General features: G+C 32.6%; 1 protein-coding gene and 1 long non-coding RNA gene across 3 annotated transcripts; both read left to right on the top strand.

Moving 5' to 3' along the window:
- The first annotated feature begins 18236 nt into the window (after positions 1-18236).
- On the top strand, positions 18237-42062 carry LOC144999609 (uncharacterized). 2 transcript variants are annotated; one of them, XR_013660930.1, is made up of 4 exons: positions 18237-18429; positions 18648-18737; positions 35830-35898; positions 36710-36789. It is a non-coding gene; the product is annotated as an uncharacterized LOC144999609 (long non-coding RNA). The 2 variants fall into 2 exon arrangements; XR_013660929.1 differs by lacking the exons at positions 35830-35898; positions 36710-36789 and adding an exon at positions 41978-42062.
- Positions 42063-67437: 25375 nt separating this feature from the next.
- On the top strand, positions 67438-69564 carry LOC145001192 (STAY-GREEN-like protein). The gene is made up of 5 exons (XM_078960549.1): positions 67438-67781; positions 68013-68189; positions 68548-68706; positions 68980-69126; positions 69245-69564. Exons 1-5 carry the CDS (start codon positions 67626-67628, stop codon positions 69362-69364), a joined length of 759 nt encoding a protein of 252 aa, XP_078816675.1. The 5' UTR covers positions 67438-67625; the 3' UTR covers positions 69365-69564.
- The last annotated feature ends 2525 nt before the right edge of the window (positions 69565-72089 follow it).

Genomic DNA, 72089 nt, shown 5'->3' with positions numbered 1-72089 from the left:
TATATATATATATATATATATATGGCTTGGATATAATGTTAATGGACAACTATTGTGTGGACGTGTAGATAAATGCTATTTTATGAAATTTACTAAGAGAATATGTTGTTTAGTAATGTGAATACGTTCAATCTCACATAACTATTGTTATTTTAATAGATTCTCACCAATTCTAATTCATTTTTTTCTCATGCATCGTTTTTTATTCATTTTAATTCTTACAGAATACGATTCAATAAACATTCTGATAACATTCTGATAGAATGAAAATAATTTTAAAAAACTGTATAATAACCTTATAGACGACTTAATTAATGAAAATGCTTAATAATTATAATAATTATATAAGATTGAACGTATTCATATTATCAAACAACATATTTTCTTTGTCATTCTCACAGAATAGCATTATCTACACGTCACACAATAGATGTCAATCCATATTTCAATCTAGCTATATATATATATATATATATATATATATATATATATATATATATATATACATATACTAGGCAAATGCCCGCGTGTTGCGCAAAAACACCTATATAGTTGAAGCATTTACGAATATATGTTTTTTAAATATAACAATAACGTTGTTGTTAAAATTAATATAATATATATTTTGAATTATATGATAATATATACATCTATTTTAACTGCATAATCTCAATCGTTTAAATGATTTCTACCCGTGAGGTACACATAAAAAAATTGAATATAATATATGGTTTAATGGTATTTAAAGTTGTTATTGTTAATTAGTTTTTTAAAATTTGTTTGCTTAAAGTTTTAATTTCTATTATTATAATTATTTAAAACACCAAACATTATTTTTTGAATTTAAAGGTAATAATATAATCATTTATATAGAGTTATTTTTAAGTATTTTTATTGTAAGTTATTTTAAGCTATTTATTTGAAAACTTTTAACGATTATAAAAATATATTTAGGAAATATTTTAGTTAAATTGAGATTACAATTTAGTTTTTGTATTTATCACTACAATTTATCACTTTTAACTATTTAGAATTCAAGTTAACCATGTAATTTTGTATTTAAATTAATAATTTAAGTATTTTATACAAATTGCTCCAAACTTGTATCTTTCAGCCCTTGTGGCCATGGAGGTTCACCTGCAGTGACTCCAGGGCATGAGGCAAAGCTTTATATTTGCAGCGGGGGATTAGTCGGTGCGTGAAAGCTGGCCCGGAAACCCTCGTTAGGGAAGTTCCCTTTCCAAAAAAAAATGATAATGGTTTACATCCAACAATATATTAAAACTAATAAATTAAGTATAATATGTTAAAAGTTAAAAAACATTACTTTATAAGTAGAAGTAATATGTTATTTTAATATTGAAATTTAGTTTATATATGATTACACTTTAGGTTTGATGGTTATTTAACCTTATTAATCAACTTATAATTATTATTATAAAGAAATTAAAAAGTAATGAGACTTCCAAATAAATATGATGAAGGAAAAATACATAGGAGTTTCAAATGCATGAGGTTCAATGAAAAATACTAGTTTTATAATATATATATATATATATATATATATATATATATATATATATATATATATATATATATATATATATATATATATATATATATATATGTATATTAAATAATCAAAAAAATAAGATAACCATAGTGAATCTAATATGATTGTGTGGTGACAAGGTCATGGTGATTTTGCACCCACTACGGTTAATGATAAGTATTCCAAAATGTTTTAATATATATAATCCTTTTTATTTTAATCATATTTTATTCAATCCTTTCGATTATAATTTTATTTTAAATAATTTTTATTTTTTACTACTTAATTGTTCCTATTAAATACATAATAACTTCTAAAAAATATAAATTTTATAACCACAATATAATATTTTCAATATGGGTTTTTCTTAGGCTTTTTGGAGTACTTACAGCAAGCACCATGTGTGGTTCACATGGCTGTGGTAAGAATGTGAACATTGCCCTATTTCATTGTGGTGGATTGTGGTCACACCATTTAAATAATTAATTTTTTATTTAAAATAATCAAAACTATAAGAGAACTATAATGATGTAGAATTGTGAGTATACCGAACTATATGGTTGTGTGCAGAGGTGGTAGTGATGTGTTACCCATAATATTAATGAAGAGTACTTTAGAATGTCTTAATACATATGATGCCTTCTATTTTAGTCATATTTTATTTTATCATTTTAATTATAGTTTTGTTTTAATTATTTTATTTATTTATTTACTATTTATTTGCTTCTATTAAATACTTAGTAACTTCTCATTTATAAAATATAATTTTTCAAACAAAAATATAATTTTTTTTTATGTTTTTTCTTAGGTCTTATGCAGTACTTTCAACGATCATCATTAGTGTTATTGTGACGAGAATATGAACAAAGTCATGTGTTAATTAGGTGGATTGTGGTCACCACCTCAATTAACCACACTTAATCATATTCTCTCTCTCTCTCTCTCTCTCTCTCTCTATATATATATATATATATATATATATATATAGAGAGAGAGAGAGAGAGAGAGAGATGGAGAGCTAGGTTTAAATGTGGATTGATATTTATTGTGCAGACGTGTGGACAATACTATTCTGTGAGAATGACAAAGAAAATATGTTGTATGATAATATGAATATGTTCACTCTTACATAACTATTGTCATTATCACATATTCTCACTAATTAAATCGTCTATAAGGTTATTATAGACTTTTTTTTTATTATTTTCATTTTGTCAGAATGTTTATTGAGTCATTAAAAACGAAAATGAATGAAAAACGATGTGTGAGAACAAAAATAAATAAGAATTGGTGAGAATGCATGAAAATGATGATAGTTGTGTAACGTTGAACATTTTCACATTACTAAACAACCTATTTTTTTAGTAATTTTCATATAATAACATTGTCCACACGTCCGTACAATAGTTGACCATCCACATTAAAACATATCCCTATATATATATATATATATATATATATATATATATATATATATATATATATATATATATATATATATATATATATATATAGGGCTAGTTTCATGTGTTTCTTACATTTATTGTGTGCTAGAATGCACTAATAGAAATTTAGTAAAATTAAATAATTATTTAATTAAATAAAGATGGACATTAAATGATTTCCATAATTGTATGTATATTAAATGATATCCATAATTATAATTATCTTTTTATGGAAAATAATTAAATTCGTGATTAATGTTAGAAATAAAATTCATTCAGAATAAGTTGTATAGAATATAAAAAACGAGAGTGCATTCTACTAGAATACACTCTCATTATGTTAGAATATACTCTTATTATTCTAGAATCAACTTCCATTCTGCTAGAATACACTCTCGTTCTCCATGTTCCAGACAACTTTGTTGTATTTTGAGTGAGTGGGTTATGAAACAAAATACGAGCTCATACATGAAAACCTAGATGCGAATTTATTCTGAAAAAATATTAGTATTGATATTAATGATGAATTTAATTAGTTTCCATAAAAAAAATTATAATTATGGATATCATTTAACATACATATAATTATAGAAATCATTTAATATCTATATTTATTTGATTAAATAATAATTTAAATTTTACCAAATTCTTATTGGTGCTTTCTAGCACACAATAGATGTGACAAACATTTGAACCTAACTCTTTTTTTTTTTTTCTCTCTCTCTCTCTCTATATATATATATATATACACACACACACACACACACCTCTCCTTACATTTTAAATATTAATTTTTATTTAAATAATAAAAATATAAGAGAAATATAATGATATAGAATGGTGAGTATACCAACCTCATGTAGGTGTATGTAGTGATAAGGTGGCATATAACATCTTGTTTCGGAAAGTTTCTTATTTTCAAGATTGTGGACAATGAATGAATTAACTAAAGGTCATGGGCTTCAAGAGAATGGGGTTTAGTCCTTATTGGATGATGACAATGTTGGTTGAGTGATTAAAGCCTTGGTTTGTGTCTTGGAGTCAAAGAATATGATAGTTTAATTTTATTTACTTCTTTTTATAGTTTATTTTAGCATATTTCATTCATATTTTAGCTACTTTTCATGCATATTTTCCTTTTTATTATTTTATGACTATTTTGGGTACTTTCTAGTTTTGTGAGCATAATTGCAAATTTTAAGGAGACTAGCGGAGCGAGATCTTTAAGAGGCATATGGACTTGGAAGAAAATAAGGATTATGGGATTGATGGCTAGTAGAGATGATGCATGAAGTGGACTTGTTGATTATTTGAAGGCTTGGATAAGATGAGATTTGAATTTGCAAGAAAATGGAAGAATATTTGTACAGCTGGGGATTATTAATCATGCGAGTACACGAGCTATGGGTGATTTATAGGGGTCAAATTGGGCTTAAAATAAAGAAAACTTGAAGAAAGATGGGATAGGAGCTGAATGGACTCAAACGGGGCTAGTAGGCTAAGTTGTGGAGCCTAAAACTCAAAGAAGCCCACATTAGACACAACCCACGCAAGCCACCCTTGCACAGCTGTGCGGCTGTGCATAGACGTGTAGGGGAATTTTTGGAATTCCATATTGAGAGCTATTTGAGGGAGGTTGGTGTGCATCTATTTCACACTTCTATAAATCCAGAAGTTAAACGATTCTCTAGAGATTTTGGAGCACTTTGAAGGCCAAGAACACCTCAAGAACATCATCTTTTTGCTCTTGCTTCTTGCTAGATGTTTGATATAATCTACTCTTACTTTGTTTTCTTGAGTTTAGCCATTTTAGGCTAAGATAATTTTGGGTGACTATGGTGAAATCATTTAAATGTTGGTTGAATGTTGAAGAACTCCATAAACTTGTTCTTAAATCTTTATGAGAATGTTTTATGTTTTAACATCTTCTTACTACTCGCATATTTTTATTCATGATTATTAAATGTATTTGTAGTGATTAGTTGGCTAATTTCTTGATTAAGTAAAGGATCCTCAAATTAGCAAGCAACAAGTGGTTCTTGTGTTAGTTTTCACTTCACACAATCACAAAAAACATTTATCTCCAAGATGGAAATGAAATAATTTGACTCCTCTTCGATTTGGTGACTTTTTGGTTCTTAATGCTAGTTAATCTTCACTAATTACATGCTTAATGGAAATTGTGACATTAACTAAGGAAATTGTTATGAGCTTCTCTAACTATTTAACAACTAAGAAAAGTCTATGTAATCTCAAACTTCTTGTATTAGTGTAGTCAAATTAAAGATTTAAAACAAGTATTGCACCATTGGATTCTAATGATATGTTCACCAATTGTTCAAGTGAGGAAACCTTACGTCAACCATCTTTCTCTTATTGATTTTACATCAAACTCTTGTTTTTGTTGAATTGTCTATTTAAATCTTACTTTAATTCTAGTTTTATTTCAAGTATTTCAAAAGACCAAAACCCCAATTTTTATTTTTATTGTCATTTTACAATTATTTTTGCAAAGAGATTTTCATAGAGTTATAAAATTGAACCAATATCCATGGATATGATCTCTTTACCACTATACATTATTTTAGTGTACAAGATTTAGGATTATTAATTTTGTTGGTCTTGACAAACACCAGGATAAAATGGGAAAAGTGATGTTTTAGACTTCTTTCATGAATTATGGTTTTTAGTTCAACATGTGTTAAGCCAAAATTAACTAGATAGAAGTATGGGGCTTGTCAACGCCTTTCCGTGGATATAAAGATCGCCAAAAACGGAGTTAAAACGAAGAAGCTATGATTGTTTGAAGTTCGAGTGAAATTGGGTGAAAACCCATTCTTACAAGGTGAGAAGTATTTCTCACGACGTGAGAAGTGCTCACGAGGCGAGAGTATATTCTCACAACAAGAGAACTGTGCAACCCAAAGCCCACGAAATTTTTAGGGTTTTCAATGTATTTAAAGGTAAGGATTCATGTTTTAGGGTATTTTCTTAGCCTCCATCATATCTAGAACCTCTTGGGAGAAACCCTGGCCTCCATTTTCAAAATTTAAGCCCCCCATCTCATCTCTTATCTAATTTATGGAGTTTTTGGTGGTTTTTGATCAATGTTTTCATGCAAGATTGATCCTTGAAACTTGTCAATTGAAGATCTCAACTTTCATCTACCTTCTAGACCTTTGTAAGTAATAAAGTTTCAAGATTTATTGTATTTGATCTTTGGATCTAAGTGTATTTGGTGTTTTGGTCCATTTTAAAGATTTTTGAGTGAGAGTTGGGAATAAAGTTTGCAACTTTATTACTCTTCAAGGTCCAAGAGCATTGTATGTTTCAGATCTAGAATCCAACACCTTTTGATCAAGTTTAGAATGTTTTCTTGGACCTCATGGACTAGGAAGTTTTAATCTTTTGCCTTCCCTTTCAGCCATGCTTTTTATATTGGTCATTTAAACCATTTTGGTGTATTAAATTTTAGATCTTGAAAGCTTGAGACATTATTACGTATAAAGTTGGAAAATTTATACATCTAAACATTATGTTGATTCTAGTTGGAGACTTGGACTTAATGGATTTAGCTGATAAAGATTCATTATTGGTCATTTTGAGACTTAAAGACTAGATCTTAGTTGTTTGGATCACTGATAACCCATATAATGATAGGGAACCAACTCCCAACCCAACCCTAGGGGTTGTGACTTCCTTTCTACACGTATGGGTCTTGAGCTTTCAGTAGTACAAGCCCATACTACCTTCCACACCTACCCATATTTCAGTAGTACGGCTAACGATGGCATGAAACGGCGAAAACATCGGTGGTGATGCGTCGGCAGGAAGAAGAAGAATGAAGGACGGAGGAACAGCAACGAATCCGACCCTTCGTCGGCCCCTAGTGATCGTTCAGGTTGCTCACAGCATCACTGACGACGAACTACGATGGTGGCGGTCATTAGCAAGCAGCGGCGGATGACGGTGCCCTCACTTTCACGTCGGAAATGACCGCAGCGACGCCAGCGAGGCAGCAAGCAACGTTGGAGGTCGTTACAATGGAAGTAGTGGTTGAAAGGTGGAGAGTGTGAGAGTGGTGAAGATGACGGCTGCATATGGTCCCTAGGGTTAGGATTCTCTTTGGCATAAATACCCGTCCCCCTTCACATCTTTTCCATAATGACGGTTCCAGTCCCTCCTCCATGAAATCTTTCCAAAAGAGGTCTATAAATTACCATTAAAACCCTGCCCCTTGAATTTCCTTTACAAATTAAGCCCTAGTTTTACTAAACAACCCCTCCCTCAACAAATACTTTTCAAATTAGTCCATAATTTACTCTTTATCCCCTAGAGATTCAAATATTTTCATTTGGCTTCCCGAAACCAACACCCCACTAATTATTATTTAATTTTGTACTATATTAATATACAATAATAATAAAACTACTTCTTAGGTTTCGGTTTTATTATTTAATTATTATATTTTAAATGGGATGTTACAGATAAGGTGTCTAAGTCCATAATTATTATTGGTATGTACTTGACCCGAGAGTAGCATGGTCCATTTGGGTTGCATTTCACCAGAACAATTTGACTGGATGGACTTTTGAGAAGAGGTTAGTTATGATTTATTAATATATTATAAGTTCTAATATATTAATATGAAATCATATTATTTAATTAGTATTGATCAAGAATTAATTTGGAACTAATTTAGTAATCAAAAGAGACTAATTAAATGTACGGGGATTGGTTTGGTAAATCAATGATTCTTATAGTGTGGGCCAATGGTAATTTAGCATGGGCTATAAGTACATGGATAGTCCATGGAGGTTTAACCCATGGATCCTAATTAAAATGAAAGGTCACGTCCATTAGGGATTACATGGATGTAACCCTAGACTTTTCCACACTATATAAGAAGCCCCTTAGCTCCTAAAATCGGCACTAGTGGTTTAAGGAAGATCATAAGAGCCGATTTTTCTGTAAGTTACTCTCCCTCAAGTCCTCTATTGTTGGTGGTGTTTTGTGAAACATTTGAGGCATCACATTTGGGGTGTTAGGCTCTTAAAGATCCGAGTTAACAAGCTACAAGAAAAGGTAAGTCATCTAACTGGTTTTTGTTATTCAAGTACCCATGCTTTGTATGCTAGTTAGGATAATGCTTTGGAAAATCAAATTGTATGTATAATTAGAAAAAAATAGATCCAAAGCATTTAGGGTTGCATGCGCACCATAAGGTTGTTAGAGTGCTCAAAACCGAACAGTTGGATCTTACAGTTCTCGTTACAGTTGAGTATTTCAAGTTATTGGATTTTTTGTTGGCGGTTATGGATTTCCGAGTTGAATTCTCTGTATAGTTGCCTTCATTTCTAAGGGGTTAGAGATAGCTTGTGTAATATGTTGGCATTAACTACATAGATTCTACTAAGATGAATTTCGATGATGAAATCCAGTTTAAGTGGGGGAGAGTTGTAATATCCTGTTACGAGAAATTTCTTATTTTTGGGATTGTGGACAATGAATGGATTAAGTAAAGGTCTTGTGCTTCAAGGGAATATGGTTTGGACCTTATTGGAAGAATAAAATGTTGGTTAAGGGATTAAAGCCTTGGTTTGTGTCTTGAAGTCAACAGGTAAAATGGGAAAGTGATGTTTTAGACTTCTTTCATGAATTATGGTTTTCAGTTCAACATGTGTTAAGCTAAAATTAACTAGATAGAAATATGGTGCTCGTCAATACCTTTCCATGGATATAAACATCGCCAAAAACGGAGTTGAAACGAAGAAGTTATGACTGTTTGAAGTTAGAGTGAAACCGGGTGAAAACACGTTCTCATGAGGCGAGAATATATTCTCATGAAATGAGAACTATACAACCCAAAGCCCACTAAAATTTCAGGTTTTTCAAAGTATTTAAAGATAAGAATTCATGTTTTAGGGTATTTTCTTAGCCTCCATCATATCCAAAACCTCTTGGCAGAAACCTTAGCCTCCATTTTCAAGATTCGAGCCTCCCCTCTCCTCTCATATCTAATTTTTAGAGTTTTTGGTGGTTTTCGAGCAATGTTTTCATGCAAGATTGATCCTTGAAGCTTTTCAATTGAAGATCTCAACTTTCATCTACCTTCTAGACCTTTGTAAGTTATGAAGTTCCAAGCTTTATTGCATTTCATCTTTGGATCTAAGTGTATTTGGTGTTTTGGTCCATTTTAATGAGTTTTGAGTAAGAGTTGGAATAAAGTTTGCATCTTTACTAATCTCCAAGGTGCTAAGATAATTGTATGTTTCAGATCTAGACTCCAACACATTTTGATCAAGTTTAGAACGTTTTCTTAGACCTCATAGACTAGAAATGTTTTTATATTTTTTCCTTCCCTTTCAGCTATGTAAGTTATTTTGGCAATTTAGGCCATTTGGTGTATTAAAGTTTATATCTTGAAAGTTTCAGACATTATTATGGATAAAGTTGGAAACTTTATCCATATAAACATTATTTTGATTCAGAACTGAAGGATGGAGACTTGGACTTAATGGATTTAGCTAAGAAAGATGCATTATTGGTCCTTCTGAGACTTAAATACTAGATCTTGGTTGTTTAGATCATCCTAAATGATAAAGCTAGAAAGTTTATCCATTATGAAGCTATTTAGGAACTAGATTTGAGGTTATAAGCCTTGTCTAAAGAGATTAAGCACTTAATGAATATCTTTTCCTTCTGAGTAGAAGACACGATGTGACATAGGATGTGTCACGATGTGACGGTGTCCAGATTCAAGATCATTTGTCATTGCATTCTCACGACATGAGCACGGAATGGTCATGACGTGATGTTGACTTTGTGTAAGCTAACCATTGACCTTGTGGACTTTAACCATTGACTTTTTGACATGTTTGACTTTTTGTCAAAATTTGGTAGAATGGAGTATTTGACTAAGGATTGGTCTCGGTTTGGTTTTAGGAAGTTTAGGTGAGCAGTTCTGATGTTGAGGTAGCTGTTGGGCTTCTATTGAATAGTTCAGGTGAGTTTGCTCACTATACTATAGGACACTAGGGATTGTATGTGCTTGTAGTTTTGTGACTCCTACTGTATGTGTTGTATGCCTATATGCCTGTTTGATATATATGTGTGGGTTGAAGTAGACCCAGAGGTGAAATAGACCCGGTACAACCTTGTGCTGACATATGAGTTGAAATAGACTCGGTGGGTGAAATAGACCCATTACATCTTTGTGTTGACATATGAGTTGAAATAGACTCGGGGGTGAAATAAATCCGAGGGTGAAATAAACCTAGTACAGCCTTGAGCTGACGTATATGTGTGGTAAGCGGTATTTTGGGTAACCCACTAAGCTTTGTGCTTACGGTTTATGTTTAAAATGTTTTCAAGTACTTCTTGTTTCAAAAGGAACGGTCCAGCTTGATCGCACTGCATCCCGTGGAGATTATTCCGCAAGGATTGTTTATGATTTACTCTGATGTTTTGAGAATACTTTTACTCTTATCATCTTTTGGAATAAAGAATGAATGGTTTTGACTTAATAAAAATGAAAATTTTTCCTTGGTATTTTTGGGCATTACATGGCCGTAATGTGACACCCACTACATTTGTGGTTGATTGTAACAACCCGAAGTCTTCCATCGTCGAAAACCCGTTCTACCCATAAAAATTCGCCGTTTGTCAATTCGTTCCGTTTTCGTTTTGAGTTAAATTATTTAAACTTATATGTTTATTATAATCTAATGAGTGTCCAAACCCCTTTGGAATTCATGAAATTAGCCCAAAATGTTTATTTCAAAAGTTTAGAAACGTCCCAGCCGGGTTATAGAAACTCAATCGGGTGCGACCTAAAGCCCCGTTTAATACCGGTATCGAGTAGAATTCCACCGTATCCAAGTTTTAGGACCTATTTAAATGTGTTTAAACATCCATTTGAAGCTTTTTCTTCCTCTCTCTACTCTCTCTCTCTAACCTCTCTCCTAAATTCAAGTTTAAGGGTCCAAATCATCAATTTAAGGCTCCAAATCTTTAAGGTACCTTCCCTAACTTGTTATGAAACCTCTCTAGCCTTCAAATTCGAGTTTAAACCATGGATTAGGACCATTATCATGAGTTTACGGCCCTAGAATAGTCCTAGGCCGTAAACCCATCTAAATGGGGTTTTTGGAGCAACAAAACCCTTCCAAACCACAACTGAACCTTAGATATGGCTAGATGACTTTATGGAATGAACCTAGAATGCACTGAACCATAATTTAGAGCCTTGTTCATGTGTTTATGGCCCAAGAACAGTGCTAGGCCATAAACACGTATAAATGGGGTTTTTATGCCCTTAAACACTTCCAAAACACCAACAAGGCTTAGATACGACTTGTTGAATTATGGTTTTGGCCTTGGGACACCTTGAACATAAATTTTGAGGAGTAAAAGGGATTTTACGGCCAAGGCACATGCTTGGGCCGTAAACTCCATGTTCTTGGGGAGTAAACTCCTATAAAGGTGTTAAAATGCCACTTTAACACACCTAAAGCCTTGGATAAATTCTAGAAGTGTTTACAAACAAGTATTGAACCTTAAAACACATTATTTTCCCCATCTAAGGAGTTCACGGCCATGAGGTGGTTCATGGGTCGTAAACTCCAAAAACCTTGTCCAAAGTCCCTCAAAAATCCATACAAGGCTAGGAAAAATCATTAGAATCACATATGATTGATTTAGGACCAAAAACATTAAGGATTCTATGTATGGGGGATTTTACGGCTGTAAAATCCATGTTTACAGCCGTAAACTCCAATAAATGGTCCCTATGTGAAGTTAGTGCATTCCAAGGCCTTAGATTTAATCCTAGCAAATTTTCCCTAGTCATATGAAGCCATTTAACAACCAAAAACACCCCACCATGAGTTTACGGCCGTAAACTCATGGGGAATGGGTGTTATGGGCCAAAAACTCTTGTATGAGTTTACTCTTGGGGAATAAACTCAAATTCCAAGTCCCTAGTGCCATTACACGTCCGTAAATGTCACCCGGGTCCCTCCAAACGCTTGCAATGAGGTGTTTCCGCAACTAGAAGTGTTTGTCCCTAACAAATAAATAAACTAAGTCCTAATTAGATACAAATGTGTATCTTTTCATTATACATAGGAATCTCGTACGTTTGCAAGCCCCGAACCAACGTTTAGCATCCGAAATCGTCACATTTCTCGTCCGGTGAGTTCATACCCCTACCCTTTTTCAATGGTTTTTCAATGTTTTCAGGGGGGGGGGGGGGGGGAATACAAGCAAACTACAATTGTTTTCAATACATAACATTGATGTATTCCAAATAATATCTGGCAAACTTATAAATACTTTTACCCCTTATGTATTATGCTGAGCATAAGGGGTGATTTATCAACTACAACTATATGAATTTCAGTTAAGGAAATAACCAAACTAATCAAATTATTATGGGAATAATTTGGGGTTCTTTAGTTCTTGTTTCATCATATACCGATATGTATACAAAGTTATTAGATAAACTATGTCCGGTTCAATTTATCTCCGTTTCATTTTGAGTGTATTGCCAGATGATTTCATTGTATATAGTTGTATTCACTGTATTATATTTCATGATCTTTTGTATGTTTGATATCATATGAGAACCCTGTGAATAGTTTAGTACTACCTTGTGAGTTCGTCACTACCCTTTATGGATGATCAGTAAATCCTCCCCAGAAGTGTAACCAGAGTCTCCTGGAGGGAGAGCGAGGAATTTGTGAATAGATCTATTCGGGACTGACAATCCCACACCTTAACTGCTAGCTACAGTTAGGCGGGCACGCCTGGGGTGACAAATTTCTGGATGTCATCCGACGTCTGACAAGCATCAAGGAGGTCTCTTTGTTGTATCAGCATGGTTACCCGACTCACAATACATATTAATATAAGTTTATTCACAGTATCGCTTTGGGTTCGGTTTGACTATGTTTCGATTCCATATCTACCTTCTATCTGTAGTTTCCATGTCTAGTATGGGATGATGGTCCCATGGTTCTCAGTCTATTGGTATTATATCTAATGCAGGATAATAATCCCATGATTTCAACCTATATCTTGTACGGGATGGTAGTCCCATGGTTTTGAAACTATATCTAATACGAGATGATAATCTCATGGTTTTGAATCTATATCTAGTACGAGACGGAAGTCCCATGGTTTTCAATCTATATTTAAATGAATATCAAACTATACCATATCTAGTATGGGACGGTAGTCCCATGGTTTCCAATCTATATTTCCATGAATACTAAACTACATTGTACCTAGTACGGGACGGTAGTCCCATGGTTTCCAATCTATATTTCCATGAATACTAAACTAGATTGTACCTAGTACGGGACGGTAGTTCCAAGGTTTTCAAATTATATTTTTATGTATATCAAACTATCTTGTATTTAGTACGGGATGTGAGTCCCATGGTTTTCAAACTACTTTCCATCTATAGATCGCACATTCCAAACTAATTCATATCTAGTTCAGGATAGTAATCGCATGATCCTCAATATATAGTTTTATGTATTAAACTATACTCTGTAATATACAACCGGTCTTTACATAAGAAAATATGGGATTTTCTTGGATAATAATCTCTTTGGTAAACCAACTTTACATAAGAAAATATGGGATTTTCTTGGATAACAACCTCTTTGATAAACTAAAGGAAATTGGTACATTTTCAGAAAACAAACATCTTATGAACTCACCAGCTTTATGCTGATTTTCAAACCGCTTGTATTCTCAGGTCAGCGATAGACAGGTACCCAACAATCCTTTTTGGAGAAGACGGAGCATACTGAAGACATCGTCTTTACTTTTGTTAATATGATGCATATGTATATCACTTTTATAACTTTACTTTTGAAACAAATGTAAATTCTATATGTAATGTAATGGTTGTTTACTTTACTTACTATGTGCATTGGATTTGATACTTAACGTGGAGTCCGCCCCGGAAATGTTTCCGCCTTCGGTTTTCGGGGTGTGACATTGATGATGAGTAATATGGAATGCCTTAGTACATCCAACTCCTTCTATTTAATCATATTTTATATTTTTTTCATTTTAATTATAAATATGTTTTAAATATTTTTTTTTTATTTCTTCACTATTTAATTGTTCGTATTAAGTATTTAATATCTTCTCCTATATAAAATATAAATTCTATAATAATATTATAATATTTTCAATATTTTTATTTTATTTTTACAATCATAACATAATATTTGTTGTATTTTATTTTATAAACAAAGAACTGATATAGTTGTATTTATATGTACGTATTAAAATACGATTTGTGGGTTTTTTTAAAATTAGACTATAGGATTTTTAAAAAAATTTCTTATAGATGAGGATAAATTAGTTATATATATATATATATATATATATATATATATATATATATATATATATATATATATATATATATATAACTATTTAATTAACTTTAACCCATTAGAACGGTCATTTATTTATGTTAGAGGGCTTTAGGGTTTAGGCTCAAAGTCGAGGGTTTAGAGTTTATCTATATATTCGTATATAATCTTCATTTGAAAATCAAGCAATAATATCAAAGCAATCTACATTATAACATTGTATCATAGATTCATGTTAAACTTTGTTGACAACAACTACCATTTGTCGCCAACAACCACCTCTGACGACCTTTTTTAGTCGTCTTCGGAGGTGCATTCTCTCTCTTTTTTCTTTGCCCCTCTTTTTTAATTGATTATCGGTCAATATTATGCATCTCTGCCACTTCCTTCCTTCTCTTCTAAAAATCGTTCCATTTTTTTCTCCATTTCATACTCACATGGCCACATTACAGCCACAAGAAATAGCTTCATGTACATTCTAGTTTCCAGCCTTTTCCACTCCCAAGAACACCTATTCGACTATTTCACAAGAAATACTCACATGGCAATGACGTCGTCGAAGTTGTAGCTATTGCCTTCATTTTTGTCTCATGCTCATGTTCTCTATTCTCTATGTTTTCATTTTCTTTGTTTTTCAATTTGATTGTCCTCCCCATCAAACGTTTTTTTTTTTTTTTTTTGGGGGGGGGGGGGGGGGGGTGTAGAGGGATTTAGGGTTTAGGCCCAAAGCCTTTAAGATTTAGAGTTTATCTATATATTTGTATGTAATCTTTATTCGAGAATCAAGCAATAATATCAAGGTAATCTATAACATAACAATTAGATATCAATATTAGTAGAATGATGAAGTGGGACTTATTTTAAGTGATAAAGTAGTGTTCCATTGAAGATGCTCTTAAGAGATAGTCGGGTTCCATAAGTTCCACACAACTTAACTAGAGAATTAAGTACGAATTTTATAAAGTGTTCAATGTCAGATGACAAATATCGGTGTTGTGACTCTTGTTTTCTAAGCTTCTTTGTCATCTTAACGAAAAATGCCATTTAATCTAGTTATGGGTGAGAGCATCCATGTGCTCGACTGAGGAGTGCATTGATGTCACTAAAATTCTTCTCTATTGTTTTGTGATCTTATAAGACTTATATTAATACCTTTTTGTTTAGGTGGGGAAAGATGTGAACGCTATATTGTAAAGGGTGTCTACTTCTTTGTTTCTCACCCTTGAGATATGCTTTATTTGGAATGTTTAAAGTACCTAAAAGCTCATTGGATAGATATTTTCGAATATGTGAATTCTGTACATTATATGAACTATTCACTTGGTTTGGAATCATTGTATGACATCAAATGGTTTGTTTTCAGGTGTCATGCTAGCTTTAGTCTTGCTAGTAAGGCCTCATACTAGACTTTAGTATTGGAATCTTGGGAATCAAACTAGATGGCATGTGTTATTATTTCTCTGCTAGGACCCGATAGCATAGTCCACATACATGCCTTGTTATTACTTATGGTTTCATTTTTAAACAATATCCAATTATTTTCTCATGTCGCTTCTGATGTTACATGGTATATCGGGTCAGTAGTATAGGTTTATGTATCAAGTAGTTGCGTAGTGTGTTAGGATTCTTCTTCATGCGAAAAATCAACTAAAACTATTATGACTACATATCCTTTGATGCATGTTCCTGAAAGGAATTTTATATCATAATTGTCAAGTTTAGTTGTCCACTTGACCATTCTCCCAAATCTTTTTGGCTTTAGTAATACTGGAAAGAAATATTGACCTTTTAGCTACCTAAAAAGGTAAATATTTTTATGTGGCGTGTGGGTTTGGATAGCCTTTCTAAAAAAGGATAACCTTCCGCTTAGAGGGATTGATTTACACACTTCTCTTTATCCTATTTACCATCTTCATACGAATTAGGTGGATCATGATTTTATTCACTGTAAGATGGCCAAGACTCTTTTGGAGAATATTTGTAGATGGTGCGATGTTCCTACGACACATTTGATTAGTGTTCGATATCTTTAATCTTAGATGGATTCTTTTCATTTTAGCAGGCCGAAAAAATTTAAATTCAATGCTATTATTTCTGTCACTTGATACTGCGTATGGAAGTTCATAATTGTGACGGTTTTTTGTTAAAGTAAGTCGAGGAAACATGTTTATTTGATAGTGTAGTCGCTTTTTCTTATAATTTGATAGCGCATAAAAAGAATAAACTAAAGTATGTATGGTAATCGTGTCTCAAAATTTTGTTACATATTTCTTGATGTATTCTTTTAGCTCTCTGGCTCCTTGCAAGATTTTTTTTATTAATAAATCTAGGAGTAAATTACACGAATGGTCCTTATGGTTTAGGGTAATATATGTTTGATCTCTAACTTATTATTTTTTTTTTAACTCTGAAGATCCATATTGTTTGTTTTTGTTATGCATTTTGTCCATGTCTTACGTAAAAAACTATTTTGTTATTGATTTTTTTAATTTATTTAAATAAACACACCCCCAATTCCACCCCCTCATCTTACCTTATATATCGTACCATTTTTACCTATTTAAATATTAGTCTTTTTAGGTAAGACAGAACCAACCGCATAATAAAAACAAACAATAGCGACCATATGCGTAACAAAAATAAATACTAAATAGGTTCCGAGTTATAAAATAAGTTATAGACCAATCACGCAAATTATCCCAAATCATAGAGACCATTCGTGTAATTTACTCTAAATATAGCTGTTAAAAAAAATTGCTTGAATACAAGCTAAATTATGTATGCGTAGTTCATTAACTTTTATCGACACATAAGATTTGTATTACAGAAATAATAATATATCATATTTTTAAGATTCGTTGTAAATATCCATGGCTCGTAAAGCAATTTTTCATATGATCATAGTCACTATATGGTGGCATTATTTCCTTGCAATTATTTTTTTAAAGGAGAATGAAAATATTTTATATGTTTAAAAGTTTTGTATTTCATAAATAAAAATATTAACTTATTATTTTTTTATAACATTAAACATAGATGTATAAGTTATTATTCTAAAACACAACATAAACATTATAAAGATATAAAATATAAATGTATTTGTCTAATTTATTATATAAATATATTTTGTTTTTTATGAAAAATATGATACATTATTATTTATGAAATACAAACCTTTAAATATATAAAATATTTTTATCTCCTTTTAAAAAAATTAATTGAATGTAATTAATGTCATATTATTCATATGTTTAACTATTTTAACATAATTAATTATTAGCTAACAGATGTTTTTTTAATTTTGCTTTGAAAAGTTTAAGTATTAATTAAGGAATATATTCAAATTTTGATAAAACTAGGTAACATTTTTATAATTTAAATATAAAATGTCTATGTCGAACCAATATAAGATTTAATGTACGTAAAGCTAAAAATATTTTATGTTTTGATTTCATAATATAAGTACAATAAAACTTATATTAGTTTGATATAAACTTTTGGCAATTAGATTTTTAAAAATCATTTAGTTTTTTCAAATTTTGAATATATATTTATATTTTATAGTTTTATAATATTAAGGGGTTTTTTTGCAAAATATTTGTGAACTTAAGGTTTTTTTTTTCGCAAAAATAACTTATGGTAACCTGGAAATCTGCTATTAAAGCTAAAAGAGAAAAATCGACAAAAAATGACAAGTTTGCGGCATAAACAAACCAAAAATCTGTTGAAAGGTAAAACCGATATTTTTTTGCAAAACTTAAGGTTTTTTTTAACATTCTCATTGGGATATGATAAAGGAAAGATACATGCGTAACTAGGAATGATTTGGGTTGATCTCATCCTACATTCACGATGATGCCATTTTGAATTTGGGGGTAATCTCTTCAGGAATCCACAAACATCTTGGAGTTTATAGAGGGAAACGGTTCTCTGCTAGCGTTCGTCCCACCAAATCCCACCAAAGTCCTAATAATCATGACATTTGAGAAATCAAGGCGGAACAAAGAGGGCAAAGTCTGGCGGTCAATTCCAGGTAACATATTATCACGAAGTCTTCGCTTATTTATCGCATAGCCCATATTCGTTGATATTATTTCTCTGCTCATCGGTACCTTTCTCTAAACTGATTTGAATAACAATGTATAAGGTTTGTTGTTTGGTAATTGATTTGCATATGTAGTTGTGGTTTAAACTTTAAAATTGAATCTCTACTATGATTATACAATCGAGTTATAAAATACCTTTTTACAGTCACAAAGAGCATAATGTCACAAAGAGGTGGAAGAGGTAGACGAGGTAGACAAGATGAACATTCTCCTCCATACAACACATCAAGTTCAGGTAATATTTTATCCCATTTTCCTCAAATGATCTTTAGTACATTAAATATTAAATATATATGTTTCTATGGTGGATGTTTTGGTGGTTCAGGAGCTCTCAAACAGAGAAAAGATACAATCAATAAACACGATAAAACATCTTTCTTTTTTATGGTTTGGACGTAGGAACAAAAAATTGAATATTAGTTAGATTTTTTATTAAAAAACTTAATTAAGGTTTTGCTTTTATAATTGTTGTTTCCATCTTCCTAGCTCCTTGCTAGTGTGATGCTTTAAATATATGGAAATTAAGCCGTTTAAAAGGAAAAGTAAACCGTAACATGATGGTCGATGCAAATATTATAAGCAAGAATAAATAATTGGAAGCTAAAAGATGATTTATATCAATGTTAAATGATTAAAACTTTTGAATACTCTATAAATAATCGTATGCAACATTATTAAAAGATGGTATGGAATCTTTAGCACCGATTTCAATAGAAAAAGCAAATATTATTAAATAAAGTATGAAGATAGAGGATTTTGGGGAGATAGTGGTTCCAAGTTTTGTCAAAATTCGAAGCAGTCTGTGTGGTGGGGTAGACTTGATTATGACATTGAAGATATACCATATTCACATCGGTTGTTATCCGGTGGGGAACACTTGGTTGTGACATTAGAAAACTCTATATAATTTTATATTTTGATTAGAAAACTCTATATAATTTTATATTTTGATTATTACATGTGAGAACAGTAAATTATACATATTGATTAAAATAAAATATTTAATATAAACGATTAAATGTAAATTTTATTTGAATTTGAAATATAAAATAAATGAAAATTATGAAAAAAAAAAACATACGAGAAATAAATAAATTAATATTATATGTTTAGTTGTCGTATCCGTGTAATGGGTTAATTGTAACAAAAATTAAATACAAATGTTTAAAGTATAAATTTATTTGAAATTGAAATTGAAGTTGAAATTAAATTTTAATTTTTAAATTAATAGTTATTATGATAAGTTTAATTGGAAACTAAATTAATGATATATTAGAAAATGAAAAATGAAGTAATGACAAGTGAAAAATAAATATATCTCAAAATTATGACATATTTACACGTGATCAATTGAATAAGAGAATGACATGTGGTAGAATCATTCTTATTTATTAGAATAAGATTGTCACATTAACTTTATAAATTTGGTAATGTTTTCACCAAAGATGTACTTTTTTTGTTCTACAAATTTGTTTATATAGTTAAATTAATTTTATTTTGAAACTTTTATATATGGTATGTAATATTGTAACTTCAAACGAATTACATCACCATTGACATCAGTTAAATTGCTTATTAAACCATCTATATGTTGGAAAATAACTCATTAGTGTGGTCTTAAGAATATTTTGCTTTGATTTAGGCTCTTCAATCACAACTTAATTCGACAAAGTTAAATGATCACAAGTTATCGCATCACTATTTTGACAGGGTTATTTTCTTTCCTGTGTGAATATCAGCGTCATGTAATCGCATCACTATTCTGACAAGGTCATTTCCTTTACAAAACATAACTAAAAACAGAGTCTCCCAAGATCAACAACCTGAAACAAAAGATGTGTACGACCACGCGTTCGGTTGCCATGGTCCTCTGAAGTACGTGAAACAAAACTAAAATTGTAAGCCAATGCTTAGTAAGTTCCCACAAAGTACCACCACATAAACATAACAAACAACAACATGCATGCATAGCCTTCAACATGAATGGACCGCCTCACTGGGCCTTCAGCCTATCTAGACCGTTCGCCGGGCCTTCGGTCTGACTGGACCGCCTTGCAGACCTTCAGTGTATCCAGACCGCCTTAGGTGTCTTGGCCTTCAGCACAAAGTAGGACCGCCTCAACCCAACAAACCATAACATATCAATATATACCATGACAGTCAATAGCTAGCATATACAAGTAGTCATACAAATCTAACAAATCACCACAACATAGCAATATCCTATATACTAGGATACAGATTTAACAGATCACTACAACATAGCAACATCCTATATAGCAGGATACAGATCTAACAGATCAGTACAAAATAGCAACATACGGTACACTAGGATATCAATACAATGGGCTGGCCTTGGCGCCATCAACCAGTATGTACAGTAAGGAAAACACACATCGCAGTCTGAATGAAGTCTGAATAACTCCCAGATTCGAGAATTGGCTCAAGCCAAATCCTAAATATCCAAACATTTCCCATTAATAATATTTTCCCAAAAATACCCTTGGAAAAACTTGGTCAAAATCAAGAAGTCAACTTAGTCGAGTCTACCCAGTCGAGTCAACTCAGGACTCGTACGCAGGGCGTACTTCGAATGTACGTGGGGTGTACTCAAGCTTTGACCGCAGTAGGGGTGGTTGACCACGTACGTGCTGCGTACTCCAGGTTACATAGGGCGTACGTTCAGACTTTCCAATTCCTCAACAAGAGCTTAAAGCATTAAGCTCTCACGTCCAACTTTCAGATCCAAGGCGAAAACACCACTATGTAACATCCATAAATTCATAAAAATTTAAAACTTTTTCATGAATCCAAAACCGATTACTTATTACAAAATGTTTCCAAAATAGTTTCATATTAGAGTATCCCAGAAATCAAAATCATAAAATGTGAGGAAGTGCATGATCAAGCCTTTGCCTTCCCAAGATCATCCGAAGCACCTAAAACAAAATCCAAAACTGTAAGCCCGAAGCTTAGTGTGTTCCCTCAAAATATCAACATCATACAAACCATAACAATATCACAACAAACACCACGCATATAGAGTCTAAATTATGACTGGATCGCCCTCACTGGGTCTTCAGTCTGTCTGTCCCACTCTCAGAACCTTCAGCATGTATGGTCCGCCCTATCGGGCCTTCGGCCTAACAGGTCGCTAAACATAACATCATCCTATATACCAAGATACAGATCTAACAGATTACTAAGCATATCATCATGCAATAACCAGGATAACAATCCAAAAAGGGCCGACATTGGTCCCTTCGACCCTGTTAGTATAGTGAGGAAAACTCACCTCACAAGTATGTTGAACCAATAAATTGAATCCCAACTCACAGCTCCAAACTCAACTGCCTATAACCAACATATGACTGATTCCATTAGAATCCCAAATTACCAAAATACCCTCAGAAGTCAAACTTGGTCAACCATGGCCAAAGTCAACAATCAACAGTGAAGGTCAATAGTCCATGTCAACCTAACTCGTCGAGTTCCTTCATATCTCAGAAGGTTGTTAAAAACACGAGACAAATCGCCAAGTTACCAGAGTAACTCGTCGAGTTCTTCAGTATTCAGAAGACCGGGGAAACCTTAATCAACTCACCGAGTCATCTCACCCACTCACTGAGTTCACTCAGTATCCAGAAGGTGGGTAAACAATATCTAACTCGTCGAGTTGACTAAGTAACTCATGGATTTTTCCCGTCTTAACGTGTTCAGCCCTTTCCAGTCGACTCCAAGGCCCCAAACAATAAATCTAGTCTCTTAGGACTAAGATACCATGTAAAGTTGCTAACTTTATGTGAATGCAAGGCCTTAAAGGGATCAAAACACTAAAACTAAGCTTAATAAGAGGTTTAGGGCATGAAAGTTGTCCAAAGCTTGAGTCTTTAGGCCTAAGGAGGACTAAAGGGGTTTAGATCTACAGACATGTCCTCATGACATGCCCAAATCTGATAATAACTCCAATATGTACCAAAAAGGGCCATTTTCTTTCATGAGAGGAGATCTAAGCAATGAAAGGTCAAGTTAGTAGCTTTATACCTCAAGATGGTTGCTACAACAATGCAAAAATCGGATCTACAACCCCTTCCTTTAGGTGTGCACTCACCACTTCAAGCCTCTTCAAGAAATACACCAAACACACACTGTTTAGCCTTACACACTCTTAAAATGGAAGGTTAGCTCAATTAGGGTTTCTATGGACTATAAAGTGATAAGGGAGGTCGGTAAGGGGACTTAAGGTCCTTTAAATAGGGTGCAAACCCTAAAAATCAGGGTTTTCATGTGCAACCTCAACTCATCGAGTTGGGGTCCTCCAACTCATCGAGTAGGTTCCATAAGCCACGCGGCCTGATCAGTTTCTACACGACGCGTTGGGGGCTCCAACTCGTCGAGTAGGTCTTAAATGATGTATAAAAATTCTTAAAATTCATACATGGGAGTCAGATGTTACAATTCTCCCCCACTTGAACTAGACTCCGTCCTCGAAGTCTGTTGCGGTGAACAACTCCGGATAATGCTCCCGCATCTCGGCCTCTGGATCCCAAGTCCACTCAGATCCCCTCCGATGCTTGCATTATACCTTTACCGAAGGTACCTCCTTGTTCCTTAGAACCTTCACTTTCCTCTCCAAAACGACCATTGGCCTCTCCACATAATTCAGGCGCTCATCGACTTGAATATCATCTAATGACACCACTGCCTCCTCATCTAGTATGCACTTCCGCAATTGTGTGACATGAAAAGTGTTGTGAATCTGACTAAGCTTCTCCGAAAGATTCAGTTTATATGCCACCTTGCCAACCCTGGCAATAACCCGAAAGGGTCCAATGTATCAGGGACCCAAATTCCCCCTCTTTCTGAAGCGAATCAGACCCTTCCATGGTGAGATCTTCATTAGTACCATGTCACCAACCTGAAACTCCAAATCAGATCGGCACCAGTCGGCGTAACTCTTCTGCCGACTCTGAGCAGTCTGCAGCCGCTACCTAATCTGCTGAATCCTCTCGATAGTCTGCAGAACTACCTATGTCCGACTTATCACCCTGTGACCAATCTCACTCCAACAGATTGGGGTGTGACATCTCCGTCCATATAACAGCTCAAATGGTGGAGCACCAATACTGGAATGAAAGTTGTTGTTGTAGGAGAACTCTGCAAGAGGTAGGTAGGAGTCCCAGCTCCCACCAAAGTCAATAACGCAGGCTCGCAACATATCCTCGAGGGTCTGTATGGTCTGCTCACTCTGGCCGTTTGTCTTCGGATGATAAGTTGTATTGAAATGCAGTTGCATGCCCAGTTCCTTGCAGAACTTCTGCTAGAAACGGGAAGTGAATCGAGCATCACAGTTTGAGACAATGGAGACTGGTACATCGTGGCGAACAACGATCTTGCGGATATACATATCGGCCATCTTCTCGGCCAATGAGCTCTCCCGAATCGGCAGAAAATGGGCACTCTTGGTCAAACGATCCACGATGACCCATATAGCTGATGGGTTTTGAGCATTCTAACACTCCTATGGTGTACATGCAACCCTAGATGCTTTGGATCTATGTTTTCTCTAATATACATGCAAACTTTATTTTTCCAAAACACCATCCTAACTAACATACAATGGAGTATCTTTACTAAAAAATTTCTAGTTAGATGACATACCTTTGTTGTAGTTGGAAACCTTGTTGTGTTTTCCTTTAAGAACTAAGCACCAATAATGTGAATGCCTCAAATGGAATTACAACACACCTTGGACAAAAGGGTGACTCTTGAGAGAGATTTCGCTCACAATTTTAGCTATGGACCAACATATATATATATATATATATATATATATATATATATATATATATATATATATATATATATATATTGTAGGATTCCAAGGGTCATGGGTAAACCCTAATCTATACCTATGGGTTTATGATCCATGGTTCATGTGGCCCAACTCTTTATGTATCCATTTATAAACTTAGTCCAACATGGATCATAAGCCCAAGACAAATATATATATACATATATATATATATATATATATATATATATATATATATATATATATATAGGGTTAGGTTCATGTGAAACAACCTAATTTTGTAAGACGGTGAGACGCATTTTTTTATTTTTTTTTTATTTTTTTATTATTTTTTTAGTTAATTCAAGTTCCGAAAATAATATTTAAAATTTTTTTTTTTTGGATTTTTCCATTTATTTTGCATTTTAAAATTACTTTTTAGAATATGTACAGTGTAATATTCTATTAGAATATTTCACATATTTAAAAAAAAAAAAATAAATAATAAAAAAATAAAAAAAAAGGGATTTTTTTATTTTTTTTAGTTAATTCAAGTTCCGAAAATAATATTAAAAAAAAAAGAATTTTTAGATTTTTCCATTTATTTTGCATTTTAAAATTATTTTTTAGAATATGTATAGTGTAATATTCTATTAGAACATTTTTTATTTTTATTTTTATTTTTATTTTTATAATATTTAAAAAAAGAATATTTGGATTTTTCCATTTATTTTGCATTTTAAAATTATTTTTAGATTTGGTCTCACGGTCTCATAAAATTAAAATAATCTCAAATGAACCTGAACATATATATATATATATATATATATATATATATATATATATATATATATGTATATATATATATATATATATATATATATATATATATATATATATATATATATATATATATATATATATATATATAATTTACTTAATTAGTCTCAATTTTTTTAATTAGTCTTTTTTTTTTTTATCACATAATTAATTCCAAATTAATTTTTGATCAATACTAAATAAAACATATGATTTCATATTAATATATTAGAACTTATAATATATTAACAAATCGTAAATAACCACTTCTCAAAAGTCCATCCTATCAAATTGTGCAGGTAATATGCAACCAAAATGGACCATGCTACTCTCGAGTCAAGTACATACCAATTATAGTTATGGACTTAGACACTAATCCAACAATAACATCATACCCCTTCGCTGTTCTCGGCAGCTTAGTGATAAAGTCCATCGTGATCGGCTACCTTTTCCACATGGGAACCTCCAGAGGCTGCAACTTGCCATGCGCCCTCTAATGCTTGGCCTTGACCATCCTGCAGGTCAAGCACCTCTCGACGTATCATGTGATCTAACTCTTCAAGTACGACCACCAGTAAGTCAGTCTCAGATCTTGGTACATCTTGGTGGCCCTCGGGTGAATAGAGAAGCGAGACTTATGATCCTCCTCCAGTACAATCTGTCTTACCCCACCAGACATTGGAACGCATACCCGACCACAACGGGTCAACAATCCCCGACTATCCTGCACGAATAGGGTACTCTCGCCCTTAATCCTCTCCAACTTCTAGTTCTTCTGCGCCCACCCTCGGCCTGAGCTTCCCTGATCAAGCTCACAAGTGGAGAATCCATTAATATCCTCATACATTCCGTTGGAACAGAAGATCCAGCCGACTTGCGGCTTAGGGCGTCCGCAACCACATTCGCTTTACCTGAATGGTAAAGGATCTTACAGTCATAATCCTTAACTACATCCAGCCACCTGCGCTGCCTCATGTTTAGGTTCGGCTGATCCATGATGTGTCTCAGACTCTTGGGGTCCATGTATATGGTACAACAGACCACGTAGAGATAATGTCTCCAAATCTTGAGAGCGAATACCACCACTCCTAACTCCATATCGTGTGTGGGATATCTCGTCTCATGCGTCTTCAACTGTCGCGATGCATAGGCTATCATTCGTCCTCTCAGCACAAGGATTGCTCCCAATTCGGTGATCGATGCATCACAGAACACCATGAAATCTTCAACTCCCTTAGGGAGTGTCAAAACTGGTACCTCGTAGAGTCGTTGTTGCAGAGTCTCAAATGCAGTCTACTGCTCAGGGCCCCACCATAAATCCACCACTTCCTCGTCAGACGAGTGAGGGATACTGCAATCTTCGATAGATCCTATATGAATCTCCGGTAGTACCCTACCAATCCCAAGAAGCTTCTGATATCCAAGGGATATTTCGGAACCTCCCACTACATAAATGCCTCGATCTTGGCCAAGTCAACCAAAATCCCCTCCTGGTTAACGAGGTGTCAAAGGAATAGAACATCTCGTAACCAAAACTCGCACTTCGAAAACTTGGTATACAACCGTTCTTGCCTCAAAACTCTAGCTCACAAAGGTGCTCTTCATGTTGCTCTTTGGTCTTAGAGTATACCAAGATGTCATCTATAAACACAATGACTGAGAAATCGAGCATCATTTTGCATACTCGATTCATCAGGCCCATCAATACTGCCGACGCGTTGGTAAGCCCAAACGGCATCACCACGAACTCGTAATGTCCATAACGAGTCCGGAATGCGGTCTTCTCCACGTCCTCCTCCCTAACCCCGACCTGATGGTATCCGAACCTCATGTCTATCTTGGAGAACCAAGATGCTCCCTGCAACTGATCGAAAAGACTTCTATCCTCGGGAGTGGATAATGGTTCTTCACCGTTAACTTTTTCAACTCTCGTTAATCAATGCATATCCAGTGTGAACCGTCTTTCTTCATAACGAAGAGAATTGGTGCTCCGCACAGAGAACTGCTCAGACGGATGAACTGATTGCCCAACAATTCTTGCAGTTGAGATGAAAGCTCCTGCATCTCGGGTCGTTCCAATCGGTACGACGCCTTGGCGATAGGTGCCGCACCTGGCACCAGGTCGAGCCTGAACTCGACCTATCTCTCTGTAGGCACTCCGGGTAACTCCTCCGAAAATACATCAATGAACTCTCTGACAACCGGAACATCCGAAACCAAAACCTGATCCCTAACCCGCGTATCTACCACATACGCCAAATAAACTGCACACCTATGTTGAATATACTGTCGATACCTGGCAGCTGAGCGAAATGTTGAACCCAATCTAGTGCCCTCGCCATGAATTACCAGTTCTCCTCCACTTGGGGTTCGAACTACCACCCATTGACCCTTGCAGTCAATCATGGCACCGAAACAATTAATCCTGTCCATACCCACAAACAGACATACATCCCCCGTGGGAATCGAAATCAAGTTTATCGGGAAGGATACCCTGAAGATCTCTAGAACACAACCTCGATAGACTAAAGAAGTAGAAATCACGTGTTCGTTGGCGATTGAGACTCGTAACGGACACTCTAGCTCTCCTACAGGCAAAATGAACTCCCTAATGAACGATCGAGAGACAAATGATCGACTCGCCTCAGATTCAAATAATACCAACGCATGTAAGGAGTTCACTAAGAACGTACCTAACATAGGTACAAACACTTAAGCATAAAACAAATAAAATCAATAAGATAAAGGATAGAAACATACCAACCACCACATCCGGTGATGTCTTAGCCTCCTCGGTTGTAAGCTAAAAGGCACGTCCCTGATCCCTCAAAGGAGTTACTCTACCCTGACTCCCGTCATTAATCCTCAGTATATCCGGCGTTGTAGCCTGCACCGATCGGGCAGCGAGCAATGGACAGTTGGTCTTTACGTGATCAACCTGATAGCAGTGATAACAGATCCTCAAATCCTGAATCGAGGCTGATTGGCGACAATCCCTCACAAAGTTCCCCTCCTTGTCGCATTTGTGGCACACACTACCGGATCTACAAACTCCAGAATGGCCCTTCCCGCACTTCCTAAAAGTGCGGCCGCACTGACCCTCAGACATAGAATCAACAGTTTTGGACCACTTTGGCGTAGGCTGTGACTGCGTCGGGGCCAGATCTGCTCTCGCAACTGTAACTCAATCTCAAGCTCACGCCGCCTAGCAGCCTCCTGTAACTCCAGTAGTATATCACAACGCTGGGTAGCAACAAACTGTCAGATGTTGGTCTTGAGCATTCTTAAATAAAGTGTCATCTGAGCCTGCTCGGAAGAAAACTCCGGGAAAAACATCGCCCTCTCAGTGAACATACGGGTGATCTCCATCACCGACACCATACCCTGTCACAACCAAAAAATCATGTGCCAGCCACTCCCGCTCAACCCGTGGAATGTAGCATGCGTGAAACATCTCCCTGAATTGATCTCAGGTATCCGCAACTCTCTGATCATCATTATACGACCATGTCATCAACCTCTACTAGTCCTTTGCTCCAGCCCTTAGCAGGTTCAGAACACACCTGACTTTCTGGTCAGTAGAACATGAGCATGTGAAAAAGCATCCCTCAATGTCAGATAGACACCTCATGGCTATGATCGGTTCTTGAATCCCATCAAAAGTCAGGGGCTTCGTTTTATTGAAGTCCCGGTACTGAAAAGCCAGACTGGTCCCACCACCAGCGGCTGCTACCACTGCGGAGGCTGCAATGGTAGTTGTCTCAACAATGGTTGTATAACGCTCATCAAAGTACTCAACCATAACGGTCCTGATAAACCCAAACATCTCTAGCAATTTTGCCCGGAACAGTGTAACAATCTCATCATGCAGGATCTCTCTAATTCTGTCGTCCAACTCATCTGACCACGCTGAAAATATACCAGGAAGATATCATACATTCCATATAATAATCGGGGAACCAACTCCCAACAAAGTCCAAGGGGTTGTGATTTCATTGCTACGCGTATGGGTCACGTGCTTTCAGTAATACGGGCCCATACTACCTTCCACACCTACCCATATTTTTCTCAAGTATCATCACAACACCCTAACAATATACATAAGCATAGGCGAGCGCTCAATCCTCAATTCTAGAGGAATGCTAAATATCTCATAATTGGCTGACTGACCCCGCACAACTCATCCATGAAACTTCCACCAACCCTGCATCACTCGTGTATGCTAGTCATACTTAATGTTGGACCCTATATACATTTGAATATCTGATTTGACCCTAAGCCCTTCATCAAACAAGAACAAGAAATAAGGTCAAACCAAACATTCTCATGCTATAAGATCTTAATTATGTACAACTATGATGCATAAACTGAGCAACTATAGTAATGATGTCAATTTCATTTAAGGAAAACCCTAGGCTATCATGCATCATATAATCAGGAAATTATATCATGCAATTCCTAAAGATCCCTAGCCTATCACTAGCATGTTGTTCTAATATATCACAATATCAAATATCCGTATGGTATTTTAGGATCTACTTATTGGCTCCGGCTGATCGTACACTCTGCATCCTCCTTTAGTATTTTGAAAACCATTTGAAAATCTTTTCCTTGGTTTGAGACTGGATTCACACGAGTGTTCTTCCAATTCACTCAAACTAAGGCTCCGATACCAACTTGTAACATCCATAAAATTCATAAAAATTTAAAACTTTTACAAAATGTTTCCAAAATAGTTTCATATCAGAGTATCTCAGAAATCAAAATCATAAAATGTGAGGAAGTGCATGATCAAGCCTTTGCCTTCCCGAGATCATCCGAAGCACCTAAAACAAAATCCAAAACTGTAAGCCCGAAGCTTAGTGTGTTCCCCTAAAATATCAACATCATACAAACCATAACAATATCACAACAAACACCATGCATATAGAGTCTAAATTGTCACTGGATCGCCCTCGTTGGGTCTTCAGTCTGTCTGTCCCACTCTCAAAACCTTCAGCATGTATGGTCCGCCCTACCAGGCCTTCGGCCTGTCTAGACTGTTCTTCGGGCCTTCGGCCTGACCGATATGCCTCATTGAGCCTTTAGTCTATCTAGGCCTCCCTGGGTATGTTGGCCATCAGCATAAAGCCGAACCGCCTCAACCCAGCCCTATACATACAATCGACACATAGATAACAAATGCTAGTGTGTACAAACAATCAGACCGATCTAAAAGATCACTAATCATAACATCATCCTATATACCAAGATACCGACCTAACAGTTCACTAAACATAACATCATCCTATATACCAGGATACAGATCTAGCAGATCACCAAGCATATCATCATGCAATAACCTGGATAACAATCCAAAAAGGAAAAACATTGGTACCTTCGACCTGTTAGTATAGTGAGGAAAACTCATTTCACAAGTAGTGTTGAACCGATAAATCGAATCCCAACTCACAGCTCCAAACTTAATATGAATGATTCCATTAGAATCCCAAATTACAAAAATTCCCTCAGAAGTCAAACTTGGTCAACCATGGTCAAAGTCAATGTCAACGGTCAAGGTCAACAGTCCATGTTGACCCAACTCGTCGAGTTCATCTATTGACTCATCGAGTTCCTTCATATCTCAAAAGGTCATGAAAAAATCGAGATAACTCACCGAGTTACCCGAGTAACTCGTCGAGTTCTTCAGTGTTCAAAAGACCAAGGAAACCCTAATCAACTCGCCGAGTCATCTCACCCGCTCGCCGAGTTCACTCGGTATCCAGAAAGCGGGTAAACCCTATCCAACTCGTCGAGTTGGCTAAGAAACTCTTTGAGTTTTCCTGTCTTAACGTGTTCGGCCCTTTTCGAGTCGACTCCAAGGCCCCAAACTACATATATAGTATCTTTGGACTAAGATACCACGTAGAGTTGCTAACTTTACGTGCATGCAAGGCCTCAAAGGGATCAAAACACTAAAACTAAGCTTAATAAGAGGTTTAGGGCATGGAAGTTGGCCAAATCTTGAGTCATTAGGACTAAGGAAGCCTAATGGTGTTTAGATCTAAAGCCATGTACTCTTGACAAACGCAAATCCTAGAATGACTCCAAGATGTACCAAAAAGGAACATTTTCTTTCATGAAAGGAGATCTAAGCAATGAAAGTTCAAGGTAGCAACTTTATACTTTAAGATGCCTGCTACAACAATGCAAAAGTCGGATCTACAACCCCTTCCTTTAGTTATGCACTCACCACTTCAAGCTTCTTCAAGAAATGCACCAAACACACTCTTTAGCCTTACACACTCTCAAAATGGAAGGTTAGTTCAACTAGGATTTCTCTGGACTGTAAAGTTATAAGGGTGGCCGGTGAGGGGACTTAAGATCCTTTAAATAAGGTACAAACTATAAAAATTAGGGTTTTCATGCACAGCCTCAACTCGTCGATTTGGGGTCTTCCAACTCGTTGGGTAGGTTCCATAAATCACGCGTCCTGATCAATTTCTACACGACGAGTTGGGGCCTCCCACTCGTCGAGTAAGTCTTAAATGATGTATAAAAATTCTTGAAATTCATACATGGGAGTCGGGATGTTACACACCAAGAGTCATAAAGTTTCTAGGTTTATGACTTTTTAAGTCCATTAAGTGCTTAATACACTAAATCTCAACATCTTAATGCCTTAAGTCCTTCTATAGCATGCATGGAGTGAAACTAAGCATCAAGACCACATTTTTATGACTCATGACCCCTCATAAGGTCTGAAAGGATGACTTATTTGGTCAAAATCATGCCATACTCAAGAATCACCATATTTGGCACCAAAAGTGCCTTAAATGAAGAAATGAATAGATCTACAAGATGGAGTGATCAAGCAAGGATCTTTTTACTTTTTGGAGGTAGCTAACAAGTGAAGAATCCCATATTCAAGCTTCTCCCAAGCTCCAAAGTCCTTATACCAACTTCTTCTTCAAAAACACCAAAAAATCACACAAATGAGCTCAAAAGTACGCTTCTCACTTAAGGATTGTTAGAGGGTCGAATTCTCAGTTGGAGGCTGATGAGGGAATGATAAATGAGGCTATAATAATGCTTATATATGGACTAGACACTAAAAATTAGGGTTTGAAATTTCTCCACATACACCATATGTATACGGTGTATGCCATCATACTGGGGTCCTCCCTAGTACGCTCAGTGTACACATCGTACACCCAATGTACTTCCCTTAGCCCAAAATCCCCAAAATGCCACGATGGGCCATTTTGCATTATTTCTTATACTCAGGGACTAAAATACAATATTTATTCATACATAGGGTTAAAATTGAAAATACCTCGACATCAGGATGTTATATTTTACGTGTTAAGACATTATTTAGGATCAGATCTGAGAAGTGGACTTAGTGGCTTATCCATTTAAGCACTCAGTAGTGAGTTTGGGCTGTTGTGGAGTACGTTGGGTGTACCCAGCTTGTACGCAACACGTACTAGCCAGAGGTGGTGTATGGTGGGTGTAGATTGAGTAGGGTAGGCGTACTCAACTGTGGATTGGCTTGGGATTTATTTGGGGCAAAATGGTCTTTTGCTCGTTTTTGGAATATTTGACTTGTTCGTGGGGCATTATCTTAAATATTAATTAGGGTTGTATTTATTGTTAGTTAGTGCGAGACTATACGGTTCAACGAATCGAACAATTATATGGTTATCAATAGATTGAAGTGAGTTTCCTCCCAGTTCTTAGCTGGTCAAAGGCACCAATGTTGACCCACAAATTATGGTTATTTGTATACTAGTTGTTTGTGTGACCTTGCATGTGTGTATGTATTATCTGTATGTCAGGCAGGGTCCAATGCCAGGCGGGGCCTGATGGGTAGGGCCCATCACATGATATAGGCAGATTTGTTCCTATTAGGACTCGATGCCAGGCGGGGACCGATAGTTGTCGTGCATGGCCCATTGTATGTATGATATGTATGGTATTTGGTATTTTGGGGGAACTCACTAAGCTTCGTGCTTGTAGTTTTTAGTTTATGTTTCATGTACTTCTGGATCGAAGGGGAAGAGCTTAGGATGATCGCATCAGACACACCAGGATTTCCTCCTTATTTGACTTTGTTGTATTAGGATGACTGATTGAAATACTTTGATTATCCTTTATAGTTTTATGAACATGGTTGGTTGATGGTTTTAATTTTTTGGGACGTTACAAGTAGGGTAGGGTGGGATAGGGTTAATTCTTTTATTATTATTATTATTATTATTATTATTACTATTATTATTATTATTATTATTATTATTATTATTATTATCATTATTATTAAAATTAAAAAGGTATTAAATAAATATAAAAAATACAAAAAATAAATTAGAAGGGAAAAATTGTCCTTTCAATTTTTACAGGGATCAAAACCACAAAAGGTTCTCATCTTGGACCAATGATGCAAGTTTGAAAGATTTTCGACATCATTCACATTTTTTTGACAAATCACAGGGACCAAATTTGCAGTTTACCCAAGAAACAACTTATAGTTTTCATGTTGAGTTTCTACAACTAAGGATTCTATAGTTTTGTCTAGGTCGGACATCCCACACCTTTAAATTTCTTAAGCTTAGTTTCCTTCTTGTTCAAATCTCATATGGAAATTCAAGAACATACTTCGAAGGAACTATATCCAAGATGTAGGCCATCATTTTTAATGCCTAGGTCCATAAACGTTTTGGAAAATTAGTGCAATGTATGCTTGCAAACATTAATTTTGTAACATCCTAAAAATTTAAGACCATATTCTTAAATTAATATGGATAAATAAATAATAGGTGAATTATTTAAATAAATAATCAAGGGATAATCATATCATTAGTCGATATGAAGCTTGCAAAGTTAAAGGCTGAGATGTTAAGATTCAAAGTTAAGGGACCCAAAGTGTCAATTTGGAATAGTATGTTTGACCAAGAGTTGACTCACCAAGGTTAAATGGATGACGAATGTTAAGAATTAGATGGTCAAGGACTCATTATGTCAACCTTTTAAGCAAATGTGAAAATAATTGAAGTAATGGTAAAATTGACAAAAATTGTAAAGTTGAGGGACTAGTTTTGACAAATAGCAAACTTTGTAACTAGTGTTAACATAGTCATTTGACTAATTAGATAAAATGAATTATTTTGGGGTCAAAGTGTGAAAGATGTTAGCTCTTTTTTTTTAGTTATTGATTAAATTGGTGTTAAATATGAGAACAAGGAAGGTTAGGGGCCATTTCTACCAATTGTCGAAAGTAGTCACTAGTTAGATGGGGTTCTCTTCATTTGAAGAAAGAAGAAACGTGATTAATGGAAAGGAATAAGGAAGTGGCGATTTATATGAGACTAATGGCGATTTCTTCATGCTTCTAGGGTTTGATTTAAGTGGGGAGTTGAGCATCCAAGCAAAAGAAAGTGGGATCAAAGACTTTTTAGGTATAATTTCTCCTCCTCTAACTCTATTTTCGAGTTCATGATTGGGGTTGGACCCTAATGTCGAATTTGGATTGAATTGATGATTGGGATTTTGTTTTCTAACCTCCATTAGGTGATTTCAATGGTTCCAATCTCAAACCAATCATTTCATTAATGGTTTTGGTGATTTGGGTAAAAAGTCAACCATGAACCCTAGAAAACCCAAAACTATGGATAATGCAATTGATAATGAAATAAGATTGGATTCTATGACCTAAATGATATTTGATAGCAATAAAGCCAATTGGAATGCTCAAATTCATCCATGATGGTAGAGTCAAGCATAAACTTGGGTTTTAGATGGTTATGTGAGAAATTGTGATGAAAAGAATGAAATTCTAGAATATAAACATTTGATGAGTATATGATACTCATAATCATGACTTGATACTAACAATATGATTTTAATGAAATAACATGAAGTATTAAGTGATCTATAGTTGAATTTATGGAATAACTAGCCATAAGGGTATTTTGGGAAATCTATGGATAATTATATGTTGATTGACATATAAGAAGTGAATGACATTCATGAACATGAATTGACACTCTAAATATGTTATTGGAACATTAACATGAAGGATTTCTAGTGAAGTTCTAGCTCTAATGATTGTTTTGACCCAAGGGTAATTTGGGAACATGGAATGGAGTTGAGAATTCCATAGTTGGATGAAGTACTTGCAATAAGATAAATTGTGGTTCTATGTACTTAACAACACCCAATGATGTTCTAAATGATTTGGGAATAAGTCATATTTGTTCAAGAGTGTGTTTGAGCAACTTGAGTTCTTAGCCCTTTCATTTGAGTGTTTGTAAACATTATGAACATAACACTTTGATAGAGGGATTGATGAATTAAGTTGAATGTTTTTAACATGATAAAACATCCTTTAGTAGTGCTGGGAAACCTTAAAAGTGTTACAAATGGTTACCTAAAAGACTAAAACCACCCAAGCAAGTTTAGGACTCAAAATGTGAGTTTTTGGGGGTGTTTGAGCTGCTACGGGACGCGATCCGCGTGGTTATGCACGCGGCCCGCGCACATACAACAAATTGCCTGGCTAGACGGAACTTTAGTATTTTGCTCATAACTTTTGCATACAGACTCGGATTTACACGCGGTTTTCGCCTACATTCATATTTTTACATAAGTAATAGTATGTAACAAAAAGATTTAGTAATGGAACCTTTGAGGGGTATTTTGGTCATTTTAATGACTTGTGTCCATGATTATATAGGTGTTGATTGAGAGTGTTTCTATAAGGAAAAGAACTAGAAGAAGACTAGCTAGCCTACGTGTGATTGAGGTGAGTACGTGTTGGCATTTTCCCCACTTTGGGGTACATGGAAAAATGATTTTATGATAATGAAATGCAATGTTTTGATATATGAAATGTTTTGAAATGAACGTGTCAAATGTTTTTGGAAAGTGTATTTTGAAAGAGTGCCATAAAGGCAAGAATGTTTTTGAAAGAAAAGAACGTTTTGGAAGATCAAATGTTTTGAAAATATGATTGAAATGTTTTGAAATATAGATACTTTACTTTTGAAATGATTTTATGATATTAATGTATGAAATGTGTAAAGCATGGAAAGTAATGAAAATGAATGGAAAGTAATGAAAGAAATTGGAAAGTAATGAAATGAAAACCGCCCGGGCCATGATACCTCGTAAGAGGCCTAAGAGGAATCTATAAGGGGTGGCGCCTCCCCTTTGCGAGATAGATGTCCTAATGGAAATGATGCCTTGGTGGATTGATTTGTTCTTCCCGCCTTGTTCTTAGACCTGGGAGTGGTTCCTTTATTGGACGTAGAACCTAAGTATAAAAATGGCAACGGTTTAATACCGGAATTAACCCTTAATGATTAAAGAAAATGAAATACGGAAATATGGATTTTGAAATGAAATGAAAGGAAATGAAATGAGAATATATGAAATGATATTTATGACATTTATGAAATGAGTTTTCCTTGAAAATGTTCTATGGTCTAAAACTATTTTTTGCAAAGATGAAACGCTTTTTTATGAAAAAGTGATAAATGTTTTGGGTCTCAAACCCACGTAGCTCGCGAGACATTATTGTCTTATGTATCTCTTTTTAATGCCATGTATCTCAGGTTACACTTAAGGAGAGAGAATGATATATGGAAGTTAATAGTCAAGTGATAGAGAATGGAATGGAACTTATTAAGTTCATTATTAATTGTATTGATGTAATTCTTATTTTCTTTCTATGGTTATATTGATGCTTAATGGTAACACTCAACGTTTTAAATTTGTAAATGTTTATGTGGGACCGATTTTTGTTAAATGCAGGTTAGCACCCGAATGTTTTTTTTTTAAATTATAGCATGAAAAAGTTTTTGGAAAATTAGGGGTGTTACAAAATTTCCCGAAATTTTATAGACCAAGTCATTAAAAACAGTGGTTTACATCTTGAATATAGTTCCTTCGAAGTCTATTCCTAAGGATTATGAGTAGGGATGAGATTTATAACTGGAAAACCGGACTGAAACCGGAATCGGGATATATAGAACATGTTCTAGTTCCGTGTTTAAAGAATGACTTTATCTCTGTTCTGGGTAATTCGGTTTTGGATCCATCGAGTCTGGGTAAACCGGGTTTAAGAACCGGAACCACTTTTAGGTCCAGAATCAGTTTCTATGAAAAGTTTAAAACATGCATATCTCATTTATTTCAAGTCGGTTGACATGCAATTTTTTCTAACGTGTAATTTAGATTTTCTACATGATACTAGACTATAAATTTACCGTTTTTTAGTTTTATATTCAATGACTTACAGTCCCCCAAAGTTGAGATATCAAGGCTGAAAGATTTTAGTTTTTTAGTTTTTTTTTTTTTTTTTTTTTTTTTGTATTCTGTGAAAATTTTAAAACATTCATATTTAATTCGTTTCAAGTCGTATTGACATGCGTTTTTTAACTTGTAGTTTAGAGTTTTTACATGATTTTAGACTATAATTTATCATTTTTGGTTTAATATTCAATGAATTATAGACCCTCGAAGTCAAGATATCAAAGCTGAAAATTTTCAACTTTTCAACTATATGTTTTTGTACTTTGTATTTTGTGAAAATGTTAAAACATGAATATCTCATTCGTTTAAAATCGGATTGACATGTGTTTTTTTTTAGAGTGTACTTTAGAGTTTTTACATGATTTTAGACTCTAATTTTGTCAAATTTGGGTTCATATTCATTGACTTACAGTCCCCCAAAGTCAGGATATCAATATGAAAATTTTCAAAGTTAAACCCACTAAGTAGTAAGTAATTACCAAAATTTTTTGGTTTTTCCAGGTTTTTCAGTTCTAAAACCACTTTATTCGGTTCCACCCTACCCACTTTGATGTTTCTGGGTTTTCTGGTTCTAGACCCACTTTACCGGATATCGTACCCAGAACCGAAGCAAGAACCGGTTCTGATATAACAATCCGGTTTCCGGTCCTACAAAATCCCATTAACCGGTTCCGGGTTTTTGAGGTCTAGGTCCATCTGGTCCGGGTTTGGACCCACTTTCATACCTAATTAAGAGGATGGTGTTTTCGGTAAAATCTTAAGGATTATGAGGATGATATTTTGGGGAAAATCTTTAGCCACATCGTGATAGGTTGCTTACCACGGTGTGGCCATGTCACTTAAAAGTGGAATGTGTCTGGCCGGTGACCACATCATGGTAAGGAAGTCATCGTGGCATGGTTAACGTTGCAGACCAAGCCCACAAAGTTTAGGGTTCCTTCTATATTTAAGGGCATTAACTCATGGTTTAGGTCATTCTCCTTAACCTCCATCTTCCTAACTCAAAATCCTAGCCTCCATGTGTGCTATTGGGTTTATTCTCATGATTTTGTGAAGTTTGAGGAAGAAGGAAACCCTTCTTGGTTCAAGGAAGCAAGGAGCTAGCATAGATACATCATTTACATCAGATTTCTAAGTTATTTGAGGTATAAAGTTCATACCTTGATCTTTGTTCTTCTAGATCCAATTTTGTGCTTTTTATGGAAGGTTTTTGGTCTTTTTATGGATGTTATTGGAGTTGGGGAACTCCAGAGTTTGTAATGGCCTTTTTATGGTCATTGGACTTCTGTTGAGTGAGAAAAAGGACCATGTTTGGGTTTTCTTGAATCCATTCATAGAGACTTAGCTTTTAGTGAGCTTAATGGACTTGGGGTTTAAGATCTTTCATTGTGGTGAAGTCTAATTGGATAAAGTTGGAAATTTTATCCATTAAGTCGTTGAGAAGAACCATATCTGAAGTTATGAGAATTGATCTGTAAGGATTAAGCTCTTAATGAAAAAATGACTTTCTGAATGAAACCATAGTACGACCAAAGAAGGCCCATGGCATGGTGGCATGCTGCAACATGCTTGTTTTCTCTGGATATGACCATGACATGGCCAAGGACTCGCCATGGCACGATGGCCATTCACCATTGACTTTTGACCAGTTTGACCTTGGGCCAGACTTGGAGGATTTGGGTTGTTGATTAAGGTTTGATCTTTATTTGATGATAGTCGATTTGTGAGTTTGATCAGTACAAGAAATTGACATAGTAGTTGTGTTTCTCTAGTGTTGCGATTTAGGTGAGTCTTCTCACTATGCCACGTATGACATTATATAACCTTTGTATGTTAGGATAGAGGTATTGTTAGAGTTCATGTATGTTAGTTGACTAAGGTAACTCCTTTTATCTATATGCAATGTAGGACACTTGGTGTCATGATATGTGTAACATCCCGTTATTTTCTTGTATAAAGTCAAACAAAGTCAAACATGGTCAAACTAAAGTCAACTAAAATTTTGTTCTATCTTTTATAAGATAGAGCAATGTATTTTATGGGTTTAATTATAGTATTCAAAGTATTGTTGTGTTAAGAAGAGTATGGCTTGAAATCCGAGAAGTATCGCATGCATTTTCTTCTTTTCCTTCGAACCATACACCAACCTCGGACCGGGAACACTTCGGCCGTAAACGAGGCCTCAAACGACTTTGGACCATATACACTTCGGACCGCAAACGAGGTTCACAGCTATGAACCCTTCGGACCGTGAACCCCTACCCATGTATATAGATTTAGTTCATTTTTCCTTCATTTCTCACATCTTCCAGCCAAGAACTCTCAAACTCTCTCAAGTATCATCAAGGGAAACCTTCCTTTCTCTTCAAAAACATCTTCAAATCACCATCTTTTTCACCAAGAACACACACTTGGTCTTGGGCTGTGAACATCCCTTAGGGTCGTGAACCCTTCTTTTTTGGCCGTGATCTTCCTTTAGCCTTCTAGTTTTGATTCTAACACTTCTTGGTAAGTGTTTCCTACATCCTAAGGCTATTACTTATACATTTTAAGTGTTAATCCACTAATTATATATATATATATATATATATATATATATATATATATATATATATATATATATATATGCTAAATAGGACTCGTTTGTGCTTCAGGATTTCACTCGAGAAACTTGTCGTCCTATATCTATTCATCAATCATACCACTCACAATAGGTGAGTTCATACCCCCGTATTTTCATAACTTTTACCGTTTTAAAAGGGGGGGGGGGGGGGGGGATACAAGTCTAACACAAGGATATTGTATTACAAGTAAATGGTTTCAAATTATATTACTAAAATGAATTTCAATTGTTATCAAATCAAACGGTTTTAAATTGTGTTAAAATGACATCAAGTCATCAAAAGTATTTCAAAATGTTAAACTCTTTAAATGATTTTATAACCTTATGTTTTTCCTCAAAAATCATATTTATATATGTATGTTTATATAAATAAGATTTAAAAGGCTTAAGATTGATAACTCACTTTGGTTCCTTTTCCTTGTTTGGATGTAGGCTTATAGTATCAATTATTTGTCCTAATGTCGTTTAAATTTTACTTCTATATATTTGTATGTGTATATAAATATAAAAGTTATTTCATTTAGTTCAAATACCCTTTGTAACATGTTGATCAAAGGGTTACATTCATGAACAGTTAGTACTAATTCAAAAAATACATATAAATAATAATAGTTATAATTTATGATTCATATAACATTAATTCATGATTCATGTATACCAGAATACACTGTTTTACAAGAACAAGGGTTTGATTCAAAACTAATCAAGAGTATACATCTTTCTTACACATGTTAAGAATACTAATTCAGGAACATACTATTAATCATTTATTTCGGAATGATTGGGTTTTCACAACAATTATACACGTAACATCTATATGCTTTTTATGAGTCATCTGATTCTGGTTGTTTAACTCATTTAAACAACATAGTTAAAGTCCTGACTAGGGGTGCAAACGAGCCAAGCCGAGCCCGAGCCTGGCTAGGCTCGGCTAGGGCTCGTTTAAGTTATATGAGGCTCGAGCTCGAGCTCGGCTCGATTCGAGCTTTCTTGTACTGAGCTCGGCTCGAGCTCGTAAAGAATTATCCAAGCTCGGCTCGGGCTCGGGATCGACTCGTTTTTTATCTGACGTGCCTAAATAAGCTTAAGCTCGGCTCGAGCTCGTTAAGAAGCTCGTTTACTAATACCCTAAATCCGTAATTCCTCTAATATATTTTTATTTTAATATATATAAATAATAATAGATTATATTATATAAAGGCTCGTTTAGGCTCGCGAGCCTAATCGAGCTTAATGACATAGGCTCGAGCTCGAGCTTGTTTAATAAACGAGCTTAATATTAAGCTCAAACTCGGCTCGGGCTCGTTTAAAATTGATTTCGAGTCGAGCTTTTAATGATCCGATCCCGAGTAGCTCGCGAGTAGCTTGGCTCGTTTGCACCCCTAGTCCTGACATTATAACCGGAATCTCCATTCGGGGATCGAAACAAGTGTGTATAGATCTATATTGGGATTGATAACCCCGCACTCAGACTGCTTGCTACAGCCAGGCATACACGCCTACGAGTGACAGTTGTTATCAATAGTTTTTAACGCCTTCAAAGAATTTTTTTAGGCCATCTAGTCTTAGTATGGTTATAATAACTCACTAAAAAGATATTAACAATACAGTTACTGTATAATTAACTAAACATGAGTACATTTTCAAAGTACTAGTTTACAAAGATACAAGTTACAGTATTACATTACAGTTTACAATAACAACTGGTGGATTCAGGCACACTTACTCTTACAGATTTTACAAAGGAATGAAAATTCAAAACATTGGTTTACAAACACAACGGTTTTATGAGATTAAAACTACTTTTCATATACAACAGAAAATATAGGATTTTCTAGAACAGTTTACATATTCAAGAAACGGAAAACATACTTTCAAACATAAATACTTATGCACTCCCTCAACTTATGTTGATACTCTCTTTTTCAATTACTTGTATTCTCAGGGAATCGGTAGACAGGTACTTCCCAAGCTTTTGAGAAGATGGAGCTATTTTTGAGTCATGTCTTCTACTTTTGTATAACTAATTTGGTGTCAATATATACTGTGATTGAACACATGTAACTACTTATATATATATATATATATATATATATATATATATATATATATATATATATATATATATATATATATAATTTAGTGGTTGTTTGTACTTTGATTACTTTTATGCATGTGTTGTGATACTACAAATGAAGTCCTCCACCCCCGGATGTTTCCGCTGTCTAGTTTGGGGATGTGACAATATGATATAATGGCATGGTCTTTCATGTGGCTTGTATGATGTTGTTAGGTGTCATGATTGGTTAGGGTAATGATAATATTAGTTTATCGTTGAGTGGATACCCTAGCGGTTGTATGTAATTTAATTTAGATAGCCTGAGAACTCTTGGTTTAAAGCCTTATTTCATGGTTCTTGTTTGATTTATTATTTTCGGGTGGGATCATCTGTTCAGTTGTCTATCTGATCTCCGATTACGCATGACTATGTATTCAAGAAGCGGTTGTCAGTATTAACATTAGCCCTGATATGGATATGGTTCCAACTATAGGTCGATGATTGTATGGCGGTTGAGAGCCAATAGAAGTGGGAGGCTGAGAGTTGATAGTTGTAGTAGCTGAGACTCATTGGTAGAGTGCCAGTAAATAACACGTATGATTGTTATATATGTTGTGGGTACATAGATAAGTATGTTGGCATGTCGGCGCTAGAGCTGAGGACTTTACTTGTATGCATTGTATGTATGGTGGAATATATAGTATTTTGGGGTACTCACTAAGTTTTATGTTTACAGTTATGGATTCGATGTTTTGTAGGTTATTCGTGGAAAAGGGCTCGACGGGACTGTACATACACATCGAACATATTGGTTTCTATTGTTTTGTTGTTTAACTCTATTAATCATATGATATTCAAACAATTAGATTTTACTTTATGTTTTCAAGTTAAAGGTTTTAATTGTTCAACATAATTTTAATGAAAAATCTCTTTTAAAATTTTGGGACTTTAAAGTTGGTATCAGAGGCTTAGTTTAACAGATTTTGGCGTGCTTTACAGCGTGTCAGAAATAAAATTGAGGGATAAGAGATTTCTAAACTAAGTTTTTTTGTGTGTGTGTAAAATAATACTTTAATTCAAAGAAACTTAAGTAAATAGTTGGGTCAGAAACATGATCTCAGTCATTTGCCATGTTCTTGTTTGATTGTTGGACTGAGATCGTGAGCATGGTTTCCCTATCTAACTTCAATTTATAAAAGGAAAATGTGATGCATACATTCAGACGGAGCTCAGGAAGTAAGTGATTCCCAATATACCCATATGGTTATGTAATTGTGTTATGGATTGATATGCATGCTCGATTATAGGATAAGGATATGTTCAAGAATTGCATGCTAGAATTGCATGATTTTTATAGATGTCTCATACACCCTATGTGTTGATTGTAGTATGTGTTGTGGAATCTTTGACTTATATTATTGAATTGTTAATCGAATTTCTAAGGGTTGTACATAATTAGAATATGATAAACTTAGAATTTCTGATTCGACCTTATTACATGTTCCTTGTTTGGTTGTGGTTTTAAGGTAGAGACACTTATTCGAATGTCCATTGTAATTTGAATTATGTACGTCTGTGCATTTGTGAGGCATTTTAATAATATTAGTGTAGACCTTGATCAAATTGCGGGGTTTTGGGAAGGGAAGAATCCTGGATAAAGTCTAGGAAGAGTAGAATTATGCATGTGTATAGACGTATGCATGTGTGTTCAGGGTTTAATGGAGTGATGCAAAGTGACTTGGGGGAACTCACTAAACTTTGGCTTACAGTTTCAGTTTATTATTTCAGACACTTCATATGACCGTTGCAAGGAAAAAGCATGATTGTACACATCTTCCTTTTTTATGTTATTGGGTCTTGAGAAAAATCTGATTTTGGATAATACTTTTGAAACAATGGATTTGTAAACACTTTGTGGATGAAAATGTTGTTTTTTTTAAAAAATTAAATTTATGTGATTTTGGGATGTTATATATATATATATATATATATATATATATATATATATATATATATATATATATATATATATATATATATATATATATATATATATATATATATATATATAGGGTTGGTTCATGTGAGGCTGGTGGGATGTCAAGTCCACCAAGCAAATTACACCCTTTGTTTGCAAATAAAACGTAATATAATGGTAAAAAGGGGTATCGATCCTCGGGGAAATGGTTGTATTCAATCACCAATGCAATCTAAAAGAACTATTGTAAATAAATTAACTAACTACAATTAAACTAAAAGGGGGGTGTTTGATTACTTGAAAACTAAAAGACTTGAATAACTAAAAACTTGCAATTAAGCAAGATAGTGAGATGCTCAAATATTGGAGAGAATTGATAAACCAAGGCAATTCAACGCAATGAACATTTGTGTATTTATCATTAGGATTTAACATGAAGCTTATCATTCATCCTAAATTGGTTATAGCAATCATGAAGCATGATAAACCAAGATTTCTCATAGGTAGTATAGAGGTAGGGGAAGCCCACAACACACCTTCTTAATCAAAATCAAAGATTCAATTGAATCAATTGAACCCAGAAGTTGATTAGCCTTAAGAATGAAGAAATCCCCAATTCCTAGAGGATGTCAATGCTTACACATCCATAAAGGAGTTATGATTCATAAACTAGAGATGATTTCTACCATCATAAACTGCTTGTTCTAAGTAAATTCAATGATTCAATGCTAAACCAAAGAAATAAACCAACAATTACTTATTAAAGTACCAAGCTCATGATCAAAGCACTAAACAAGCATAGAGATTATGAACTAGAATCATAGACATAAGATAAATGATAAATTAACATAAATCCTTCAAAAACCCACAAACATTCAGAGGTTTTAGCCAAGGTCTACCAAAATAGAGAGTTTAGCCACTCATGGCAATAGAAAAACAATCACAAAAGTCTAATTGCATAAAGAAACTACCAATATCTTGGGAAGATGAAAAGAAATGAGTCTTCAAGCTCCAAAATCGCCTCCTACAGCTCTCCAATGGTGAAAAATCGCCTCCTACAGCTCTCCAAGGTTATGGTGTACCAAATGACCAAAATGCCCAAACTAGGCAGTTGCGCGGGTACCCGCGTGACGAAAATTCCACCCACGCAAGTGTTGATGTAATGCTATTGGCTCTTCATTCCTCCACTCTACCCTTCCACTACCAAAGATTCCTTTGGTCCCCTCCGTATCCATGTGATTTAAATTAACCAATCATATTTTAGCTTCAAATATGGATGCTCCAAACCCAAAATAAAAGTCCAAGATCCATCTTCACAAGCCCACTTCATCCAAGCCTTTAGCTTTTTAAGCCCAAATCTTCTTTTATGGATTCGCCAAGCCCAACAATGCCTTGAGAGCCCACTAAGTCCGACTCCAATCAACCCGCAACCACAACGAATGCCGAAAACCTGCAATATATATATATATATATATATATATATATATATATATATATATATATATGGGAAAAATGAATATACTCTTAAGGTATATAAGCTTAAGTACTCAAACACCATACTACGGCGTTTTGTGTATATATAAATTGTAATTGTCTAATGTTCTTATAATTCAACTTCTAACTTGATTTATTTCAAAGATTTTTATAAATTTCACATTTATATTCCTCTTACATAATTTTTATTCTCAACTATAATATATATAGCTTAGTAGATGTTCGTCAAAAAGTGTGATGTAAGAGGAAGATAATAATGAAATTTTAAAAATCTTGAAAATAAATCAAGTTAAAGATTGAAGTTGAAGAAAATTATAATAAATATATCAAGCAAAACGACGTATTATGGTGATTTTGGGTACGTAAGCTTATATACCCTTAAGGGTATATTCACTTTTCCCAATATATATATATATATATATATATATATATATATATATATATATATATATATATATATATATATATATATATATATATATAAGTTATTTTGTTTCTACTAACTATTATGTATCAGAATGCACAGATCTGGATCACTAGATGAATATGATTAACAGTCATGATTTGAGGGTCTATGTGTTGGTTATTTTCATATAACCAAAACATAAACGCGGAAGCATAAGTTTGGATATTTAACCTCGAATCTGATTAAAAGAAAACTTAAACTTGAAATAATGATTACATACCTTGTTCCATTGAGATTTTCGGATCTAGAGACTAGGAAGAGTTTTCCAGTTGATCTCAAGAGTTCTCTCTAAAATCCCCCAGCAATGAACCATACGAATTTCTTAGTGTATTTTCGTGTGTATTGATTTGCTCCTCATCACATATATTTATAGATGGAGATAAACCCTAATGTGAGAGATGGAAGGGATCTTGAGGATCTTGAGTCAAACCGGGAACTCAACCCACAAGGTAAGTAAATATTCTATAAATCGGTCCATCAACAATTTATACTCTTACCATAATAACTGGATTTAATAACATATCGTACAAATTTATCAAGTGGTCCCATATTATCCAATAATCTCCCACTGGACCACGAATATATAAACGTACGTATAACTGTATAAGCGCTTTAATGAATGTTATTATAACATTGGTACCCTTAAACAATCTCGTCCACTAATCATAATAGTATAGGATCAAAGCGGCCTTCGTTACAATTTACGTAACTAAACCTCTCAATGGTCACATATACATATATAACTAACGACATAGATTAAACATGATGTGTGGTTTTAAAATCTAAATAGATTTCCAACGAATTCCTCTTTAGATTGAAGTGAAATCAAACTTCAAATAAGTGCAACTAATAATGGAGTTAACTGAATTCTTAATTCTGTACAGAAAAACATAATTGATCTTAAACAAAACATAAAGCACCATAAAACTCCCACTAAAACCAAATATCACACCAACGTGTGTAGTATGCTCATGAAAGACCTAGGGAGGTAATCCCTTTATGAGCGGATCCGCTTTCATGGAGTTTGTTCATATTTGCTATATATATTACCATTTTGCACTATTGTGTTAACAGAAGGAAACTTGATGTAAATATGCTTTGACTTAATAGAACTTCTGTTGTTGGAATATAACATTGCTGACTTATTATCATAACTTTAATGGTCTTTCAATACCAATAATGTGTAGCCTCGTGACAAATTTTCGCAACCATATTCCATACTATAAATTATGATGCCATTATGGAAGAAGCTACCGAAGTCTATTCCATGAAATGGTTTATCATGCTAAAATGTAAAAGTGTCCTGATATGGATCAGCAACCATTTTGACATCTAATAAAATCTAATTCTTAATAAAAATGATCTCCAAAACATCCAAATTTCTTGTAGTTGAGCATATAGACTTTTGTTATAGATCCAAACTTGAGTTGCATATATATCTACCCAAAACCAAAAAGATAAATTTACTCTCACTTAATCTGTGATACACAAAATCATCTATTATATTTACCTCGAAACCAAAAGAGATAAAAAAAAATTTGATGAAAAATGTGGTACCACGCATAGGATATCCAAAGTTGAGGTTGTTGAGTTTGTGTATTTTGAATAAGAGATTGAATAACATTGTCGATCACTTTTCCATAATTTGCATACTATCGAAAACAATAATAGAAATCAAGATTGATTCCTCCTTAAAGACAATGTTTTAACCTTGTTTCTCCCCCAAACTCAACATCCTCAAAGAGTGTTACTCTATCCAAAAATGCAAGGTCAATACCCATACAATTGAGAACTAACATAATGCCCTCATTCCATTCCTGAAAGTTAATCTCATTGAGTACATGACTCATAAATGTGATCAATGTTAACAAATATAATACCATAATTCAAACATAAGCAACTCTATTTTTATGCTCATTAATCCATAAACCGTAATCAATAAATTCAATTTATGACATCTTTATAAGGTATCAACACAACATTAATATCAAGTCTTTGGACAGTAATACTAACTTGTAAGAGATAACCTTATTTTAGAGATAAACATTGACAATAAATCATGTCAATTAACAATCCCCTCTTTGGATTGACTTACTAATTACATGGAACCAAAAAATCGTCACATGTTTATCACCACATATATGTTTATTCGGCCAAATATCAGTTTACCTTTGGGTCGGCTAATACCCGCATTAATAAACACATAAACTATAAACTTTGATAATAAGAATTGACAATATATCATGTCAATTAATAAGTTTATCTTTGGATTTACTTATTAATGACATGTAACCTAAAAATTGTCATATATTTATCATCAAACATGTGTTTATCCGACCAAACATTAATCTACCTTTGGGTCGATTAATATCCGCATTAACAAACACAAAAACCATAAAATTTAATAAAAAAATGACAATAAATTTTGTCGATTAATAAACTTCTTTTTGGACTGACTTATTAATGACAGGCAACCTTAAAAATTGTTGCATGTTTATTATTATATATGTGTTTATTCGGCAAAATATGAATCTACCTTTGGGTTGATTGATATTCACATTAATAAACACATAAACCATAATATCATTACTGAATTTGTTGATAATCAAGAATAATAACAATAATAATAATAAAATATGAAAATGATTTCATATATCAAAAAAATTTCTTTAATTAAATTGCATAAACACTAATAGTATTAAAATGCAAACACACTGAGAGGACGAGTGTTTAAAAATACATTAAATGATGATAGATTTTGTAAACACTCTCTTCTTGCCATCAAAAACAAAAGATTAATTGAATCAAAAGGGGAATAGCACCGTTGAATACCCACATATCATAAAATTTGAAACAAAAAGACTAGGCCAGTTTAATACTTTAATATCCCAAGTTAAACTACTATAGAATTTAAGTTACACAACGTTTATACAAAAGTTCAATATCCTTTGATCTCGTGAATATCCTTATTGGATATTGATAACATAATAACAAAATTGCTAAGCAATAAAAAAATTCTTTATAAATATAAAGATATCATCAAAAGCATTTTATTTATTTGGTATTTCAACTCCTTAATTTAAATGATGGCGAATATCAATATTATCAAAAATATTGATTTTATAACTTCTGCAAATATCATATCCATAAATAACATAATGGTGCTTTTATATAAACATAAAACATGCTTAAGATAAAACTTAAACGAAAATACATTGCTGTCATCAAAAAATTTCTGATTACTCTATCGCTGCAACTTGCAAGATATTGATTTGCAAATTTTCTCAAACTAGATCTTAACATGCATAAAACAATTTTGCATTAAACCTTTAATGGTCATTTTATGACAAAAGGTTTGTAGTCGGTCAATCAAATAAAGTGTATGTGGAGTTGGAAAATGTTGTCAAATATTATATCCATATCCACGCAACATAAATCCGACAAGAAAAATAAGACTAAACACATATATACCGGTATGTGTTAGATCGAAGGTAAGATCCGAAACAAACCTAAAAAAAACAAAAAAATTTACAGATCTTAAACAAGTCAAATATATATTCTAGTATCAAATTCGAGTAGGCTCTGATACCAATTGTTGGTTATTTTCATATAACCAAAACATAAACGCGAAAGCATAAGTTTGGATCTTTAACCTCGAATCTGATTAAAAGAAAACTTAAACTTGAAATAATGATTACATACCTTGTTCCATTGAGATTTTCGGATCTAGAGACTAGGAAGAGTTTTCCAGTTGATCTTAACAGTTCTCTCTAAAATCCCCCAGCAATGAACCATACGAATTTCTTAGTGTATTTTCGTGTGTATTGATTTGCTCCTCATCACATATATTTATAGATGGAGATAAACCCTAATGTGAGAGATGGAAGGGATCTTGAGGATCTTGAGTCAAACCGGGAACTCAACCCACAAGGTAAGTAAATATTCTATAAATCGGTCCATCAACAATTTATACTCTTACCATAATAACTGGATTTAATAAAATATTGTACAAATTTATGAAGTGGTCCCATAATTATCCAACACTATGATATTACCATAGGCTAACATGTATCATATAATCACACAAATTTCAGCAAAAGGGTATTTTGGTCAATTAACCTATTTTAAAAAAGGAAATGGGAGAATTTCATATATGTCCTTCTTAAACATCAAAATATCATATTTACCCAACATAATTTCTAAATATCATATTTACCCTTCATAAACTTTCTAAATATCATATTTACCCTTTATAAACTTTCTAAATATCATATATGTCCTTTTTAAACATCAAAATATCATATATGTCCTTCTTAAATATCAAAATATCGTATATGCACTTTTTAAACATCAAAATATCAATGATAATATTTACAATATCCTCCATCTACAAAATGATAATAATCAACAACAACAAAAACTAAACAATCAAAATATACATTCCATAGAAAGGATTAAAGATGAATTTTTTTGTCTGTCAAGAGACCGATATTCCAACAATTTACAAGTTCACATTCCATTATCATAGATAATATTGTTAAATTTATTAATTATTATAATAATTCTAAGGTATAAAAATGATTATAAAATATTAAAACATTATAAAAATAATTTGGGCAAATATGATATTTTGAAGGTTTATGAAGGGTAAATATGATATTGAGAAATTAAACTGGATAAATATGATATTTTGAAGTTTAAAAGGGGCATATATGAAATTCTCCCAAAGGAAATTTTTGGATTTTAAGGGATCATTAATTTACTTATTTTTTTAAAATCTGAATTTTTAAAATAATTTTAATTAAATTTTAATATTATTTTTAATAATAACCGATTTTATTATATCAGAATGATAAAAAAATCAACAATAAACTAGTAAATATATTTGCGGTTTTATTCTTTCAGAATATTATTTCATTCATTACTTTTTATATTAAATATGCTTAAAGAATTATACAACATATTATCAATAATAATATTTTCTTTATAATACCAAAATTCTGAAAGAATAACAAGTGTAATTCTTAAAAAATAACAATATTTTTAAACAATGAGTGTAATCATTCTTTAATTCATTCTTCAAGCCTTTCTCATCAGGTCTTCAAGTCATTCTTCAAGCCATTTCTATCACAAATTTATTATCAAATATTTTGTAGTGATACATTTGTAACAACTGCACATTAAACATATAAATAATTAACTACAACTCTATCAAAATACAGTAATAATATTCTTTATATAATAAACTATTCTTGCAGAATGATTTTGAATATTCTTAAAGAGTTTGTATTATCAAGAATATATCCAACGAAAAAACAATTGAAATATAAATACATGAAAAGATCACGTTAACTCAAAAGGTGACTAAAAAAATAACATTATTTGTTGAATATTCTAACAGAATAATATACTTGTTGCATAATATTCTTAATATTCTTTGCTGAATATTCTAATAGAATAATATACTTGTTGCATAATATTCAGAAGCCACAAAAACTTAGCTTTCATATATGAAAAACGATAAAAAAAAAAAAAGATTGTTTAATTTGTTGATTTTCACATTTGTTCGTTTTTCAAAAAGGATGGTATGCAGTAAATGCAAGTTCTCATCAACTTTCCTCTTGGACAACTTGTAAACCACTGAAACAACATGTAAATTGAGATTTGCATAAACAACATAAAGATATATAAATATTCTTTGTTTAATATTCTAACAGAATAATATATTTGTTGCATAATATTCTTAACATTCTTTGTTGAATATTCTAACAGAATAATCGATATGAAAAAACATATCAAACTTGCCTCTTTTACACAAAATACTCTCTTTTTGACATTATATCAAACACTTGGAAATGTTTTATTATCAAACACTTGGATAGCTTGTAAGCCACTAAAACAACATGTAAATTGAGATTTGCATAAACAACATAAAGATATATAAATATTCTTTGTTGAATATTCTAACAGAATAATATACTTCTTGCCTCTTTTACACAAAAACTTTCTCTTTTTGACATTATATCAAACACTTGGAAGACATGTTTTATTATTAAACACTTGGATAAGACAGGTCCAATTCCATTATTGAATTCTTAATCAATGAAGTCCAATTAATTTCAAACAAAGACAAAAGAGAAATCAAACCAAGGGAGAATCATACCTGACAACTTGAAGACTGTTAGTTGGAGTAAAACACCATGGTTGTTTGTGATTGTTCATGCTCCATGGTATGATCAATACGAGGGTATCGATGAAGGGAAAGGAACGGAGGCAACAGTGTTGCCGTCAAGTGGCAGCGACGGCTGCTCCTTCTTCTATCCGACAACAATCACGCAGGGAGCGAAAGACTTCGGTCCTCAATTGATCCGGGAAGAAAGAAACACAACCAACGACTCTTAATCGATCGCAAGGAAGGGCTGTAAACGGCGGTGTGAAGTCATTGATTTTCTTCTCTGTAGTGGTGATGTTCCAGGCAGGAAACAAAAGTGAAGGACTATGTCAAATATATTTACTTATTTCCATAATTGTAAGATTTCAATTAAATGATTTTCTTAATTAAAAGTACAAAAGTTCCAAAATACTCTTTAATGATTTATTTAATTATTTATTATTTCTTGAATTTTCATTGGTGCATTTAAGCATACAATATTTGTTGGAAACATTTGAACTTATCTCTCTCTCTCTCTCTCTCTCTATATATATATATATATATATATATATATATATATATATATATATATATATATATATATATATATATATATATATATATATATATATATATATATATAGGTTGTGTCTTAATTTTAGCAGATGCCTTTTTTTGACAGGAACGTGGAATGGACAAAAGGATACCGCAACTTCCTATATTTCCATCCGATCAAAATGCCATTGTGGAGTCAAAAGCCAAAAGTAACAAAGCATTATTAACTTGATTGATATCGATTGATGCCAAGACTGCCAAAATTTTGAAAAAAGTACCGTATTTTGTATGTAAAATTTATTTAAACTATATGTTTTAAATATTTTAGTTTATAATTATTTTATATATCTATTAATGGTCGATATGAAATTCATACTAGTAAGTCTAATATACTAATGTTTGGATGAGCGTAGATTAGTTGTTGACTCGTGGCATGGTGAGTACGACAAAAGGCTTAGAAAATCATAAAAATACTAACATAATGTTTTTTTATTCTATAAACAACACTTAATTCAAACTATTCGTTGATATTATTCTAGTCCCTATTAGTGACCAGGTGCAATATCATATGTTATACCCACTTTTGAAGCCGACAAAATAAGATGGTTAAACCCACATACATATCTTGTCTAAAGAACTAAATTATTATGGGAATAAAAGACAAATACGTAATTTCTTGATTGTTATATAAAAATAATATGATTTTATAAACACGCAACTAGTTTCTAGTATATCCACAAGCATTCATCTTTCACACATACGTGATGGAGATGCCCTGTCCTATGTCACATTCATTATTACGTACAAATGCATATAGATTGATTTTTAATAGCCCATTAACCAACTAATATATATTACATATGTAATCTACACGTAAATTCATGTAAAACATATTTATTAGAAATAGCAAACTCAAATTCGTTGCGCCTATTGGCACTTGTTTCCAACGAAGTCCTTAACTTGGAGGTTATATCTGCATCCTTTCTATTCCCAATTTGATTGAATATATCAAGATCTCGTAGAAATCCAAAAAATCATAGAAGTTGCATATTCAGTTCCCGATCATTCATTTTATTAAAGGTATAAACGTCAAACGTAATGTTTGGATCTCACACTATCACATATACACTTCCTGATATAAATTATTTTATGTTTGAATATTTATCAACATGCTTTCTACTCACGCATTCATTTAAATTTACTATAAATTATTTTATATTTGAATATTATTATTAAATACATTAATTATAATGTTACATTCTTATTTTTATTTTAAAAAAAATCGCCGACAACACCACATGCTCTCAACTTCACTCCTTAATCACGTCTCAAACTTATCAGCTATAAATTGTCGAACTCAAAATACACACACAAGTCAATCCGATGAACCCGTTTATCTAATAGGTTAGATCGGGTTAAAAATCTCAAACCATTTAAGTAAACGTGTTGGTTTGGATTGAAATCTTCAACTTTATGTTCGAGGATACAACCACAAGTATGGGGTTCAGTTTATAGTTACTTCAGTTTCCTCCGTTTGGTTTTTTCGGAATGAATTATATTGTGTCCAAACCGAAAACCAATCCAAACCAAACCAAAATTTGAATTATAATTCAATTTGATTGGGTTTGAAAACCCAGAAAACCAAAATTTATAAAACAAAGTTTGAAGTTCCAACTTTCTAAACATAAAATATACATTTCAATTTTTAGTTAAGTATAAAAAAATCCAAATGCATAACCCATGAATAATGAAATATATCAAATCAAAACACACACTATATCGTAAAAAAACGACACATAACCCATGAATTATGAAATATATCAAATCAAAACATAAACTATATCGTAAAAAAACGACAAAATTTGATATTTCGACTCATTCTAATGTAATGAGTACGATAGTTCAAAATTATTATTAAAGAATTTAAAATTTTGAACTATTTAAGTATAAATTATTTATTAAATAATAAATAAATAAAGGTAATTCTATATTTCGGTTTGGTTTGGTTTGGTCTAAATATCACGATATCATACCTCAAACCATAAACCGAATTCATAATTCATTTTGGTCTGAACCAAACCAGAAACCGAATTAAAAATTATTTTGGTCCGAAAGTAGTTCCGGTCTAATTTGGTTTTGCAGTTTCTTCGGTTTCAAAACAAATATCGATAATAAATGATGATTATAATTTATTTTTATGATAATATAATATGCAAATTAAAATGGTAATATCTTAATTTATTTTTTAATATATAATTGATGAAATAATCAAATTTGATTTTGTGATTAAATACAAAAAAGTTGTTAAGAAATTAAACGTTTCATATCGATGAAGAATCAACGTATAATAATCAAATAGAGCATTTAAAAAGGTTTAGGTTTTTGGAGAAGATATTTACAAATAGGTTTTTCTTAATTTGACCACGAGTAATTATTTATGTTTAACCTTGTATTACCTTATTAAACTAAATTAATGTTCACTTTATTTTGTTTATTTAAGCAATGATTAAACAACGATTATTTAATTACTTAATCATGAAATTTAAATACATATACCACTATCACTTTATTCAAAATTTCCATTACGATGAAATGATCATGTTTTGTCATCGATCATGAGCATTGTTTGTTGCGTAGTAGAATGAATCTCCTTTTGATTATTGTCTAGATACATTTGAACAAATATTTTTCTATTGGAATGACAGTAAGTATCTATATATACTTTTTGTACCTTATCTATTGTATTACATAAAGTACTATTAAAAATTTATGTCACACATTATTGATCTATTGAATGCATTATTTATTTTGTACAAATGAGGTTAAAGTACGGTAGAAAATAAGATAAAAGAACTTAACACAATACTTTTTAAAGATGCATAAAAGGTTCTATTGTTGTAAAATTACTAACTTTTAAAAATTATTTCATATTGCCAAATTATTTTCATCAAAAAACATTTGTTATGCTTGTATTAATTGTGTTGGAAATGTGTCTGTCCCTCCAAGTGGTTGAAGATTCAACTTTTGTGGTGGATAAAAAATTATGAATTAGCTACAATTAGATAAACATATGAATTAGCCGTTTAAAAGAAATGTCAAATTATCTGCATTAGTAATTTAGTTTGTCTTAAAGTTAAAGATTATAGTGAAAATTATTTAATAGGTTAATATATTTTTTATTTTGTATATATTTAGTCACTGATTTTTTTGTCCATATTTGATAATTTAACTTAATTTTTTGTATATTCAATCTTTATAACCGACTACTACAGATTAAACAAAAAAAATGACTTAACATGGTAATATAATTTTCAGTTTGTACACATTTGTTCTTATATTTTTACACATATTCAGTCTTCATGACTGCTTTCTTCAGGTTTTGCTCACAACATCTTAAATGTGACACTCATTAATGAGGTGCTCTCATACGTGGCTTGTTCCTCACTTATATTAGTACCCTAACTTATGAATTGGTCAAATAATATTGGTATAGTTTTCTCCAAGCAGAAGATGTCTTAGGTTTTAGTTTCATCTATTTCCATAAAAGATAATAAGATTCTTCGTGATTGCTTACTTCCAACTCGAATTTACATTTCCAAGACGAAAGATGACAATAACACCCTAAAAAAGTTTAGAGTCTTCCCTAATCCATACATGAACCATGTATGAAGTAGGAAAATACTCTAAATTTTTTTGTCAGTGTTCTTTTGTCTTGAAAGTGCAAATTCGAGTTTGGAGGAAGTAATCATAAAGAATCTCGGTGTCTATCATGGAAATAGATGAAATGAAGTCGAAGACATCTTTTGTTCGGAGAAAACCATGGCAACAAAATTATTTGACCAATTTTTGAATTAGGTTACCGATATAAGTGATGAACGAGTCACATATGAGAACACTTTATTAATGATTGTCCCACGTAGGATGTCGTGAGCAAAACCTGAAGAAACCGAACATACGAAGTGAATATATACAAAAACATTAATGACTAAATATTTAAAACTAAAAATTACATTAGCTTATTAAGTAATCTTTTTGGTTTTATTTGGAATAGTTTGATATAAGGATTGAACATGTACAAAAAAACAAGTTAAATGGTCAAATGTGGATAAAAAAATCCAGTGATTAAATGTGTACAAATAAAAAATGTATTATCTTATTAAATCATTTTCCCTAAAATGTACGCTGTTATTTTTTAGATCGGTGATTCAATTCAAGTATCAAAGTTAAAATCAGATTTTTTTTTTAATTATAAGACATTAAAAATCATAAATATTTTGTAATCCTATTATTTTTTTATCAAATCATTTTCAAATTAAATAATATTTTTTCTATATATACTTTAGTTCATAACATAGTATGGGTACATTTTGGATCTATGATTTTAAATCACATAATTTAGGATTATAACATTTTCAATCAAAACAAATGTTTATGTCGTACAAAAGTTTTTTATCATAATAATTTTGAATTATACAATTTTAAATCATATAAGATATGATTATGATTAAAGGTGATAATATTTTTGAATCATAAACATATTCAATCATAATATTTTTATATCCCTTTTTTTTAAATAAATATAATATCTTCAATCAAATCAATTTTTTATCTCATAAATCATAACGGTTCTTCTATTTAAAAAAAAAATTATTTGAACAGTTCCTATATTATAAAAAATGTATATAGTTCAATATCAATCATGTAGCAATTCTGGAAACCATGGCTAGCGGGCTAGACTTCAATCGTTATGAGTTCTGTTAGCCCAACTTTCTTTGTTTTAGGCTACTGGTTGGGCTCTTATATGAGTTCCTTAATTACTTTAGGCTTTAGGTTTATGTTTTAGGGATAAATCTAACCGTATTTTAATCTTAATGTCTATTTAAAGAAAATAACAAAAAAAATATATTATTTTTAGCAAAAATAACCATTTTGGTCTGGAATTGGCATTCCAGATTAAGAAAAACACTTTTTTCTGACAAAAAAATACATTTCAGACTGAATTTCGGACCAACATTCCAGGTTCTGGATTAAAATTTCGGATTTCGAAGCAAACTCAAGAATTTTAAGAACAAGACAAAAATCTGATAATCAATTCCGAAATTTCAAAAAAAAATCCGATTTTTTATTTATATGTAACAAAAAGTTAAATAAACATAGTAATTTGAACTGTATACGATATTAGTGTTAAATTTGGACATTTTATTGAAAAACGTTGACCTCAAGCGCTTCGAAATGTACCATTCGGAATCCGAAAGAAATATAAAAAGGTTTCTTTGAAAAAAATAAAAAATAATAAAATAATAAGAAAAAACTCTAATAGTATTTCGGAATGAAGACATTCCCTAGAAAGTGGTTATTTTTCAAAAACTGAAAAAATATATTATTTTCTTTGAAAAACTCATTTATAGATTACTTAATTTCCCTTTATTTACCTTGTAACTAATATAGTTCTTGGATATATATTTATTTTGAAATTATCCCTTTCATGGGTGTGAATCATGTCATAATGCTAGCGAGGATGTTGGTGATATGCGTCTTTTTAAGGTGTTCAACCTAAAGCGATCATGTTTAAAACTTAATTGCTCATGTGGAACACAATATTTTAGAAATAGGAGTCGTAACACTTGTATTTTAATACATATGATGTTATCAAAATCATAATAGAACTTTCAGAATCAAAAATTTGAGTATGTGATACCTTAGGCCGTGAATACAACAATAAAAAATGATGATGTCTAAAATTAGGCTAAGTAAATCTCCAACCCAACATTTATTTTTTATATAAAAATGGTGCGGAATCATCTACAATCCGAGTTCATTTTCTATATTATTTTTGTTTAAAAAAAAATAGTATAACACAAATTGGATGTTATGCTATTTATTTACAACAAAATGGTACAACACTTGCATGTCGATTTTAATCAATCGCATTTACACCAAAATAATGCAAGACTTTCGTGTCAATTTTAATTAATTGTCTTTGATTTTATTTTATTTTGTTTATATGAATATGTATATTCTAAATATATTAATTATTCACTTAAATTGACATTAATTAATCATAAATATATAAAAAAATCGTTTAAAATTATAATTTTTTTATTTTATAAATGTCATTAATAAGATAACATCTAATTCGGATCACTGATATACAAATAATATTTTTTGTTATAATTTTATAATAATATATTTTGTCAAATTTTTAGATAGAAAAAAAATAAAAATAAATAGATAAAAGACAAAATTTCACAATTGGTCCCTGTGGTTTACATAATTTCGTACTTTGAGTACTTCCTAGCAAAAAGTTACGCGACTGGTCCCTGTGGTTTTTAAAATTACATGAAATGTCCTCCTACCGTTAAATCTAATTTTTTTGCTGTTAGATTTTAAGAAAAAAGATTATTTTGCCCTTGTACCATTATTGCAATACACTATAAACATCAAGGATCATTCGTGTAATTTCACATTTTGTAAATATATAAATATATATATATATATATATATATATATATATATATATATATATATATATATATATATATATATATATATATATATATATATATATATAATTTCAACAATTTGATAACTTTTTTTTAATCTTTTTGACATTTTGATTTCTATTTTTATTTTATAGTTTTAGTAATTTATGGCTTTTTGTTATATTTTTGTTTATTTTGAATCAAGTAAATAAACTTAAATTTGATAAATCATGTCGAAATTATTTTTTCCTTTAATTTTTCTTATTTGTGAATTGAAGCGTTAATATTATTTTATTTTATTTTAATTTTATGTCGTTACTGTTAATGTTTTTTTATCACTCAATAGTTAATATCGTTAGCAACTTTATGTTTGCATTTATCATTATCCTTATTTGACCTTTTGTTTTCTATTTTTGTTATAATTTTAATTATTTATTATTCTTCTATTGTTTTTATATATTTTGATTCAAGTAATGAAAAATAGAAACACAAAAAACAAAAACTCAAACACCAAATTCTAATATACTATAATATATTAATACATTTTAAATTTTCATCTTTTTTTGGATTTTTCGTATTTTTTTTAATTTTTTTGTATTATTTTTTTTAATTTTTTTCGTATTATTTTTGAATTATATCCTACTTTTTCTTTTTTGGTTTCGTTTTATTTTTCATCAACTTGAAAGCTTTTTTTGACCTTTTCCAAAAGATGTAAAATGTATGAATATAGTAGAGTATATTACAATTTTTGTGTTTGAGTTTTTATAGTTTTCTTTTTTTCTTAATAATTTTGGTTATTTATGGTTTTTGTAATTTATTTTATTTTCAGTAAATAAAATAGTTATATTTACAAATATAAATAAAGAAAATGAACATAAATTTTTTATTTACACAAATCAAAATAAAAAAAAGTTACAAAAACTACAAATAATAAAAATTAGTAAGAAAAATGTGAAAAAAACCAAAAAATATGAAATGTGTAAAATGTGTCAATATATTAGAGTATTTTACAACTTTGGTGTTTGAGTTTTTTCCTTTGTTTTGTTTTGTTTTGTTTTGTTTTTTTTTATTACTTGAATCAAAATAAATAAAAACAATAGAAGAATAACAAATAACTAAATATATATAAAAAAAACAACAAAAAACGAAATAATGATAATGATAAATGCAAACATAAAGTTGCTAACGATATTAACTATGGAGCATCAAAAAAAAAAAAAAAACACTGTAACAACATAAAATTAAAAAAAATAAAAAAAACATTAGCGTTTCATTTCATAATTAAGAAGAAAAAAAGTTTCGATATGGTTTATCGAATTTAAGTTTATTTAGTTGAATCAAAATAAATAAAAACATTAAAGAAAACCATACATAACTAAAATTATATAAAAAAATGTTATAAAGATTAAAAAAAATATCAAGTTGTTGAATATATATATATATATATATATATATATATATATATATATATACCGGATTTATATTTATAATTTATATATCTACAAAATTTCATATTTAGAAAAATACACGAATGGTCCTTGAGGTTTGTAGTGTATTGCAATATTGGTACAAGTGCAAAATAGTTTTTTTCCTTAAAATCTAACGACAGAAAAGTTAGATTTAACGGCAGGAGGACCTTTCATGTAATTTTACAAACCATAGGGACTAGTTGCGTGACTTTTTGCTTGAAAATCCGCAAAATGCGATATTCTGTAAACCATAGGGACCAATTGTTAAATTTTTTGTCTAGATAAAAAGCTAACAAGTTGAAATGTATTTTTTACAATCCATATAAGTTTAAAAAGAGAATATAATAATGAATATATTTTTTATGTAAAAATCGGTATAGAGTTGGAAATGAAATATTATTTATATCATTTTTGTGTAAAAAAATAGCGTATGTTTGGAGATGATCTTAATGGGCAATGCATCCATTGTGGTGGTCTGGGTGGACCCAACATTAGAAACGAAATTGACTGAAGCATTTGCAATATGTAAATTAAAATGGAGAGTTAACCACAAAAATAATATCGTGAGTGTGTTTAGTATGGATATGTGTGTTCATAATGTAATGTATGCTTCTAAAACATTCATACAATACAAAATAACCTAAAAGGCTAAAACATACTTATTCAGCCTTTTAAAGTGTTTTTGTTGTAATTGTGCTTGAAAACGAAGGATAGTTATGTAACTACATGCATGACAAACATGTGTGTCAACCATGATCTAAATGTGCAAAAAAATAGGTGTAACGCCCTAAAATCATGACTTAAAAAAAATTATTTTTAGATTAATAAATCGTTAGTACACGTCTTTCCCATAACAACCAGGGTAAATTAATTTTTAACGTAGCGTTGTCAATCAAAGTATTTCACGGAAAACGGAAACATGCGGTGCGTGCTCTGCAATCATCTCGAGCCCTTCCAATTGAAAACCAGAGTACCTGAAACATAAACTGAAAACCGTAAGCACAAAACTTAGTCAGTTCTTCAAAATACCACACAACATACAACCACAAAATATCATGCAACGTACATATAGTTGTCATGGGCTCCCCTATGGTCTTTATCTGATATGACATGGGATCCCCCATGGTCTTTACCTGGAATGTCATGGGCTACCCCCATGGTCTAATATCCAAATGTCACGGGCTCCCATCGGGGTCTTCCATGCAAGCATCACAGAGACAACTAGCATATCACATATCATAGAACAACTAGCATATAACATAACGCATAATGGGCCGACATTGGTACCATCGACCCATGGATATAGTGAGGAGACTCACCTCGTACTGTCGAATCATACAGAAAATCCTTGGTTGCTGGTTGATAGATCCTCAATCTACCAATAACAAAACAACACCCAATTAACAAGTGGGTTCTAATCCACACCTATAACTTCATACCTGGGATAAAAAGACCATTCCAAACTATAATCTAAAAAGCCCAAAAGCCAAATTAATCAACCAATGACCCAATTTTCCAAATTGGGCCCAAGCCTCTACATGGGCCTTGCCTTAAGGCACAACCATTCTTTCTAGTCCAGCACACTTAACATTATGATAGCCCATTGACCAATAATCATCAAAACCTAATCATGGCCCATTTATGGCCCAATTTTCCAAATTGGGCCCAAACCTTTCCAATGGGCCTTATCCTAAAGCCCAAAAATTTCCTTAGTCCAGAAATCTATTTCCAATGGCCCACAATAGCTAAGTCCAAGAAATGGCCCAACCCTAAGCCCACTAATGTGAAATCCATTCTGACTAAGTACGTAGGGCGTACTCAGTTGTAGTTGCGCGTACTTGGTTGATTGCTTGTACGATGCGCATACAGGCTTGTATGCCCAGCGTCCTTCATTCTTAATCTCACTTTTGCCATTAAGCACTTAATGCTTATCCTATAAATCCAAATCACATATTTGAGTCCTAAACGACTTCTAGACCCATAAAGTCACTGGCTTGGTGACTTCGCATGCCCCAAATGGACCCAAACTCAAAATATAGCATTCTACTATCATGGAATTTACTCAAACTCCAACATAGATGGTCTTAAACTCTAAAGGTACCAATTTTGTGGACCTTGAACCTCAGAAACACTAAGAGGGGCAACTCAAAGCTCCTATAATGGAATCAAGACCATTAGATCTCTAATAGCTTATTTTATTTCCTTATTTTTATTACTTTAGTTTAGATTTTTAGATCTTTTTATTATTATTGCATTGTATTTTATTTATTTTCTTTATTATGGATCATACCGATGACTTTTTATGTTGCATAAGATATTTTGTAGGGTTTTGGAGTTTATTGCGTTTATGATTTAGCTTGGAAATGGGCTTTGTGGGCTTCCGAGGCATCATTGGGCTTTGCGGATCTATTAAAGGAAATTTGGGCTTAAAAGGCTATGGACTTGGATGAAGTGGGCTTGTGAAGAGCAGTCATGGATCTTTATTTTAGGCTTGGAGCATCCATATTTGAAGCTAGAAGATGATTGGTTAGTTTGAATCATGTGGGATATGGAGGGGACCAAGGGAATCTTTGGTAGTGGGATGGTTAGTGGAGGGAAAATGAGCCAATAGCATCCAACAACTCTTGCCCGGGTGAAATCTCCGTCGCACGGGTACCCGCGTAACTGCCCAGTTTTGGGTATTTTGGTCATTTGGGCTTACCATTACCTTGAGGGGTTGGATCTATCTGCTATCACATCGATTTTACACCATTGGAGACCAGAAGGAGATTTTGGAGTTGAAACTCATTTCTTTTCATCTATCTAAGTTTTTGGTAGTTTCTTTATGCAATTAGACTTTTGTGATTGTTATTCTATTGCTATGAGTGACTAAATCCACTATTTTGGTAGGCCTTGGCTAAAACCTTTGAATGTTTGTGGGTTTTTGAAGGATTTATGTTTATTTATCATGTATCTTATGTCTATGATTCTAGTTCATAATTCCTATGCTTGTTTAATGCTTTGATCATGAGCTTGGTACTTTAATAAGCAATTGTTGGTTTATCTATTTGGTTTAGCATTGAATCATTGAATTTACTTAGAACAAGGGATTTATCGGCTTTATGATGGTAGAAATCATCTCTAGCTTATGAATCACAACTCCTTTATGGACGTGTAAGCCTTGACATCCTCTAGGAATTGGGGATTTCTTCATTCTTAAGGCTAATCAACTTCTTGGGTTCAATTGCTTCAATTGGATCTTTGATTTTGATTAAGAAGGTGTGTTGTGGGCTTCCCTAACCTCCATACTACCTATGAGAAATCTTGGCATATCATGCTTCATGATTGTTATAACCAATTTGGGATGAATGATAAGCTTCATATTAAATCCTAATGATAAACACAAAAATGTTCATTGTGTTGAATTGCCTTGGTTTGCCAATTTTCTCCAAGATTTGAGCATCTCATCATCTTGGTTAATTGCAAGTTTTCTAGTTATTCAAGTCTTTTAGTTTTCAAGCAATCACAACACCCCTTTTAGTTTAATTGTAATTAGTTTATTTCCACTAGTTTTATTAAGTTGCATTGGTAATTAAATACAACCATTTCCCTGAGGATCGATACCCCTTTTTACCATTATATTACGTTTTATTTGCAAACAAATGGTGTAATTGACATCCCACCAATCTCATCCTTCGGACCAAAATGAACTAAAACTCACAAATGAGAGATCTAAGATAGAAATGATCAAGTTCACAGCTTTTTACCTCCAACAAGCTAGAAACGAGACATATAAGCAAGACCCATAAGCTCCTTCTTGATCCCCACCTTTGCATCAAACTCCACCTTCTTGAAAATGAACCAAACACACCAAAAATGGACACCATAAGCTCAAAATCCCACCATGAATGATTAAGGACGATTTCTAGGGTTTAGAGGGTGGGGGATAACTTAGAATGAAGAAAGAGGCTTAACCTTATGCTTATATAGGATACAACCCTTAGATTAGGGCATTCAATCTGACCCTCGTACGCCCCACGTACGAGGTTGCGCACCCCGACCCAACCTTGCACAAATGCCCCACATTCCTCCCAGCTGCGCCTCGCGTACTAGGGCTTTTCCCCAAACCCCTAATTCTTCTGAAGGCCATAACTCACTCGATACAACCCCGATTCCAACTATTCATATATCCATAAAAAGGTATCGAGACGCTCAACCCTATTATCAATTCAGACTCGCTATAAGATGTCCCGAACTAAATCCACTTTCCATAAAAGCCCAAGATCACAAATTACCGAAATACCCCTATGGCCCAAAAACTCAAACTGAATACTCGAGCGACCAAGATACATTATCCAACTCCAACTGGGTACAAAACCTAATCTCTCAAGGATCTGAAACCTAAAAATACCCAGTCCTTGATCTTCATCCTAAAAACGGAACAATTCAAAACAAGATGTTACAATGGGTAGATATTTTCTCGTTGTTAGCTATGATGGGACAAGATATAGTAGAAAGTAATGATAATCATTAATGTGGCAACGTCTCTCCGACGTGTGATTCGTAAGGAGATTTTTATGAGTTGTATGTTCATTTTGTTAAATAAAATAAAATTGTAGGTTATAAACCGCATAAAAATATGTTGTCAAAAAATAACTTATAACTTACTGCGTGACTATTTAAAAAAATTATATGAACTAATGTTTCAACAAAATTATTTAGAAACATATGTTATTTTATAAATTTCACTTAATTAGTTTATGAGCTAGTTTACCTATACATATATATATATATATATATATATATATATATATATATATATATATATATATATATATATATATATATACACTAATTTTTAGCTATTCATTAGTTTTCAGTACTCCTAAATAAATAAAAGACCAAACCAAAAATGAAATTTATCAATAATTACGGTATGTATAAAAAAGGATTCATTTTTAGACCGTAAAAAAATTATAAACCCATGGACAATTTTAAGGTTTTACTATTAAACTTTGGGAATAAGACTAATTAAGGTAATTAATTTTTCGGTTTGTTCACATGTAGGTAACTATTTTTTTTGTACATATTTAGGTAACAAACTTTTTGAAATTGTTCACATATGACCATTATAACTTGCTGTAGCAGGTTACATCCGGTTACAGTAGGTCATAATGGTTACATGTGAACACTTTCAACAAGTTCGTTACCTAGATATGTACAAAAGAAAAATAGTTACCAAAATATGAAGAAAACCAAAAGTAAGAGTAATTTACATGAATGGTTCCTGTGGTTTGGGGGAATTTATGCGTTTGGTCCCTAACTTATTTTTTTAATTCGGATGGTCCCTACTGTTTTGTTTTGTTGCGTTTGGTCCATGTCTTACCTAAAAAGACTAGTGTGTTCTTATTAATTTATTTTTTTTTAATTATTTTTTTTTATTTATGTATTTTTTTATATGTTTAAAAAGACTAATAGACCTCACATATCTGTATCTCCTTACCATCTCATCTTTCATCATCTTCAACTTCTATTTCTTTTCCATCTTTAATGACAACGAAGTCTTCACCATCTATTTTTTTGTCGGTCCTTCAACTCCAGCGAACCAACACTACAACCCAATAAAGTGAAGAGACAATAGGTTATGGTATTTGTTTGCCAAAGTTGAAGGACCAAAAAAAAGGATGGTGAAGACTTCCATGTCACTAAAGATTGAAAGCAAATAGAGGTTGAAGAGGATGCGAGATGGGATGGCGACCGGTGGGACCCAAATTAAATTTCTCAAATGTGGTTTCAGGTTTACGGTGAGAAGATACAGATATGTGGGGTCTATTAATCTTTTTAAACATATTAAAAAAACATAAATAAGAAAATTATTTAAAAAAATAAATTAATAAGGGCATAATAGTCTTTTTAGGTAAGATAGGGACTAAGCGCGTAACAAAAATAAACAGTAGGGACCATCCGATTTAAAAAAATAAGTTACGGACCAAATGCACAAATTCCCCCAAACCATAGGGACCATTCATGTAATTTACTCTTAGTTTTGGTTTTGTTCATATTTAGGTAACTGTTTTTTTTGTACAAATCTAGGTAACGAACTTGATGAAACTGTTCATATATAACCATTATGACCTACTGTAGCTGGATATAACCTGCTACAGCAGGTCATAATGGTCATATGTGAACAGTTCAAAAAAGTTTGTTACCTAGATGTGTACAAAAAATGATAGTTACCTATATGTAAACAACCCGAAAAGTTAATTACCTTAACAAGTCCTATTCCGTATCTTTTACTCTTGAGTAAATTACTGAAATGGTCCTTATGGTTTGGTTAAAATTATACATTTGATCCTTAAGTTTTTTTTTGTATTCAGATCGTCCCTATGGTTTGATTTTGTTGCGTTTTTCATCTCTTATATATATATATATATATATATATATATATATATATATATATAAAGTTAAGGATCAAACGTGCAATTTTAACCAAATTATAGGGACGAAAAACGCAATAAAATCAAACCATAAGAACGATCAGAGTGAAAAGAAAATTAAGGATCAAATGTGTAATTTTAACCAAACCTTAGTATAATTTTAGTAATTTACTATTTACTCTTTTAGAATTAAAAATCACAAATGAACTCAACAAAGCAATACATGGCCACGTATCTCACATTATCCATCAAATAGGAGGCTCCACCTAAACGAGTGGTTGCTTCTGCATTCCCATGGATTTTCGATAGGCTCCACAATAACAAAACACCCACCAACGAAATTTAGAAACTCAAAACTCAAAATCATAGGGTTTCCAAATGATTTTCTAACTTCAAAATTCCCACATACCACACACCTCTTTCTCCTTTGTTAGATTAGTAGGAAGAGTGAGTGGTGATGAATGGGGTAACCGAAAGATCAAATTATTAGTAGAAAGAGTGGTTGAAGAGAGATGAGTTTGCAATGGTGTCTATGGCAAGCAGAAATCTTTCATTAACATCCCTTCACAGGAATCTTTATAATACTTTCAGTTGCAGTTTAAATCCTTCAAGAAGACACTCACCAAATTCTGGTTTTCTTCCCGATACTCGACCTTCTTACAATACACTTGTTTACCAGGTTCTTTCCCTCTGTTTTGCTACCGAATTCATATGGTTTGACTTTGTTTCTTTCGATAATGATGCATAAAGTGATGAAATTATGTCTATTTGTTCGATGTATTTTGATCTTATAAAGAGGAAGAACAGCTCGTTTTAGTTTGATCGATGATGTTCGACTTTTTTTTTTTTGCTTCGGATTACTTGATATGCGTAAAGCTAATTTAGTTTTGTTTGGAATTTTATTTAACAGGCAGTGAAACTTTTAGGCCCTCCAGCAACCTTTTATCCCTCAAAACTACAAGTTGTTTTCAAGGGAGAAGAAACCGATCAGTTCACAAGAATTCTCCCAAGAACCTACAACCTTTCCCATTGTGACTTCACTGCTAACCTCACCTTAACTATCTCAAACGTTATTCACCATGACCAGGTTTCTATTTTCTTCCAGACGCATTCTATTTTCTATTTTCTTCCAGGTGTATCAGACACATTGTGCCTAAAAATAAATACAATGTGTCTATACATGCCGACAATGTGTCTGATTACACATTGTCTGATGTACATGACAGACACATTGTATAAGTACAATGCGTCTGTGTCCATCGGACACATACACATTACATGTGTCTGACACATTTTAAATGTGTCAGACACAATATGTGTTGCATAGTGTATGTTTGAGGCATAATGTGCCTGAAAATACATACAATGTATGAGATAGGATGTACCTAATGCATACTTAATTCCCTAGAAAAGGTGTTGATTGACTTGTACTTGTTTGATGTCAGTTGAGAGGGTGGTATAATAAGGACGATGTAGTAGCTCGGTGGGCTGAAGTGAAAGGTCATATGTGTCTTGATGTTCACTGCTATGTTAGCGGACCGAATTCTTTACTAGACCTTGTTGCAGAGTTCAGATACTACATTTTCGCAAAGGAATTGCCATTGGTAAATCAAATATCATCACCTTAATCTAATGATTATGAAGATTTTAGCGTTAGCTAAAGATGTGTAGCTTTCTAGGGCTATTTTTAATAGCGAGGACGTTCACGTTTTTTGCATAGAGGAAACATGTCTGTGTCACACCTTTTTGGATGGGACAAAAAGTACAATTTTTGTCACATCGACATCAGTCACATCCCAAACACAGTACAAGATCATCATGTCCTGTTATGTCTTGTGTAACAAATGGCGCCTAAGAGATTTTTGGTAAAAATGTAGGTTCTTGAAGCAGTGTTGTATGGGGATCGGGTTCTATTCAGTCAACATAAAGAGTTAATGGATGCATTTGTTCGGGTCTTTTTTCACTCAAGTTCAAGAAAGTACAACCGAGTAGAGTGTTGGGGTCCTCTCAAAGATGCTGCTAAGGTACTACACACAAATATACAATCTTCAATTTGTGTATAATTTAGCAGGATGTGAGAATCTATAAGTAAGGTCTCTGGTTCAAGTTTGTTTTAATAATTATGAATTTGGATATATTCAGGGAAGAGTAGGGGATCAAATGCAAGGTTTATTTGGAGGAAACATGGAATCATCTACACCTCCAAGTAATAATGGCTTACCTAAATCTGTATTTCAAATTCTTGCAACATTTCTTTTGTAATTAACCACACCATGGGGCAATGACATAGTGTAAAAAGAAAGTCAAACTGTGGGAGGGTTGAAAGTCAACCACTCAATTGCTGCATAGAGGTTGAGACTGAAATCTGAATTCATATTGATGATTGATGTCTCATTCATTCTTTTTTGTATCATTGAAATCAAGATTCTTGATTATAAAAAGACTGCATTTTGTTGATAGAAGCTTATTGTATTTCAGTCGAACATCGCCAAATCTTTATTTTGCAAAACAAAAAAAAAATCCGGTTTTTCTATGTTTCATATATACATAGTGCTTGTATGTATTTGTTTTTTAAATTGGTCATTTGTAGATCAAGGTAAGATGGTTATTTGATTAGATCTGGACAGTTTTTTCAATAAAAGAAAAATCTCATTTCCATCATCCCATTAACAACTAACAAGAAAAGAAAGAATTTTTTTATCTTCTATGCAACGCACTCTATCAAAGTCTCAATTAAAAGAAATAAAACCGGATACCTTGTGTTTCATGTTGTTTTCTGACTGAATCCTCCGGAAAACATATCGAACAGTTGCCCAATTGACACAAACTCCGACGTTTTATAATACAAACTATATACGATCAAACCCATTCAAATAATAGCATATCCCCTTCCATTAGACGCAAAGAAACCCACATGCATAAAACCTTTGAATCTCATTAAATTTGAAAAATCGATTGGAGAATCATACTATGATGGAAGAAGGCATGCATTCGAAGTGTCTACAAGGAGTTTAAAAGAAAGCTGCTTTAAACAGCTTTTAAGAGTTTTTAGCTTTTCATAGCTTTTAGTTTTTAATAAACTTTTGTGTATAAATAAAAGTTATAACTTCTAGCTTTTAGCTATCAAATCATATTTTTGATAAACTTTTTGTTTAGGACCAATTACTTCGTTTGGCTAATACTTGTCTCTAGGGATGTTTAAAAACATCCGTATCCAAAATTCCGAATCCGAATTAACCGAAAAATCAGATATCCGAATTTTTGGATTTTCGAAATTTCCGATATCCGTTTTTTCGGAATCGAAATTGGAGACTGTTTTTCATTTTTTTCGGATATCCGATATCCAAAAATTTTGATTTTAATTTATACATTATTTGTTATTTTAATCACATATGTCTTATAATATGGATATTAGTTACTATAACATATATATACTCTAATAAATGAACGTTTTTTTATCACATGTCACACTTTCATTTAATTAATCAATTGTCATTTTGTGATTATTTTGAATTAATTTTTTTTGCACGTGTTATTTTATGATTTTTTCTATTTTATTAAATTCAACATAATATTTTAATGTAATGATTGTAATAAATATAGTAATAAATGGATATCAATTTATTAGTTCTATTTGTTTATTTATTTAAATTTAAATTCTCAATTATAATAGTTCATTATTTTTCTTATTTTCTTATAAATTCAAAGTTTTCAAATATTTTGACCTTTATATTTAATTTTCTAAAAAATTAACCCATGTATTAAATGGGTTCATAATACCCTTAATTAAATACCTATATTACTTCATATTTCTTTCTAATTTAAAAATATGTCTTTCTAATTTAAAACCTTATATGCCTTTCAAATTTGAACAAAATTTCAAATTTCCGGATATCCGAATCCGTATCCGTAATTTCGGATATCCAAAATTTCAGATACGGAATTGGATACCAAAAATCAACGATCCGAAATTCGAATATCCGAATTTTCGGATATCCGGTTATGAACCCCTACTTGTCTTCTTGTTTGGAGTTTTTGATGGTTTTCAACATTAAAATTTGAATGACACATTAGATCGTTTTCCGAACAACCATGAATGTTGTGTCCAATTATCATTAGCAAAATGGATAACAACATTTATTTGCAGGATGCTGAAAGATTTTTGTGAGTTAAGAATAGTCGTTTGGCATCTTACATTGTTTTCAAAACCAAACAAAAACAAAACTTCCGAACTTCAATTTATGTATGGAAATCTAATTTCAGATTTCATATGATTTTATCTATAATAATTTAATTAGATTTCTTTGTGACTCCGAATTTTACACAACAATAGTCATATCATTAATAACATAGTTTACAAATTCCTCTAACATTGCATTGTTATTCAATTTTAAATTAGCAAATGCAAAACATTCGGTTGGCAAGCTTACAACCTTTAGTCCCAAGTTAGAAAACAAAGATCCTTTAGCCTTAAATTTAAAATATACAAAACCCTATGTGGTAGAATTTCATCTAAGTTAGCAGACACATAACCTTTGGTCTTTATATTAGCATACACGAAACCATTTGTTTTATAATACCATGTCATTTAGTAGAAGCAAAATGCACAAAAACAATCGAAACTCCACCCTACTTCGTTGAACACACAATAAGAACCGGTAATAACAACAAACAATGGAATTATGAGCCAAATATCAATTTCAACTAATCATTCATAGAAAAAATTGAATTGTTACTGAACCCAAAAAAATCAAAATACTAATTTGATAAATCTAAATATTGGTACAATTAGTCATTTTTGGATGTTTTGAACACCCCTACCTGAGAGAGAGAGAGAGAGAGAGAGAGAGAGAGAGAGAGAGAGAGAGAGAGAGAGAGAGAGAGAGAGAGAGAGAGAGAGAGAGAGAGGCCTCTCTGTCATGAAGAAGATCCATGATGAGGGTTTTGATTTTGGCTTTTGATCTGTTGTATCTATGCTTTTTTTGTT

This window comes from Lactuca saligna, chromosome 6, assembly GCF_052625555.1.
Source record: "Lactuca saligna cultivar CGN05327 chromosome 6, ASM5262555v1, whole genome shotgun sequence".
Classification (NCBI taxonomy): domain Eukaryota; kingdom Viridiplantae; phylum Streptophyta; class Magnoliopsida; order Asterales; family Asteraceae; genus Lactuca; species Lactuca saligna.
This window is presented reverse-complemented; position numbering and strand designations above follow the sequence as displayed.

Coding starts and splice junctions, on each gene's coding strand:
- LOC145001192 (XM_078960549.1), top strand. CDS start 67,626: ATGGTGTCTATGGCAAGCAGAAATCTTTCATTAACATCCCTTCACAGG. Junction 68,707..68,979: donor TCGCAAAGGAATTGCCATTG/GTAAATCAAATA, acceptor GTAAAAATGTAG/GTTCTTGAAGCAGTGTTGTA. Junction 69,127..69,244: donor CTCTCAAAGATGCTGCTAAG/GTACTACACACA, acceptor GGATATATTCAG/GGAAGAGTAGGGGATCAAAT.